The 72,089-nt window shown below is 43.6% G+C and overlaps 2 protein-coding genes and 1 pseudogene across 2 annotated transcripts; all 3 read right to left on the bottom strand.

The window, feature by feature from the left end:
- Positions 1 to 20,034: 20,034 nt before the first annotated feature.
- LOC115775857 (uncharacterized) lies at positions 20,035 to 23,670 on the bottom strand. The gene is made up of 6 exons (XM_030723377.1): positions 23,535 to 23,670; positions 21,435 to 21,476; positions 21,020 to 21,295; positions 20,689 to 20,931; positions 20,391 to 20,600; positions 20,035 to 20,297 (listed from the first exon to the last, which is right to left on the bottom strand). Exons 1-6 carry the CDS (start codon positions 23,563 to 23,565, stop codon positions 20,206 to 20,208), a joined length of 894 nt encoding a protein of 297 aa, XP_030579237.1. The 5' UTR covers positions 23,566 to 23,670; the 3' UTR covers positions 20,035 to 20,205.
- Positions 23,671 to 28,777: 5,107 nt separating this feature from the next.
- Positions 28,778 to 29,965, bottom strand: LOC115775854 (tripartite motif-containing protein 35-like; annotated as a pseudogene).
- Positions 29,966 to 30,286: 321 nt separating this feature from the next.
- Positions 30,287 to 55,739, bottom strand: LOC115775837 (high affinity immunoglobulin gamma Fc receptor I-like). The gene is made up of 6 exons (XM_030723361.1): positions 55,709 to 55,739; positions 49,806 to 49,847; positions 49,456 to 49,728; positions 49,123 to 49,365; positions 43,621 to 43,686; positions 30,287 to 30,318 (listed from the first exon to the last, which is right to left on the bottom strand). Exons 1-6 carry the CDS (start codon positions 55,737 to 55,739, stop codon positions 30,287 to 30,289), a joined length of 687 nt encoding a protein of 228 aa, XP_030579221.1.
- Positions 55,740 to 72,089: the final 16,350 nt, after the last annotated feature.

The raw sequence follows: 72,089 nt of genomic DNA, 5'->3' as shown, positions 1-72,089 counted from the left end.
ACTCCCAGAGTCTGAACAACATGTCAAATGTTCAACCAGAGGGAAGACCACCCTGGACTGTGTTTATTCTAACATCTCCAAAGCATACAGAGCCCTCCCCCCGCCACACCTCGGACAGTCAGACTACTTATCACTGTTATTAACTCCTGCTTACTGTCCTGTTATGAGAAAACATCAGTATGCCACCAAAACAATCCAAATCATGCCAGCAGGAACATCGCAAAAGCAGCAGGACTGCTTCCAGTGCACTGACTGGTATACATCCACAGCAATAACAGCATACAGGGAGCGGATTGAGAGACACTTTAATTCAAGGGAGCCAGCACGTTTATGGGAAGGCACCCGGAACATCACCAACCATGGGAGCAGCAGAGATTCACTGACAAGAACCAATGAATTACTAACTGAGGAGTTCAACCATTTCTTTGCCCACTTTGAGAAGGAACAGGAGAACAACATGGACTCTCTTCAGCTGGACCCTACGACTACTCATGAGGTACATGAGGTCAAATGAGTTTTGAGATCTGTAAATGTCAAAAAGGCAGCAGGCCGAGATGGGATCCCTGGCAGGGTGCTCAAAGACTGTGCTCACCAGCTCGCTGAGATCTTCAGTCTCTCGTTGGTGCATGCTGTTGTTCCGGCCTGCTTCAGAACATCAACCATCATCCTGGTGCCCAGGAAAATCAACATCAGTTCCATTAATGACTACAGACCAGTTGCTCTGACGCCCATCATCTCAAAGTGCTTTGAAAGACTGGTTCTGCTGCACATTAAGTCCTCCTCTCTGCTCTCCTAGATCAACATCAGTATGCCTACAAGTCAAATAGATCCACGGAAGATGCCATAAACTCAGTCCTCCACACAACCTTGAACCACCTGGAGCTGACAGGGATGTCAGAATGCTTTTTATAGACTACAGCTCTGTTTTTAACACCATCATCTCAAGCAGGTTGGTTATAAAGCTAGAAAACCTTGGACTGAACAACTAGCTGTGTGTGGACAAAGGGCATTCTCAGTAACCGCCCACAGACTGTAAGACTTGGTCCACATATCTCCCCCAGCCTCACCCTCAGCGCAGAAGCACCACAAGGTTGTGTACTCAGTCCTGTCCTCTACTCCCTGTACACATATGACTGCATGCCTGCTCACCCCCACAGATAACATCATTAGGTTTGCAGACAACACAACAGTGGTGGGACTGATCACCAACAATGATGAGTCAGCCAGCCTTTAGATATGAGGTCAGCAAATTAATAGAGTGCTGTGAAATCAACAAACTAACACTGAATGTCAGGAAAACCAAGGAGCTCATCATAGACCTCAGACAGACACAGACTGGGTACCAGCCACTTTGTATAAGAGGGGAGGAGGAAGAGAGGTTCCCAGTTTTAAATACCTGGGGATAAACATTAGTGGATCAAGTGGACAGCTAACAGTACTGCACTGATTAAGAAAGCCCAGCAGAGACTTCCTCAGAACACTGAGGAAGTTCCACCTGTCTGCAAGACTCCTTGAGGCTTTAACAACTGCTGTCTAACATACTGCATCACAGCATGGTAGGGGAACTGTTCAGCAGCTGATACAGCAGTCCTCCAAAGGGTGGTCAATTCAAAAATCATCAGCCTACCACTCCCACCACTGGACTTTATTTACTGGTGTTCACAGCAGAGCTGGGAGGATTATTAAGGACTGCAGCCATCCTTTCCATCATCTTTTTCAACTACTACCCTCTGGGAGGCGCTACAGAGCCCTTAAATGCCACGCCAGCCCCACGCATGAACTGAACAGGATCCTGTCCACCCACATATAGCACAATCAGTCATAATGCTCTGGAAATCACGCACTTGACTTACCTTCTTTAATCTGATCTTAATCTTATGTGTGTGAGTGTGCATGTCTGATTGGTAACCCTTTTTCTTTTAAGAGACAGTAAATTTAGTTGCATGTGACCATGTAATGACAATAAAGACATTCATCCATTCACTTGTATGGGCAATGTGGGGGTAGTGAATGTGCCTGATGTTTACTGAAAACTGATCCTAGATCATGATACTCTTCAGGACCACGAATAGGTCTGGTGGGCCCAGTACTGGGGCAGGGAAGGAATGACTGACTTTAAACATTATGACATTATGTGCTGTGTGAACCAGGGGAAACCTTACAATAACTGGAGGAGTGAAAACAGAAAAACTGGAGACGTTCATGGTGGTTACAGACTGAGCTGAAGGTTTGGTCCTGACCATCTAACACAGTGACTGCCATGGGGACCTCGAGTGGGTGTCCACCTACAGTACCAGTCACAGCTGTTGCACTGCTTGTATAAGAGAGTTTGTTCAGCATCAAAACTAGGAGAGCTCAGACACACAAATTACAAGAAACACAACTAAAGATGGCTGGCAGTTACATGCAGGGCTTCATCATTTTGGGGGAAGCACCACCCACCAGTATCCTCACACTTATTGTTCCTATACCACAATGATGTGCATGTAGTTAAACATCCATCCATCCATCCATCCATCTATCCATCCATTCTCTTCCCTCTCCCCAGCCACCTCCTCTAGCTCATCCGGAGGGACCCCAAGGCGTTCCCAGGCCAGCCGAGAGATATAATCTCTCCAGTGTGTCCTGGGTCTACCACGGGGCCTCCTCCCAGTGGGACATGCCCGGAACACCTCACCCAAGATGCGGCCAGGAGACATCCTGATCAGATGCCCGAGCCACCTCAACTGGCTACTTTTGATGTGGAGGAGCAGCGGCTCTACTCTGAGCCCCTCCCGGATGGCCGCACTCCTCACCTTATCTCTAAGGGAGAGGCCAGCCACCCGGTGCAACGTCCGCATCACTGCAGAAGCAGCCTCGATCCGTCTGTCGATCTCCCGCTCCCTTCTCCCATCACTTGTGAACAAGACCCCGAGATACTTGAACTCCTCCACTTGGGGCAAGAACTCATCCCTGAGCCGGAGAGGGTACGCCACCTTTTTCCGGCTGAGGACCATGGCCTCAGACTTAGAGGTGCTGATTCTCATGCTAGCTGCTTCACACTCGGCTGCGAACCGCTCCACTGCGAGCTGGAGGCCACCCCCTGATGAAGCCAACAAGACCGCATCATCTGCAAAGAGCAGAGACGAGATTCTGAGGCCACCATGGAAGAAGTCTTCTGCCACCTGGCTATGCCTAGGTGACAAAGGGCAGCCCTGACGGAGTCCAACACCCACAGGAAACGAATCCGACTTATTACCGGCTATACGGACCGAGCTCTCACTGCGGTTGTACAGAGACTGAATGGCCCGCAACAACGGGCCAGACGCCCCATACTGCTGCAGGACCTTCCAAAGGACACCCCGAGGGACACGGCTGAATGCCTTCTCCAAGTCCACAAAGCACATGTAGACTGGTTGGGCAATCTCCCACGCACACTCGAATATCCTTGAGAGGATAAAGAGCTGGTCCAGGACGAAAACCGCATTGTTCCTCCTGAATCCGAGGTTCAACTAACTGGCAGACCCTCCTTTCCAGCACCCTGGCATAGACCTTTCCGGGTAGGCTGAGGAGTGTGATCCCCCGAAAGTTGGAGCATACCCTCCGGTCTCCCTTCTTAAAGATGGGGACCACCACCCCGGTGTGCCAATCCAATGGCACTGCCCCAGATCTCCACGCGATGTTGCAGAGGTGTGTCAACCAAGACAGCCCCACAACATCCAGAGCCTTCAGGAACTCAGGGCGAATCATTTTGTATCTACTCTGGTTATCTTTGTTTCATATGAAAATATGTTTGATGATCTGAAACATGTAAGTGTGACAAATATGCAATAAAATAAGGAATCAACAAGAGGACAGATTCTGGTTCTTGTTTAGAGGAGTCAAAAACTACCTGTCATGGTCTTGGGCTGGTGGCCCAGTGTTTTATGTTCCTGTTGTATAGTTCTGTTTTATTACAGTATCTGTGTTTGTGTTTCCCTGTGTTCTTGTGTGCCAAGGTATCAAGCCTGTGTGTACAGTGTCAGGTTACTTCCTGTTTTACTTTGGTAGGTCTTTGGTTTGTACGCTCTAAGTTTAGTTTTGCTTCCTGTGTTTCCTTCCCAGCTGTTTCCCCATTACCTAGTGTGCACATATTGTCTGTATTTCCATTAGTTCTTTGTCGTGTCATTGGTTCTACCCCACTGTCTTTCCTGCATGATAGTCTAGTCAAGTCTGTTTCACGTCTCCCGCCATCAGGTGTTTTTCCGGGGAACGTTCATGTTTGTTTTTGAAAGCCCTGTGTCAATAAAGTGTGTGTGTAAATTACACCTTTCTGGAGTTCTGCATTTGGGGTCCTCCTTCCTGCCTGCACAGCGGCAAACCCTGATAGCTACCTGTTTGTATCTCTCTGTATCTGGTTTGATGGTGCTATAAACTCTAAAATAATTCAGTCATTCTCAGCAGACAAACTGCAGCTGCTTCCTGACTGGATTGGTCAGCCTGAGATAAATAAAGGAATATTGTTATAAGGAATAATTTAAATAAATTTTGATAATGACACAATCATAATATCATAATGAAAGAGGAGCATAATTGTCCTCAGTTTTCTCTGGAATATTTCAGCAGGTGGAGAAAAATATGAGGAAAACGGCAAAGAAAGAAAAAGGTTGGTGTTTGTGTGACGGAGCTGATCATCAATCACTGCACTGTCATAAAACTCAGAGTAGAAGTGCAGCTAAATTTAAGCCTCCATCTCAACTGAGCCGTGGCATCTGTGGAGGATGGCAGCAGGGGAGCAGCAGCGAGGCTACAGGTGGAGCTGTCTCTGCAGCCTCCTGATTATAAACTGAAACTCATAAACTCTGAGATATTTCTGCTATGAGGGTTCAAATGTGGAGTCAGAAACAGATGATGATTGATGGATGCTGATCCAGCCTTCATGCAGGGATGACTCGGGAGAACAGAGAGCAGACAGCAGTGCAGGTTTACAGAGTCCTGCTATGTGTGCATTCAGAGAGCATCAGAGCGGCTTTCTTACCGAGTAAGAGGAGCAGCAGCAGCTTCATCCTGCAGGAAAAAGCCACGTTAAATCTGATCCGCAGCCTGCAGGCGCGAGGCACTCAGAGACTGACACACAAACACCAGCTTACTTTCACTTTCACTTTCCAGGAATTGTGTGTGTGTGTGTTGGGGGGGGGGGGGGGGGGGGGGGTACATGGGTATGTAGTGCGTATGTTGTGTCATAGTCATCTTTGTTCATTTGAGAGGAAAGTGAACATTTACTAGGATATATCAACACGATAGTTAAGTACAGATACCGTTAGTTTCTCATAAAGTGGGACAAATGAAGGATTATCTTATCTTAGATCCATCTGCTCCTGATTAACAGTGAGGTGACCTCAGATTGTCACACGACTATCTAACTTGATATTCCAGCATCAAGTAAAACTATCAGAAACGTCACACACAGATCTGAAACAAAGTACGACTTACATCATGGTTTCTGCAGACCTGTTTCCTGATTGGCTCTTATTTTTCAGCATTTTGCTGCCTGTGTGCATCTGTGTGCACCATGGATCCTGTGCAGAGAGCGTAGTCAGCCCCTGGGTAGATGAAATTCCCCCTGAGTTCCACGTGGTGATCTGGGGTAATGTTTCTTGATTGACAGACAAGGGTGGTGGGTCCTATCTTTAGAAAGGGGGTCAGAGGCTGTGCTCCACTCTACAGGATTTATCAGCATGTTCTCCTTGAATCGCTGGCTGTCTGAGTGGTGTCCAAATAACAACGTGGGCTTCATAGATAATTGGCAAAGTTTCTGGGGAAAACCTGGTCTTGTTAGGAGAGTCGGCATCCATCCCACTTTGGATGGAGCAGCTCTCATTTCTAGAAATCTGGCCAAATTTATTAACCCTCCTAAAACCTGACTACCCAGGGTTGAGACCAGGAAGCAGAGCTGCAGTCTTACACGCCTCTCTGCAGCTTCTCTCCTCCTGCCATCCTCCCAAAACCCCATCCCCACAGAGTCGGTGCCTGCTCCCAGACCACCAAAAACCAAAGCTAAAATCAGCAAAAAACTATTTAAAAATTAAAAAACAATAAATAATACAGCTTCATCAACTGCACCAAAGAATAAAACAATAAAATGTGGATTATTAAACATTAGGTCTGTCTCTTTCACACTGTCAGGATGCTTGAAGCACCCTCACCTGTGATCATGAGCTTTGGGGAGTGACTGAAAGAGCGAGATCACAGCTAGAAGCACCAGAAAGGAGCTTCCTCTGCAGGGAGGCTAGCCTCTTCCTCAGAGACAGGCTGAGGAGTGCAGTCATTCGAGAAGGGCTCAGAGCCGCTGCTCCTCCACGTCACAGGGATTACATCTCTGTGCTGGTAATGCCTCAGTGTTCCCCTGGAGGAGGTGGAGGAGGTGGGTGAGGAGAGGGAGGTCTGGGTTTCTCTGCTCAGGCTGCTGCCCCCACAACCTGGCCCTGGATAAGTGAAAGAGTTCACCTACAGCTGAATTTTCAATTATTTCTTTCATTTTTGTGTGTTTTTGTATTAAAATTAGAGGTTAAAGATGTATTTGATTTAATTTTCCTTAAGTGTTGATTGTTGGATCAGTTGTAGGTATTAGATGAACACAGACAGACGCTCCAGGATGACTGACCCTTAATAAATTATTTGATGAGATTCAGAGCTATTCAAAAACATCCAGGGATTCATTTTCTTTATCTTTATCTTTATTAGGTTATTTTAAAACATCCACAATGGAAAGAAAGAAAGAAGAGGCTAGCACAGGTGAAGTCAGTGGCTGTAACAGGTGTTAAGAACATCAGGGTAGAGAGAGAGAAATGCAGCAGCACAGTCACAGACATCCCAGAGTCAGTAACCATGGTAACTGCTGCTCGTGGTTCCTAACAGCAGACCTCAGGTCATCGAGCCACGAAAAATCAGGAATGCTCCTCAGTGCTGAAAACTAGTACAACTATCCAGTATATGTGAGTATTACTGCTGTTACTGCAGTAATATGTGAGTATTACTGCTGTAACTGCAGTTTTATTGCTCCACCACACAGGAAATATGTGTCACTCATGTAGAGAAACACGCAGCCTTCATGTTTATCATCTAATTCACCACATTTACACATACCTGCACCATAAAGACGCTGACAGAGGTTCATGAGCTGCATGTTTCTTGGTGATTGTGTATTAATGAGAGTGTGAAATGAGCCACATGGAGACAAACACAGAGCAGAGACAAAAACAACCATGTAAGACAATTATTAAAATACTGAATACAAAATATCTTTTTAACATTCAGCCACTGAAACTAATGTTTCTGTTCAGGAATGGAAGTCAGTTATAATCTTATTAAAATGATAAGTTTTAATATTTTTCCTACCTTTTTGTAAAACAGTAACAATTCATGGATAACAGCAATACTTTTTTAGCATTAAAATTATAATCTAGATTAAAGCGTGCATGCTGGTGGGTTAAACATTACAGAAATATAAAAATGATGCTCATAATCATCGATGCTGTTAATTTAGGGCAGCTGTGGTATAAACCTTACAGTGGATGGTGGTCTAATAAATATGATAAGCATATTTACTCCAGCTGATTAAAATAAAATCAGAACCAACACCTTTGGTCTGATTCTGTGAAGGACTTCAGCCTTTAGGGAGCTCAAAGTGTTTGATATTAAATTTGATGTTTTAGGTTAATTGTACTATAAAATGTGTGAATAACTGGAGAGGTGCTGTTACTGAGAGAAAATCCAAGAGATTTCAGGGCTGGGCTAAACCTCAGTGTCTGAGATCCTGCTTTCATTCATTCACTCTGCAGTTCAGAGATGAATCTGACAGATTATTGATCATCAGTGAACAGATGCTGACTGAGAAACTCAAAGATCAGAGTGAGGACTGCAGAGGTTACAACATTCAGATCACTCAGAGGATCCATCAGCTCAGAAATCAGGCTCAGAGGTGACATACTCCTCATCATGCAAGGGCGTCTCCATGGAAACAGCATATTTGTTGCCTGTGGGCAGAGTTGAAAAATCAGGGTCGAATGTTGAAGTGAACAAAATGTTTGTACCTGAGTTTGTACCTGAGTTTGTACCTGAGCTCCTGCTGCAGCAGATGGACAGCAGCAGGACGGTGCAGATGCAGTACAGACAGAAGACCAACAGGTGGCATAAGACTCTGATCAGAGGCACTGAGGCAGGAGGAGGAGGGGAGGAAGAGTTTGTTGGAGGAGGAAGAGTGGATAGAGAAGGACTGGTCTCAGAAAGTGGAAGGACAGATGTTTTGAGAGAAGTTATAGGAGGACCTGCAGGAGAGATGATGAAACAGGTTCACGAGTCAGCTCAGCAGATCAGCTCATAGCTGTGTCCAAATTCAGGGGCCGCGACCTTTGAAGGCCACATTTGTAGGCTGATAACATCACAGTGAGGCGATGAAGGCTGTCCAAATTCGAAGGCTCCTCCAAATGTGGTCGACGCATTTGGAGGAGCCTTTTTTTCTTTAATTTGAAGGGTGGGTCCGGTGTATCCTTCGTGACCTACCATATCCCATGATTCACTGCGCATCAAAATTCAAACACAAAAATGGTTTTTAAACTAAAAAGTTTGAAATATGACTGTTTCTGTGACACAAAATAAACTTTTAAGATGTTTTCAGGCGAGAATGTAAATGTGTAAACCTCAAATATCAGCTTGTTATATCAAGATATCGCTCAATTACAAAAAGTGCTTTGCTGTTTTCGGAGCTGCACGTTGCCGCTGCTCTAACAGCAGCTCGCCTCGCTAGCTGTCAGCTGACCGGGCTATCAAGGCTCGCTTTAGCCGGAGAGAACGCCCGACTGCCGGCACATCCTTTTCAAACCCCCCACTCACTCAGTTGGAAATTAATCATTCACTCAGCTGTATGTTGAAATAAGTCATGCTTGTTTTATCAGCTTAGTTTAAATTAAAGAATTAAAATTAAACAAGAAAAAGGAGCAAAAGTTCGTTCTCCGTTTAACCAGCTGCTTTTCCACAGCTGGGCTTTGCACTGTCACGGTTGCTAGGTGACATGAGCTATGCTGAGGTGAGGGCAGGTGATGCTGATATGAAGGCTAGACCGTCCAATTTCATAGCCGCTCATTTCCTAAATGCACAAAGGAGCGTTACCGCAGATCCTTCCTCCCAGCAGCTGTAAGACTGTATAATCATCACTGCTCCCAACAAAAACCACAATAGCCTACACAATGTAGGATAATATATAATATACTGTAAATAGTCCGGCCTGTTAAGGTTCAACACACAGGCACATCATGTACATTGTATATAGTGTTATTATTAGTAGTATAAAGGTTAATATTGTTTGTTGATTTTATATATATTCTTTTCTTAATAGTGTGAATTATTATATCTTTATTTATATTTATAATAACTGCGGCTGCTGTTACACCCAAATTTCCCCTCTGTGGGACAATAAAGGCTGTTTCTTCTTCTTCTTCTTCTTCTTCTTCCTGCCTTTCCGGTCTTCGTGGGCCGCGAAATACCCGGTCTACCTAGGGCAGGTCCTTTCAAGGATGCAGTCCCTGAATTTGGACACAGCTGATGTCTTTAAACAGGAAGTGATGTCATGCTTCTGACCTCTGACCCTCAGAAAGCTCCGAGGAGATGCTCCAAATGTGCTGGTAGCACACCAGTAGAGACCTTCGTCAGACTGCTGGCTTCTTCTGATGACGTGCTCTGATTGAGATCCAGCTCCAAGAAGACGTCCATTCATGAAAATATACGATGGAACTGGTTCACCATTCTTCTTCTTGCATTGCAGAGTGACATCACTTCCTGGTCTTACAGGAAGTGCGGGGATCTCCAGGATTACACCTTTTTCTAGTAGCAGACAAACAGAGTGATGTTTGGGACAGAGCAGACTCACACAGAGACACAGCTGGGAACATCTCTGTACCTGAAACGCTGATGGAGACATCATCGCTCTTCTGTCCAGAGGAGCTTTCACACCAGAAGGTTCCGCTGTAGGAGGAGGTACGATCCAGAACACACAAACCTTTGATCATCTTTGCTGCTCCACAGTCCTCAGTGAGTCCTCCTCTGGTCCTCTTCACTGTCCATCCATCAACTGTCTGTCCATCATCATCATCAACACAGCTCAGAGACACTGAAGAAGATCCACTGAAGAACTGCTGAAGGTTTGGACTGACAGACAGAGAGACTGGAGGACAGACAGAGGAAAGAAATGCATAGTCAGCCACACCAACAGACATCAGACAGGAATGACCACCAAACAGGAGACAACCAGGTTCAAGATGTTGTTCATCAGACCTTCTCACAGGTGTTTATCCAGACAAACGTCTCAGGGTTCTTTCCCCCTTTGAGCCACTTTAAAACTCTCCCTCACACATCAGCAGAAACAGCTTTATCATTGTACATGACTAAGACCATTTAAAATGATCTTGGTGGACAAAACTTCATGTTCGGTTATTTAATGATTGTGTTCATGTTGAGCACACAAATGGTTTGACTCACTGAGCACTAATGGAACTAAAGGAAAGTGTGCAAAAAAATAATCTCTGTTCTGACGGGTAGTAGTAACATGATGATAAAAACATGATTACACAAACTTCCTGCTCCAAACTGTAACTATCAAACTAGATTCTATACAGCAGCTGGAATTACTCAGCATCAAGGTTTTTACTGAACAAAAGCAGAGAACTCATTAAAAATAACTGTCAAATATATGTGTGTGTCATCTGCTTAAAGGTGAAACATGAATCTTTACTTTCAAAGATAATTTTCATGCACAGTCAGATTTTAAAGCAATCATGTCTTTAACAAAGAGTGTGAGAAGCTGAGTTTGGGTTCATGCTAAATGTAAGTAAAATGACTTCTTTTATTCTTTGCATACTTGGAGTTTTTTGCAGTTATTGTGCAGCTTCATACCACAATCAACAGTAAGCAGGTTATTCTCTCAGTTTGTGACGCTGGAATTGCAGCAGTGATATTATCTGCTCACAGAGTGACATTCATGCTAAAAACTAATCAGGTTCTGCTTGAAGCAGCTGTAGCTGCAGCACGCTCCCCCACCTCTGGACCTGAAACTTCCAGACTGAATGTTTGATAGTTTTATTATTTTAACGCATTAAAATCAAACTTACAAAAGTCAAATTACAGATTTGATGAGGCTTCCATCAACTCACCTGCAGAAACAGTCAGTGCAGACAGCAGCAGCTCACACACACCTGCAACAGGAGGACAGAGGTCACTGAAGGTCAGAGGTCAATGACTGAGTGTATCAGTTCCTGTTTCATCAGTGAAATACAGTAAATAGTGAAGCTGTCAGAGGAAGTGACTGAGGCAGAAAGAGGCTGTGACTCTGTGTCACTGAGAGCTGAAGAAGAACCTAAAGAAGAACCCAGAGAGTTCCTGCAGTCCAGCAGCACCACTGGACCAAAGGACCAATCACAGCTATGAGGATGTTCATCTGTGGGGGGGGGCGCCCATCAGGCTGTGCTCAGAGCACAGGAACATGTACACAGAGGAAAAACAAACTGCAGCCATTTCTGAACGTGTTCCACATGTTAATGATTGAGCTGCACTGGGATTCCTTCACACCTGCACCTGAAGGAGGGGCCACACGGAGATGATGTCACTGGGTCTGACTCAGTGTCTGTGTCCTGGTTCTGCCATGATGAAATCCATACACACAGACTAACACCATCAGCTGGGACACATCCTCCCCCTGAACTCTGACCCACAGCAGATCGCTCACAGAGACTCCATCTGATATTTGGGCCAAGCGGTCAGATGACTCGGACGTCCCCATGGTTACCACATTTGAATGGTACAAACACTGCTGTATCTTAGCAACACTGTGCTGTATTCCTGCTGTTGTGTGTCTCTGACTGTTTGCTGGCAGGAGCAGAAACTCCCTGCAGGCTGCTCAGACTCAGTAAATCCTGCTACAGTAACCAGTCTGAGTGCTGGATTAGCTGAAGGTCAGAGGTCAGCAGGTGAAGCTCTGACTGTGAGTGACTGTGAGAGTGAATGAATGAAGGTGTGACTCACCGAGGAGCAGCAGAGAGACAGATGCAGCCTTCATGCTGTCTGGATGATGACTGACGGTCTGAGACGCCTTCAGCTTCACTTTCATCACTTCCCTTTAATCCCGCCCTCTGCTCTCTGTATGAACGCTGCTGTTCTGACTCCAGATCAGCTGTTAGACTCTTGTTACAGTTCAGTTATTGAGCTCATTATTGTGTTTCGCTCTTTTCTGATACTTTTTCAATTAATTTTTTGTGGGTCTTTATGGAGATATCTTTGTTATAAATATTATATTTTGTTGATATAACAGTGTAAATTTATTCTTCCCTCAAAATAACTCAATATACAGCCATTAATGTCTAAACCAGCAGCAACAAAAGTGAGTACACCCCTAAGAGACTACACCCGTAAATGTCCAAATTGAGCACTGCTTGTCATTTCCCCTCCAAAATATCATGTGACTCGTTAGTGTTACTAGGTCTCAGGTGTGCATAGGGAGCAGATGTGTTCAGTTCTGTAGTACAGCTCTCACACTCTCTCATACTGGTCACTGAAAGTTCCAACATGGCAAAGAACTCTGTGAGGGTCTTAAAGACGAATTGTTGCTCTACATGAAGACTGTTATATAAGCTGCACACAGACTACTGTTCATTGTGTCAAAGTGTCATTTTGTCAGTGTTGTCCCATGAAAACATATACTTAAATATCTGCAGACATGTGAGGGGTGTACTCACCTTTGTGATACACTGTAAAACATTGTATTGTTGCACTAATAAAAATCCATCCATTATCCTTTTCGGGATTGCGGGAGGGCTGGAGCCTATGCCAGCTGTCATAGGGTGAGAGGCAGGGTAGACCCTGTAATGAACAGATATGCCCATATATGACAATTTATAGGGTGCAATATACTGATTTGAATTTTAATGTGAATGTGTACTGCACTGCATGTACGCACAATGTACACGCTGCAGCAGGGTTATTATAGTTAACGAAAACTAACGAAATAACGAAAATATTGTCGTTAACTGAAATAAATAAAAACTAAATTTAAAAAGAAAAAACGATAACTAACTAAAACTGATTTGTGAGTTTACAAAACTAAGTAAAAATAACCGAAATTATAGATATTGTCATTTTTTTAAAGTCTTGTGGATTGATGTGAAATCATTTTTTCCGCTCTCCGAGTTTAAGCTCAGAACGCCATCGAGCACCTGTGTGCGTGCGCACACACCGCGCTGCTCCTCAAAATAATGGCAGCAGTCTGCAGAGAAAGCGGCAGAGTCCCATATGGAGGTTTTTTTTACTATGACAGCAGAAATAGAATCGAGTGTCTTGTTGTGGATGATGAAAAATGTGCGAAACAATTCTCAGTCAGGAAAAAACACCAACATCAAAGTCCAGCTGAGAAGCGCACACAAGGCAGCTACGGAAACCGCTCTGATCTGACGAGGTAACCTGGCGTGCACCTCCAGAGAAACGTGACTATTCGTCGGTTCCACGCAGCCGCAACGTTGTGATTAACCTGTTCAGTCCTTGTGCATTTCTGGCTACTTTATCAGTCAGAATAACAATCAGGACTAATAATCAAAGCATCAATATAAGGACTCACAAATGTCAGCAAATTCCTGGAGGGAGCTGCTGAAACTATCAGAATGGATGTGAGGGAATGAAGAAAGTGAAAAAACAGGGACAAATATGTCTGCAGCCAAAAAACTGAGCACAAAGAGCGAGGACACCAGCACACAACCAAGAGGTAATTAACACACACAATCCAGCTACACATGCATAAATGCAGACATGAGGTCAGCCACTTCAGTAGGGTACAGAGGCCACAAAGACCCTGATAGTCTAATTAGGAGCATCTAACCAAACTAGCTCCAAAACAGAAGCAATTTCAGGTGGTTGAGAACATCAGGATGCAGCTGGATTTGACCTTTGACTCCTTCAGCGAGTTTGTTTTTGTCAAACACCAAATGTAGCTGTTGTTAATCTGCTGCACTGATGCTGAAGTTTATTGTGGAGTTTATTGTAGAATTTATTGAGTTGGAGTTCATGTTTTTCTTTGTTCGTGTGTGTCCTTAATGTTACACACATTTAGCACAAAGTGCTGCTGTCTGTGAACCGTTGGTTGTTGAATATATTGTTTTAGAGGGTACCTGATTAAGAATGAAAATACTAAAACTAATACTGAAACTAACGAAACTAAACTAAAACTAAGCATAAAACCAAAAATAAAAACTAATAAAAACGAGAAAAAACACTCTGAAAACTAATTAAAACTAACTGAGTTAGAGAAAAAAAAGTAAAAACTAACTAAAACTAAACTATAATGTAAAATCCAAAACTATTATAACCCTGTGTGGCAGTGGAGCGATTTGTCATCTGAATAGCTGGTCTGTGCCAAAAAGTGATTTCCGGTATTTGCCCAAAAAAATTATTGCTGGTTAAATGACTTGCAGACCTATAATCTGTCAAGCATATCTCAACCATCATCTGTTATGAATGATATCAATTGATTTTGAGTCATAAAGAACATTTCTGTCACATGGTAGAAGCTGCAGTCAGTTTTCACATTGTAGCGATTCTGTTAAAGTTAGATGTTCTGTGCAGAAGTTCTGTGATTTCTGTGGTTGCAAACCACAGCAATCATTTAATTGTTAATAAAAGGGCAACTTTTGCCATCTTCTTAAGCTCCTTAACTGATGCTACTCTGGATCTTGTGCTGTCTGTGGCCTGCCTCTGTGACACTGAAATCTGTGAAGTTAACTTTTCTGAGGCTGTAATATTTCAGATTTCGCTTTCATGTCAGTCACCCAAACCTGAGTGCATACTGATCTCGCATGGTTACTTTGGTTACTGCTGATCACTTTATTCGTTGTTATCAAAATAGCAACCAGACAGTACTTTGTGATTGGCCCAGCCATCTGAACAATGACGACTTACTTTCTCTGTTCAATTCCACCTGCTCAGAAATCCTTGACTCCATTGACCAAAACTTAAAGCTGAGCCTTGGCTGAACAGAGTCACAGAGACCTCAGACAGATGTGTAGAAAGGCTGAACGAAAATGGAGAAAGGATAAACTTCAGGTTCCTTTGATGCTCTCAGAGAATCTTTGCTGAACTATCAGAGGCTGTAAGAGCAGCAAAAACAAAGTATCTCTGAGATTGTGTCTAATAACTGTCACAGACCCCACATTTTATTCACCGTTATTAACTCTGTTCTTAATCCTCCCGGTGCTCCTCCTCTTGTAGCGTCTAAAGCTGTGTGTGAAAATTTTTTGTTGATTGCTAATAGAAAGGAAAAAGGAAACAGACACACACAGTAGGGTAGTTAGGTTTAAAATATTAAATATTAATATTAGGTCTCATATTATCCCTCCTGTCACTGAGCCATCTGCTCACATACTAACCTCTGTTACCTTTGACCTCTTTGAGCCTGCGTTTTTCTCACTGCTGAATGAAGGAGTCAGCCAATTAAAACCCATGAAATGTCCTCTGGATATTATTCCATCTCGCCTACTGAAGGATGTTTTTCCCACAGTGGGAAAGAGTGTGCTGTCTATTATCAATAGCAGTCTTAATTCTGGGTGTGTCCCTGCTGATTTTAAACAGGCTGTGGTAGAACCTGTTCTTAAAAAACAAAACCTTGACCCAACCATTTTATCCAACTTCAGACCGATTTCTAAACTGCCATTTCTTTCAAAAGTCTTGGAGAAAGTTGTCCTCCTTCAGCTTCAGACCTTCTTAGACCATAAAGGTATTACTGAAGTATTTCAGTCTGGGTTTAAAGCACATCACAGTACTGAAACTGCACTTTTAAAAGTTTTAAATGACCTTCTAACTATTAGTGACTTGGGGGACTCTGCCATTTTAGTACTTTAAGACCTCAGTGCTGCCTTTGATACCGTAGATCATGGTATACTTTTATCTCGACTGGAGCACTTTGTTGCACTTGAATGGTTTAAATCCTATTTAACGAACAGAAGTTTTACAGTTACGCTGGGAGATACTTCTTCCTCTGAAAGCCTGCTCTCATGTGGGGTGCCCCAGGGGTCCATTCTTGGCCCAGCCCTCTTTTCAATTTATATGCTCCCCTTGGGCTCAGTTTTTAAAAACATTGCATCCTCTTCCACTGTTATGCAGATGACTCGCAGATCTATCTGCCACTGAAACAAAACTCAGTGAGTCCTTTGAAGGCTTTACTGGATTGTCTGGAGGAAGTTAAAACATGGATGACTCTAAAATTTCTTAATTTGAATGAGCAGAAAACTGAGGTCATTGTGTTTGGTACCCCTGACCTCTATGACCTTGGCCCCTTAAAGATATATAATAAACCCTTTGCAAGGAACTTGGGGGTGATCCTTGACACTAATCTTAGTTTTGACAAACACATTAATACTGTCATCAAATCTAGCTTCTTTCACCTTCGTCTACTTGCAAAGGTGAAGCTATTTCTCTGCTTCACGGACTTTGAGAGAGCGGTCCATGCTTTCATTTCATCCTGACTTGACTACTGTAATCGTCTCTATTCAGGTGTCAGTCTGACGCTGCTTTGTCGACTACAACTGATCCAAAACACAGCAGCACGGTTACTAACCGGCACTCGTAAACGAGATCATATACCCCCCATATTGGCATCCCTACACTGGCTGCCAGTCAGTTTTAGAATTGATTTTAAGGTTTTGCTATTTGTTTTTAAGGCGTTGCATGGGTTAGCACCTTCCTACCTCTCTGATCTTATAACCCTGCATACTCCCACTAGATCACTGAGGTCTGCTGAGCAAATGCTCCTAACTGTCCCGAGGTCAAGACTAAAACATAGAGGTGATCGGGCCTTTGCAGCTGTTGCTCCAAAACTGTGGAACAAATTACCTTTTCATATCAGGACCTCTCTTACAGTTCACATCTTTAAAACCTGTTTGAAAACCCATTTTTATTCTTTGGCTTTTAAATCACGATGAGTCCTGATACATTAGCCTTTGTGTGATCTTAACGTTCTGTTTACTCCCCTTGTCCTACTGGTCAAAAATGACCCGCCCCACCAAAGCCCCAAAATAAAGCAGCTCAATTGAATTTTAAATCCAAAATCTATTTTGCATGATGAAACAACCTGTTATTTATCAATTCAACTTAATTCAATCCATTTTGTATCATGTATTTTTTGTCACACAATACAAAAACACACTCACCAGTGAACATTATTACACTTTTTTCTTTTTTACCACAAACCAACTGTCATAACAGTTTTATTTTACACAGTAAAGGTTTATTATTACTATTATATAAATGTGAAGTCATTACTTTGGAATTAATTATATTGATGGCTCTGATGGCTGCCAGTGTGTCCGTCACACGCCTTGCTGGTCTTGACACACGGCTTTCAAATCTCAGCATTCTTGAGAAAGTGAAAGATTTTCAGCGGCATTGTGGCACAAAAAATTGCCCTTTCACTTTCTGCATCCCAGTGACTATATGCAGCCTCGCCACGGGACCTACATACACCTGCTAATATCAAAAAGTCCGGTGTAGCCAAGAAGGTCAATCTCATCCATATTTTTTCAGTTTTCTCCATATTTCTGGAAACCCTTTAAATTTGTATTTTCTAGGATGATTTTTTTCGATGGCTGGTGTGAACAGGAGAAAGGTGGATGAAATGTCCTGGACATGGGCAGCTGAATACCTTGTTGACCCTGGAGTCATCCTTATGATGTTTGATGCTGCTGTTCTTCCCTGGTTGCTGTCTGAATTTGATGAGGACCATGCAGTTTTACCATTCTTTGACAAAAATGTCTCTCTGTCAGGGATTTCCTTCTCTTCTTCATCTGAAGATGAATCATCCTCTAGATTGCATTCCTCCCCATCTTCCTCTTCATATACATCTTCATCCTCTTGTTCCTCCTGAGCTCCTGGAAATATCTCATCCAGGACCTGTTGGATAGTCTACTCATGGCGTCAGCAAGGAACCAACTAGGGGTACTTTGATTCAGGGTACCTTTATATCCTCTATGAATTTGATTTTATAATGTCTGAGACTGTTTTTTGTTTTGTTTGGGAGCTTCTGTGATGTGAGGGGTTTGCTGCAGATCAAGACTGCAGGTGCAGGTCAAATGCAAGTTCCAGTGTCTTTGATATATATGTGTGTACGTGCGTGCGCGCGCGTGTGCGTGTGTGTGTGTGTGTGTGTGTGTGCGCGAGTGTGTGTTAGAGAGAGTTTGTGTGTGGCCTTTGAACTTTTTTCTGGTGTTTAAATGCTTTTATATTTCATGGGTCAAAAATGACCCATAAGACAATCTTTGTACTCTAGTGGCGTTCAGTCCGTTATGGAAACAAACAAAAACAAAGTATCACTTTTTCTAATCATGGGGTCCTTTTAGGAAAAGTCATAAAATTTCAAGTTGGAAAAAGATAGTTTAAGGTATTTTTTCTACAGCTATGGTAGTGGGTCACTTTTGACCCGCAAGACAACACAAGCGTTAGTGATGTTGTTTTCTTTTACTTAAGTTTTATTATTTTATGCCTCCTGTCTTAACTGTGTCCTTTATCTAAGTTATTTTGTTTATTTTAAATGTTCAGCACTTTGGTCATCTGCTGTTGTTTTTAAATGTGCTTTAGAAATAAACTTGACTTGGCTGCAATATATTCTTTATTAATGAGAGTAAGAACAAGTCATTTCTTCATTTTATAAATAAGCCCTTCATAAATCCTGTGCACCAGTATATTTATTGATATAAGCAAAGAAAAATATTTTTAAAAAAACAACAACACCGGAAACCTGAAAACTCCGCTGTCACCGTGTTTTGTGTACATACAGCGCTCGTACTGCGTCCCTTCATACGCTGTGGCATTGCTCGGACCTCTCTTTGGCACCGAGGAGGACAGCACACTCAACCCCGGATCTCGATTCATCCTTTAACGACTTTTAGCGATTTTTGAGCCAGCCCACAGCGAGTTTGTTACACAAAAGTTGGCTGATTGCCCGATTACACACAAATATCTGGGCCAGCATAGATGAAAACAGGTCAGGAACATGTAGAATAAAAACATCATCGTTTTCTGAGGTTTACTGCATATGGTTTCCGTTCTTTGTAGCAATGCTTTCACTTCTTGGTGAATTTATTAAATTTAAAATTTCCCATTGTGGGACTATTAAAGGTATTCATTCATTCATTATCTCTTTGGCTGCTTTCCACACCTGCTGCGCTGCACACACAGCTTGTTCCTGTCTAATATCGTCAGTAGAGTCATTTTGTGAATCGATGATGGACTATTTTAGAGAATTTAATGAGGCCTTTGAACTGATCTGCCAGACCTGAGGCCACATCACTGCAGACCACAGAATGGTGCAGTGGTCAGATGGCGGTCAGACGGCAGTGCTCAAATTACACAGACTGACCGACATTTTCTAACTATTTGAAAGGAGTACGCTGGGTGTTACTCCCTACTCTCTGTTGTCCCTTTGTACGCTCTGGAAAATGTCGATATGGAATGGGATCTAATAAACATGTTGCTGGTTTGGAGGAAGTAACTATGGAAGTTAACTTTCTCTAAATTCATGACTTAACTGCATTGAAACTTTAAAAGTTTCACATCCTCTTTCTGCTCATCAGGAGAATAAAACCACTGCTGGAGATGGCTGAACTTTCCCCTCAGACTCCTCTCAGCATGTTTGCTTATAAATTTATAGTACAGATAGGGATATGAAAAGGAGAAGTCATGTCTTCAGGAATGACTGAGCTGTTTTCATAGGATTTTAAACAGAAGTGAGCATCTGGGTGCTGAGATCAGTTCTGCTCTGTGTCGTCTTCCCTGGTTTGGTTTGAGGCTGTTTCCCTGCTGTTGTTTCAGTATGTTTGGGTGATGCAGCTGCAGCTTCCTGATGATGCTCCTCCTTCAGCCCCGAGCAGCTCGGCTCTGTCACACTTTTCATTTCACAAATTTGTGATGTTTGAATCTTTTATTGTTGCTGGAAGCAGTTAAAGCAGAACGATGTCACAGAAACTCTCAGGTGTGAACATAAAGGGGTCCGATTCATGTTTCTACACTTCCATCTATTAACTCACTACTTCAGAAATGAATTTGACAGCTTATTGATCGATCAGTGAACAGATCAGCTTCTGACTGAGAAACTCAAAGATCAGAGTGATGCCTGTTGAGTTTACAGGTTTGGACACATTTAAATCACTCAGAGGATCCACCAGCTCAAAAGATGTACTCAGTGGTGATGTCAGCAACGATGTCATCATACTCCTCATTATGCAAGGGCATCTCTGTGGAAACAGCATATTTGCTACCTGTGGGCAGAGTTGAGGAATCAGCGTCGAATGTTGAAGCGAACAAACTGTTTCCTCCTGAGTTTGTACCTGAGTTTGTACCTGAGTTTGTACCTGAGCTCCTGCTGCAGCACATGGACAGCAGCAGGATGGTGCAGACGCAGTACAGACAGAAGACCAACAGGTGGCAGAAGACTCTGATCAGAGGCACTGAGGGAGGAGGAGGAGGGGAGGAAGAGTTTGTTGGAGGAGGAAGAGTGGACAGAGAAGGAATGGTCCCAGAAACTGGATGGACAGACGCTTTGAGAGAAGTTATGGGAGGACCTGCAGGAGAGATGATGAAACAGGTTCATGAGTCAGCTCAGCAGGTCAGCTGATATCTTTAAACAGGAAGTGATGTCAGTGTCCTGACCTCTGACCCTCAGAAAGCTCTGAGGAGATTCTCCAAAGGTATCAGTAGCACACCAGTAGAGACCTTCGTCAGACTGCTGGCTTCTTCTGATGACGTGCTCTGATCGAGATCCAGCTCCAAGAAGACGTCCATTCATGAAAATATACGATGGAACTGGTTCACCATTCTTCTTCTTGCATTGCAGAGTGACATCACTTCCTGGTCTTACAGGAAGAGCGGGGATCTCCAGGATCACACCTTTTTCTAAAAGCAGACAAACAAAGTGATGTTTGAGACAGAGCAGACTCACACAGAGACACAGACACAGCTGGGAACATCTCACTTTCTGTACTGGACACACTGATGGGGACTTCGTCGCTCTTCTGTCCAGAGGAGCTTTCACACCAGAAGGTTCCGCTGTAGGAGGAGTTACGATCCAGAACGCACAAACTGTCATTCATCGTAAAGTCTGCAGCTGCTCCACAGGCCTCAGTAAGACCTCCTCTGGTCCTCCTCACCGTCCATCCATCAACTGTCTGTCCATCACCATTATCATCAACACAGCTCAGAAACACTGCAGAAGGTCCACTGAAGAACTGCTGAAAGTTTGGACTGACATGCAGAGACACTGGAGGACAGACAGAGGAAGATATAAAGGCAACACATGTAGCCATCCACACTAACAAGATAGTTTTATTATTTTAAAGAATAAAGATAAAACCTACAGAATATTCTGATCTGATAAGGATTCACTTCCATCAACTCACCTGCAGCAACAGTCAGTGCAGAGAACCACAGCACACACACACCTGCAACAGGAGGACAGGTGAGAAGATACAAAATGGCAGTAAAAGCTTTGTTAAGGTTCAGAAAAATGCTGTTTCTAGTTGTATGTGTTCCAGAATTAAACAATAATAACTTAGATTTATATATCACCTTTCAATAAACCCAAGGACGCTGGACAAAAACAAGGAAACTAGGAATTGAAGGCCTTTTTGAACAGGTGATGTTTCAACACTTTCTTCAGTGTCCAGTGATGGGGTATTGCAAAGCTGAGAAGTGAGACAGTCCCAGTGGTTCTGTCCCCAAAGGTATGGAGGTTGGTGGACAGAGAAACGACCCATGACTGAGGACCGAAGGGCCTGAGGCTGTTTGTATGGGTGCAAGAGGTCACACAAATACTGAGGGGCTAAAGCACTGAGGGAGTTATAAGTGAGGAGAAGGATCTTGTACACAATGTGAGACTTTACTGGGAGCCATTAAAGGAAATATATCATGCAAAATCCACTTTTTTAGCCCTTAAATACATTTTGATGTGTACTTTCAGGGTGTAACAGTGCAGGAAATTTAAATGCATTCTGTCCCGGTGCTGCGTAGATATCTTTATAATCTTTTTTGGGTCATAATGTTCAGTTTTCTCTGTTCACAGTAACAGTTTCTCGTGTGTTAAATCACAGTATTTGCTGTGGAACTGCAAAAAAACACATGGACGTCCGGCTAACAAATCCACCACTTTTTTTTTTTTTTATCTCACAGGGATTTTGTAGTCCAGTTCAGTTATGCTGAAGTTGCACATAGGTAAGTCAAAGTGTTCGGTTGTTGGGTGTTAAAATTCATCACAGCTCTCCCCTGGAGCTCCTCCGGTGAACAGGGGGACACTCTCTGTGAAATGTACCTGCATCAGTGGGGAAAATCCTCTGTGTTTGTGGGAAGCACTTCAAGGACGAGTGTTTCAGCAACCTCCGCCAGTATAAAGAGGGATTTGCGGAAAAGCTTCATCTGATTGAGGGCTCAGTTTCTCCTGTGAAATCAAAGCTTGCATCGGTGTGTGCTGAACCCAGCCGACTCCCCAGGATGATGAGCACAACAAGCTGAGGGCTCACACTGATTCAGCGTTATGGTGAGTTGTATTTTTCATGCTCTTTATACATTAAAAATCAACTAAATCAAACTCGCACAGATCAGATTTTCGCTCTAGTCAGACGTCTTCTGCAGGTCCAGATTTTTCCTGACGTTAATTCCAATAAAATCATCACCTAAATCAGTCAGATTTTCACCTACCTCGGATGAAAAATCTGCTCCCATTTTAATACATTTCCAATTAAAAGCCCTCCTCAGCTCCGCCCACTTCCATGCATCAGCTCATTCATGCACAACTGCACACACTAACAAGGCCTGGAGACGCTTTAGTGTTTATATCAGTACATTTCACAGGACACAATCATGGCAGCAGGAAGAAGATACAAACTCACACTTACGAGCAAAAATATGAGATTATACAATTTGCAGAAGCAAATCCAGAGATGAAGAAATTGCAGCGAAATTCAATATTAGAGCCCAATCTGTCGGATGAAATGCTATGGAACATTAGAATCTGACTGAGGGGATTTCTACTGTGATTGTGTCTCTTATTTTGAAGGCGTGTTTAAATGTTACCATGGTGATCAGAGAGGATGTTTTTCATGCTGTGGCGATGTTGGAAGGATGCTGCTGATAGGGCTGTATATGAGTACACAGCAGACTGATGTTTATTATTCTTCTTAGAAAATATCACACTTTTTATTATGGTCATATTTATCCACCACACGTTAAAGACCGGCCTGTGGAAGTATTTTCTAACACTACATCTATCCGTTCTGCCTGGTTCTGCTGGAGGTTTCTTCCTGTTAAAAAGGGAGTTTTTCCTTCCCACTGTCACCAAGTGCTGCTCATAGGGGGTCCTTTTGACTGTTGTCTCTGTATTATTGTAGGGTTTTTACCTACAACATAAAGTCCCTTGAGTCGACTGTTTGCTGTAATTTGGTGCTATCTAAATAAAATTGAATAGAACTGAAATAAATGAAGACATTAATAAGTGTTTGACTCACCGAGGAGCAGAGAGACGGGTGCAGTCTTCATGTCTGGATGCCGGCTGAATGTCTGAAGTCTGAGCAGCAGAGTGACGTCTTCAGCTTCATCACTTCCCTGTTCACATATTCAGCATGACCCCGGCTGCTGGCTCACTCTCACTCTCAGTACTTATTTAAGTGAGCTTGAGGTCAGACCTAAGTTGTTGATGTAGAAAGGAAAAATGTTGCACATATAACAAACACTGCTGCTGATGTTAGACTACTGCTAACATCAGCAGATATTATCTTTGTTGGCCATAATCCTGCATCACAGTCACTAACAAGTAGTTTCCTCCTGGCAGAGAAATATTTGTCAAAGTGAGACATTATTTCACTCTGCGGTCAGAGACTGGTGGTCTCACTGAGACCATCATGAAACATACTGACAGCATTTTAAACTAGGGATGCACCGATTAAATATTCAGTGTCGGTATTGGTCCGATTCTGGCCTAAATTACTGGATCGGATATCGGAAAGGAATAAAAAATGCAATCTGATCCATTAAATAGTGTTCTGCCCACGATAGCTGCATTACAGTTCTTCTTCTTCTTGTGGGCTTGTGATTGACGAAACCAGCTTAGAGCTGCATTACCACCACCTACTGGACTGGAGTGGATCAAGAGTTAGAAAAAGCCCTCCTCAGATTCTATAAAGTTCTCCGTCGCTGTGACGGATTCCCTTTGACGCTGAGTGGATCATCGCTGACATGTTTTTTTTCCGCCTCCACCGCTCTCTTCAGCTTCCGGACATACTGCTAGCGAATGCCGCTATTAGCACTGGTGACCGTCCGGAACCAGAAGGACTCCTTCCCCGTAAAAATATTTTTGATAGTTTAATCCCTGATTAATGACTAAATATAGGCCTGCAGTAGAAACGTATTTAGGAGAATGCTTGTGAATATAAAGCATTACAAGATTACGCTCACGCAGCCACCAGTTTTTGATAACACAACAGCAGCAGTTCAGCTGATTTACCTGCAGTCTGTTTGCACAAGCGGAAAGAGGTGGAGCCGGTGAGCTCAGATGGAGCGGAAAGAAATGTTTTTCTAGCGTCCAAATGAAGCTTTTCCCTCTGTAACCTCCATTAAACCTTTACTTTAAAACAGCTGGAGGTCCTTCATCAACCACCTGATCAGTAAGTGAAGAAAAGAGAACTTTGTAGCTGCTTCATCCACCCTGTTTGTTTCACACAGGGAAAAACTGCAGTACGGAAGTTAAAATATGCAGATGAACTGTTAATACGAAAAAAGTATTTCTTATCCAGTTACTCGGGTAATTGATGGAATAATTGATAGAATACTCGACAACTAAAATAACCAGTAGTTGCAGCCCTAATGAAATTTGCAACATACCATAAACCAATGCATCACCTTCTCACATAGGAGCAACAGGATTCAGGTGATAGAGCGATTGTTGTTGTGTGAGACTTTTGACTTATGTAAAATTGATCCAGCCATTTAAAAACATTAAACAAAAAAATATCAGATTTGTATCGGTATTGGCAGATATCCAAATGTAAAATATCGGTATCGGTATCGGACATAAAAAAAGTGGTATCGTGCCATCCCTATTTTAAACCCCAACAAATCCATTTGGACGTGTGCGTCATCATTGTCACTGTCAGAGAGAATCAGCAGGGCTACAGTACCTGGTTGCATTAACATGAACAGCAGTGAACTGAGACTCTGTTGAAGCACTTTTTGATTTTCTTACAGTATTCAGTCTTCTGACCTCTTATCATGGCCATATTTGTCTGCTCTGGTCTGCAAAAGCGGTCGAGGCCTGTCAGAGGGTCGGTGTATCTGGTGTGCTGCACCCTCATCAGGGGGCCTCACCGAGTTCTGCTGAATTCAGCTCTGGTTCCAACACCGTCTTCTGGTTCTTCCATTCTTTGGTGATCTGGATCTATGGTCTGTGCACTGAAAGGTGAACATCCTACATCCTCAGCTTTCCAGCTAACATATCTCCCTCCACCTCCACAGACCAACAGTCCACAGCGTGATGCTGCCCCCACTGTGCCTCACAGTGGGGATGGAGTTCTTTGGTGATGTTTGTGTGCCAAACAAACTTTGAGTTTTACCTGAAAGGTTCAGTCATGGTCTCATCAGACCAGAACACATTTCTCACATGCTTTTAGAGACTTAATGTATGTTGGACAGTTTAGCTGGATGGACTTTTTCCAGTATAAGAAAAGGCTTCTGTGTTCCGCCCTACCCCACAGCCTGAAGAATACAGAGATTGTTCCTCTAATGCTCCTGCAGCCGCTCTGACCAGTTTCTTCCTGTCTTTTCATTAGTTCTGGAGGGACGGCCAGGATCTAAAGGTTAAAGGTCACATTAAAAGTGACAATATTCTGAAATGACTGATTTTGCCCTCATTTTTCTATCACAGGTCTGTCATTGTACCAGCACTGTGCAGGTATTTGATATCTTCTGTGTGTCTTCCTGTGCTGATGGGCAGACCTGCAGATTATCCTTTTCTCTGCATTTAAAGTCATGTCAGTTCCTCTGCAGCAGCAGATTCCTGTGCTGAGACTTTCAGTTTGTATTTTTAGCCTGCACGTCTCCACATGATGCTCCTGAAACAGTTTGCGTCTCTTTTCCTGCTTCATCTTTTTCCTTAAAAGGAGTCCAGACTGTGAGCCGCTGCTGATGGAGGGAAGTGATGAACTTTCAGTCTCTGCTGGTGACGTCTGATTCTCAGTCACCAGCTCTCAGGCAGGACCAGAGTGGAGGGGGTGGGGTGAAGGTCAAAGGAGGGCCGCAGTCTGTGAGCAGCATCACAATAAATGCATCTTAATCTTCCGACTCACAATCAGCCTCATCGGGCACAGAGACTTTTTCTTTGGTATCTTCAAACAAAAATAGAAACACAAGATGAAAGTAGAACAAGAATAAAGTTTTGAATATAGAATATCAGAATACATATTTGTGAAGCCTAGTCACAGTGATGGGAATGAGAGTCACAGTGAAGTTTGTGTAATATGAAAAGTGCTGCTAACAGGCTCCATGTGTGTAATCCTGCTGTTATTGTGAACCTCAGTGAGTGACCTCTGTGACCTCAGGGAGCTGGGGTGACCCCAGTCCAGAAGACTGGGGGGGGCGGCAGTCATACAGTTAGAGAACTGGGAAGCATGCTGAACGTACTGGGAGTGCCCGGCATGCTGCCATGCTGAGTGCACTGGGAAGGCCGGACTGTGCTGGATGCTGGATGGAGGGCTCGGAGGCTCTTTGGTCTGCACAGGTCTCTGTGTCTTTGTTCTGTCTGTGGGCTCTTTGTCTGCAGCTGGATGAGGGTGGATGTGGGTGTGAACACACAGCCCACAGGATGCCCTGAGATGGGTTTGTGTCTCAGGCGGCTGCTTGGAAATAATCCTGTTAACTTGGAATTTGTTCCTGTTTCCAGACTCAAAGCTGTTCACTGGTTCTGAGCTCAGCTCTGAATTCTGGTTTCAGGAGAACTGATCAGGTGGTGCTTTAATCCTCTGAAATGTCAGCAGGTCAATCAAATCATCCCAAACATGACGGAGCCTAAAGTGTGTAACATCAGAGGTCTGACCTTTAATAGCTGATTACACAGCCAACACTGATGTGTGGATGGTGTGTAGGCTGAAAATGACCCACAATGCTGAAGGCTGAAAAACACTGCCCCCTGGTGGCTGTAAACAGATACAACATGTAGATGAGTGTGTGCACAGCTGTCATAGCACACACACACACACACACACACACACAGCCAATTTGTTCTTGATGAAGTTACATCATTGTGTCATCACCCTCATAAAATAGAAACCTGTCATTTTTGATCAAAGTTCTATTTTTGTCTTCATATTTTCAGTGTTTGGTTCAGTTTTTTGTCTTTTCTTAAAAACCTGGTGGATCTCATCTGTCCCTCCATCATTCAGTCATGCTCTCAACCCACTGTGAGCAGTTCAAGCAGCTTCTTCTTACTATTTTTCTTGATGAAGCCAATAATCTGACTCTGAAACAGAAACATTCTTTCCATGACCACAGGATGCATCTTCAGCCGTGGTAGTGTGGTGCGTGATGCTGTACCTGCATCATTTGATGACAGTAACAAAGGAGGGCTGATGCCTCCTCCTGAGGGAGCAGTGAAGGAGATGAGATGAGCTGAGAGTTTGATTTGCAGTGTCAGGGCTGTCAGAGGCTCCCTGATCTCTCTCTGCTGATTTGGTGCCATACAGATAAAGACTGATTGATCCTCCAGACCTTCTGTTTGCTGCTGTCTGCTCATCGCTCTGTTTCTGCATTGATCACTTTGATTTATAAAGCACCAAATCACAGCAAACAGTCACCTCGAGGCGCTGCTTCTTCTTTGTGTGTAATAATAATAAAACATTTCATTTATAAAGCACTTAAATGTGTCGCTGAGATCCTGGAAGACTGTCCACTGAATATTAAATATTGATTCACCTTCTGAATATTTAATTACAGATTGCTGAGAGTGTAAAGGCTGCCTTTAAGAGAGCGGTGCTGAATCAGCTTCATTCAGAGAGAGGCCCGCCTGAGACGGACGGAGATGATTTTGAACTGGAATCATGCAAAGCTCTGCTCTGCAGTATATGATCATCATGTGAACGCTCTCAGTCAGCGTCAGAAACACAACTCGTATTTTTATTTAGTGTGTCGTTGGTTTCAGGTCACAGGTTTCCACCCTGGGTTATTATTATTATGTTATTATTGTTATACAGACTCTTCAGGCTGTGTTGTGTTCATAAATTAGATTAAAGAGTGAAACTGAACTCAAATATCATTGAGTCCAAATATGAAATGTTTCACATGAATCATTTTTTCAATAATGTGTTTAATGTTGTCATAAACAGACAAGAAGACGACAACAAACCACATCCCAGCAAACCACATCATTCACACATCACATCAAATCATCACCAGCTTAAATCAAACTCATGGCCTCAGTCAGTTTGTCAGCTTTTTCAGAAAAGACAAAAACTGAACCAAACATCAACAATGTGATTATATAGGAAAAATAATTATTTTAAGAGGGCGATGAAACAGAAACATGAATCACTTTTAATGATTGTAAACTTGGTAGAATCTCAAATGTAGTTTAGGGACTCATTCAGTGAGAAAGAGTGAGACAGGAAGAGTGAGACGGGGAGAGAAACAAAGAGCTGTGGAAGATCGAGGCAGCAGGAGGACAGCTGCAGTTTAACAGCTTCAGTTCACTGAAACATCATCATCCTCAGCTCATCTGCTCCACCCTCACCTTCAGTGGAAACACCTTAAGCTTCCCCCACAGTGTGAAAGTATGGAAACATGTTGTCAGTGAAAGTGTGTGTGAAGGTGTGTGTGTGTGTGTGTTAGTATCCTCTGCACAGACTCTGCTAACACACCCAGTACCCACCTTGTACTGTCTCCAACCTCGACCTCCCAGCTGTGAGTCCCTGAGTTGAAGCCCTGAGAGTCGAGGACAGAGCAGCAGGAATCAATCCTCTCTGGATCATCAGGAAGCTTCTTCCTCTCTCCTCCTCCTCCTGTCACACTGGTCAGATCTTCAGACAGGATGAGTCCTGGATGTGTAGTGTTTGGGTCCAGGATCAGAGGACTGTAGGAGACCATGTCCTTCATGGTGTTCCAGATGTTGAAGGTCAGGTTGCCCAGGTGTTTGGCCTGGTCTATCAGAGCTCCTGAGGGCAGCTGTGGATCATCCAGCAGGGGGCAGCGCTGGACTCTTGTAGCTATGCAGGAATGAGACGTCTTCAGCTCTCAGCTCCTCCTCTGTGGCTCTGACTGTGTGTGAAAGAGCTGCTATCAGAGCCTCCATCTTCTCCTTCATCATCCCACTCTTCTGCTCCTCTTCCTCCCTCAGTGCAGCCAGCCTGGCCTCCTCTTCCTCTGCTAGAAACTGCCGAAGCTTCTTAAACTGCTCCTTAATCTGCCTCTCTGTGTGTCGGGCCTGGACCTTAATGTGTTCTGCTGTTTGATCAAACTTCACTTGAACTTCTTCACAAACCTTTAACTTCTTCTTTAAGGGCTCCAGAGTTTCCTGAAGCTCCTTCTTGTGTTGTCGTGCAGCTTCATCGATGGGTCTGAATCTGTGCTCGGTGTGTTTTTCTGAGTCTCTGCAGACGACACACACTGGCTGCTGATGGTCCAGACAGAAGAGTTTGAGTTCCTCAGAGTGCAGACTGCAGAGATCCTCTGAAGCTCTCTGAGCTCTCTGCTGTAAGAAAGACTCACACAGGTTCTTCAAAGCCAGGTTAGGAGGTGGATCAGACACTGAAGATCTTCTCTGGTGTGTCGTCCTCTCTCTCCACCATCTCCTCAGACAGTCTTTACAGAAGCTGTGGCTACATGACAGAAGAACAGGATCTCTGAAGACCTCCTGACAGACCGGACAGCAGAGATCCTCCTCTGATCTGGAAGCCATTGAATCTGTGAGTGAAGCTGCAAACAGGAAGTACAGTCAGTCCTGCTCCCCTCCCTCCTCTGCTACCTTCACTGAAACTTCCTGTGAGTCGTGTTGTTGCTCAGAGTGTCAGCAGCTTGAAGCAGCAGTGTTGGAGTTTTCTCTCCTGTAGCTGGACTCACTCAGAGGAAGCTGCTGCTTTGGTCTGAGCTCAGTCTGATCATCTGTGTCTCTGCACTGAAAAACAACCACAGCCTGTTTCCTGGTTTGGATCATGTGACTCAGGTGAGAAGCAGAGCTGTAACATGGGTGTGTTAAATCCAGAGTTTAGAGGTTTACCTCTCACCTGTAAAGCAGGTTCTGCTTCATGTTACCTGCACAGGTCACAGAATGAAAGCTTTTATGAATCTTAGAAGATAAATGAAATGAAGTCTGGTTCCATGTTTATAAATGAGTTTGTTCTCTTCTGCTGGGAGAGCAGTGAGAGTATGGAGAGTTTCACAAACTCAAAGGTGATTAAAGTTGATTTAGTCAGAAAGCTTTAATGCTCAGACCTCTGTCTCCTCTGCCTCATGAAGGAGGACACCCAAACCTCTCAGGCCGGCTGAAATGACTGAACCTCTCCACCTCGGTCTGCCACTCTGGCTCCGTTTGGCTGAACTGCCGCCAAAGTAATTCTTTGGTCATTAATCAGCTGTTGGCCATCGTTGATGGCAGGAATGTAAATCAGTGATGACAGCATCTTCATCTCAGTGAGGTAAACTCATTAATGTAGGGCACCAACTCAGTCCAGGCCTGGACCATCATGCACCCTTTTCCAGCTGAGAGCCGTGGACTCAAACAGGGAGGTGGTGCTTCTCATCACAGCCACTTTGGACCTGGCTGCACAGTCAGCAGAGAGAGTGTCCAAACTTTGAGTGTTTTTTTGTATAATGCTGAGGAAGCCAGCTCAGCCCAAAACAGCTGAAAACAACAGCACCACTCTGAGACAGGATGTTTCTAATTTTAGAAAACTTGCACTAAAAGCCTAAAAGCTCCCTGAAAAGCCTTCAGCTGATCCAAAATGCTGCAGCTAGAGTCCTGACAGGGACTAGAAAGAGAGAGCAGATTTCTCCCATATTGGCTTCTCTTCATTGGCTCCCTGTTAAATCTAGAATAGAATTTAAAATCTTCTCCTCACCTACAAGGTCTTGAATAATCAGGCCCCATCTTATCTCAAAGACCTCATAGTCCCATATCACCCCAACAGAGCACTTCACTCTCAGACTGCTGGCTTATTTGTGCTTCCTCGGATATTTAAGAGTAGAATGGGAGGCAGAGCATCCATGCACGGTGAGGAGCCTCCTTGTCTGGATGTCAGTGGCTTCTGTCTCTTCCTTTGGCGAGCTTATTACCTCAGCAGGGTCTCTGTCATGGATATTTAAACGCACACAGGTGCAACACCTGTGCACACTGTTTAGATTAATTTTATTCATAAATTTTAAGGTTTCTGTAATTATGGTTGCTGTAAATAATAATATTTGATATGAAACATATCAGAAACAGAGCAGAGTTATTCATTCTCACTTTACACATAAAATCATCGTCTACCTAAGAAGTGATGTCATGTACAGTATGATGTTGCTATCAGCTGTCAATGGAAAAAAAATCATCTCTGAACAGCACAGAGGTCAGATAAAATAACATCCTTTCATACTTGGTGCCATTTCAATTAGAGGAGCCCAATTTTACCAAACTGGATGAAAAGTTTAGGAAGTGTGAACTTAAGAATTCGTTCATATTAACGTTCTTTTCTGAGTTTTTTTTTTCAACCATCTAAACAGTACCATTAAATAGTCTAAATCTGTCTAAGTAGTACCATTAACGCCGACGAGTCAGCATAGTACCATGATCGTTTGTTTGTTCTGTTTTGTTTTCCCCTCATCTAATTTCATTCTTATGTCACTTAGGTCACTTTTTATACGTCTTTTTTCTTTCTGCACTCAGCAATATGTTTACGTCACTTACAATGCTACAGTTTACTACACTAACATACAGCGCAGATGCACACACACCAACATACAGCGCACATACACACGCACACATCAATATAAAGGGCACACGCCAACATACAGAACATATGTACACACACACACACATCCTTAGTGAGCACACAACAGTCCATCAGTTAGTTTAAATATGAGCACACTCAGATTTGTCTCATGGAATGTGCACGGGGCTGGTTCGAGGGAAAAGAGACTAAAAATTTTTAATCGGTTAAAAGACTTAAAAGCAGATGTTGTTTTTCTACAGGAGACACATGTGTCCAAAACATCTGTGCTCACTCTTTCCTCTCCACAGTTCCCTCACACGTACTCAGCCTGCTATAACTCCAAACAAAGAGGTGTAGCTATATTGATTAACAAGAAGATAAACTTTAACATTAGCAACAGTACAATAGACCCTGAAGGTAGATTTATAATACTTAATTTATCTATACAGAATACAGATTTATGTATTGCTAGTATATATGGACCAAATGTTGATGACCCCTCCTTCTTTCATGCTTTGTTCACTTCACTCTCAGATCACTCTGACACCACACTTGTAATAGGAGGAGACTTCAACCTGGTACTTAATGCAGATATTGACAGGCTCAGTACAGCAGCGAGTCAGAGGAACTGGCAGTCTGCAGACATTCTTAAACAGTACATGAAGGATTTTGGACTTTGCGATGCTTGGCGTTCACATCACCCTACTTTGAGAGATTATAGTTTTTTCTCACCAGTACACAAATCTCATTCCCGCTTAGATTACTTTTTAGTTAGCAGCTCCATAATGATGGATATCACAGACACTCAGATTCACCCTATCACTATTAGCGATCATGCACCGGTGTCTATGTCTCTGACACAGAAAAGAGTCACACCACCAATCAGGAACTGGAGATTTAATACATCATTACTTAAAGAAGAAGATTTTATTAATTATTTCAAAAAGGAATGGTCAGCATACTTAGAATATAATGATATTCCTGGAATATCACCATGTGTTCTTTGGGAAGCAGGAAAGGCAGTAATGCGGGGCAAAATAATATCTTACTGCTCGCATAGGAAAAATAAAGAAAAAGCACTTGTGTTAGAATTAGAACAAAAAAATTAAATCTTTAGAAACTGCCTATGCCGCTTCACCACAAGAACATACAATTATCAGCCTGAGGAAACTGAAACTGGAGCTAAATGAAATAATTGATAAAAGGACAATTTATGTTGCAGAGGCTGCGTTTGGAAAACTTTGAGCATGGAAATAAATCTGGAAAATTCCTGGCCAAGCAATTAAAACTGAATAAAGAAAAAACAGCTATTTTTTCTATTAAAGACTCGACTGGTATTATTACTCATGACCCACAACAAATAAATAACTCTTTCAAAGACTTCTATGAAGCCTTATATTCACCACAGATTAACCCATCTGATACTGAAATTGAAGAATTTCTTAATAATATAAATCTACCAAAACTAAATGACAGCCAGGCTGCAGCTCTGGATTTACCTCTTTCATTGTGTGAACTTAGTGAAGCCCTACAGCATCTCCCAAATAATAAAGCCCCAGGCCCAGATGGTTTTCCAGCCGAGTTTTATAAAGAATTTTGGTCTGAGCTAGCTCCCATTTTTTTCAGAATGGTAACTCAGATTCAGAATGACCACATCTTATCTCCAACCTTAAACTCTGCTAACATTAGCCTGCTTCTTAAACCAGGCAAAGACCCCACATTCCCATCCAGCTACAGGCCAATCTCTCTCATTAATGTAGATCTTAAAATAATTTGCAAAGCCCTTGCCAAAAGATTAGAAAGTATTACTCCATTTATTGTACATCCAGATCAAACAGGCTTTATCAAGGGTCGGCACTCAGCCAATAATACACGTCGACTGATAAATATAATAGACTATTGTTCTATTAACAAATTAGAGTCGACAATCGTGTCTTTAGATGCAGAGAAGGCATTTGATCGGGTAAATTGGAAATTCTTACTAGCAGTTCTACAAAAATTTGGATTCGGTTCATCCTTTATAAACTGGATCAGAACACTACACAGCTCTCCGAATGCACGTGTTAGGACAAATGATCTCATTTCACAAAGTTTCAGTCTGCAGAGGGGCACTAGGCAGGGCTGCCCACTCTCTCCCTCTCTTTTTGTAATTTTCATTGAGCCGCTAGCAGCAGCAATCCGTCAAAATGTAAATATTAAAGGGATTCAAACTGAAAATATGGACCATAAACTTAGCCTTTATGCTGATGATGTATTACTTTTCCTTGGGAATTCACAAGGCTCACTTTTGAAGACTATCACACTGATAGATAAGTTCTCATCTATATCTGATTACTCTATCAATTGGAGTAAATCAACAGTTTTGCCTCTGAATTGTAATTTCCAGAGAACCTCTAGGACCCCACTAAAGTCAGGAAATATTAGATATTTAGGCATAAATTTTTCCGCCAGGCTCTCAGACTTGGTACGATTAAATCATATCCCCTTATTAAAAACAATAGAGGATGATCTCACACGTTGGAACAGTTTACCTATATCACTCATGGGGAGAGTTGCTGCCATTAAAATGATGGTTTTACCAAAAATTAATTATCTATTTTCATTGATCCCTAATAAACCTACTCTTCCTTGGTTTAAGTCACTAGATTCAAACATCTCAAAATTTTTATGGAAAAACAAACCGTCAAGAATAAGCTTAAAAACTTTACAAAAGCCAAAACACAGTGGAGGTCTAGAATTACCAAACTTTTATTACTATTTCTTAAGCAGTAGATACTTCCGGCGCCGCGCGAGCAGGCAGCCAGTTTCAGGAGCTCCGCACTAATTCCGTGTTTTTTCTCATTTTGTTTAGTATTAGATGTGTTTTTGTGTTTCTGTATCTTCTGCTCTTTTTCCTCATGATGGAGCAGACTTTTTTCTGGAAAACTTTGTTTTTATTTACCCTTTTTATGGTGTTTATGTTTGGAGACTGCGAGAGTGGCCACGCTCCTATTGTTTACTCTCGGGACCAGCTGATCTCCATCGGGCGCTCCGCTGTGCCTACTCCTGCTGAACGACTCGATATTCCCCGCGAACTGAGAAGGAAGAGACGCGGGAGACGTGCGGGCATAGGTCGTCGTTGCCAGGGGAGAAGGTACAGGCCCGTCATCCCGTCCATCATCATGGGAAACGTGAGATCTCTTCCCAACAAAGTGGACGAGCTGGCGGCGCTAACGCGACATGAAAGGAGCTACCGGGAGAGCAGCCTCATGTGCCTGACGGCGACGTGGCTAACCGAGCTAACCCCGGACTCACACATAAACATGGACGGCTTTCATTTGATCCGTGCCGACAGAACCAAGGAGAGTGGTAAGAAGAGGGGCGGGGGTCTGGCGGTGTTTGTAAACGATAGATGGTGCAACTCCAGACATCTAACCATCAAAGAGACGCTCTGCAGTAAGGACATTGAACTGCTCGCTGTTGGTATGAGACCGCACTATCTTCCTCGGGAGTTTTCACATGTTATTGTGATAACTGTGTATGTGCCGCCCTCTGCTAACGCTGCTGCAGCCTGCGATGTCCTCCATGCTACTACCAGCAGACTCCAAACACAGCACCCACAGGCCCTCTTTCTGATCTCAGGGGACTTTAACCACGTCTCCCTGTCCTCCACTCTCCCCACCTTCACCCAGTATGTCACCTGCCACACCAGGAATACCAACACACTGGATCTACTGTATGCCAACATCAAGGAGGCATACAGCTCATCACCTCTGCCTCCCCTGGGGGGCTCAGATCACAACCTGGTTCATCTCCAGCCTGTGTACAAACCCTTGGTACACAGAGAACCAGTTGTGACACACACAGTGAAGAAATGGTCTGAGGAGACTGAAGAAGCTCTGAGAGACTGCTTTAGCTCCACTGTGTGGGAAGAGCTTTGTGCCCCTCATGGGGAGGACATCGACAGCATCACGGACTGCATCACTGATTACATCAATTTCTGCGTGGAAAACACTGTGCCCACCAGGAGGGTACGGTGTTTTTCAAACAACAAACCCTGGATCAACTCTGAAATAAAGGCTCTCCTGAAGGAGAAGAAGAGAGCCTTTAGATCAGGAAATAAGGAGGAACTGAGAGCCGTGCAGAAGGATCTGAGAAGGAAAATCAGGGATGGAAAAAACATCTACAGGAAGAAGATGGAGGACCAGCTACAGCAGAGCAACATCAGTGGGGTTTGGAGGAGTTTGAACTCAATTTCAGGCCACAAACCAAGCCCTAGGGTTGTGGGAGACTTAGAGTGGGTTAACAACCTGAACCAGTTCTTTAACAGGTTTGACCAGCCACCCACCCCTCCCCCAGCCCAGTCCCCCCTGCTGTCAGCCCCACCATCTTTAATGACTGCCAACCTCTCTTCTTCTTGGGACCTCACACCTCTCAGCTCTCAGCCATCACCCACCCCCTTCACTTCTGAGGACTCCATCTCACAACCCCCATCACCCACCTCCATCTTGTCCCTCTCAACTCATCATGTGAGGAAGGAGCTACGTAAGATCAAGGTGCGAAAGGCTGCTGGTCCAGACGGCATCAGCTCCAGGCTCCTGAGGTGCTGCGCAGATCAGCTGTGTGGCATCATGGGATACATGTTCAACCTGAGCTTGAAGCTGGGGAAAGTACCACAACTGTGGAAGACCTCCTGTGTGGTACCGGTACCAAAGACCAAACATCCAAAGGATCTTAGCAGCTACAGGCCGGTAGCCCTGACATCGCATCTAATGAAGACCCTCGAGAGGCTGGTCCTCAACCATCTACGCCTCATGGTGTCGTCTTCGTTGGACCCGCTGCAGTTCGCCTACCGGCCTGGCATCGGGGTGGATGACGCCATCATCTACCTCCTGCACCGAGCTCTGACCCACCTGGAGAAGCCTGGAAGCACTGTGAGGATCATGTTCTTTGATTTCTCCAGTGCTTTTAACACCATCCAGCCAGGACTTCTGAGAGACAAGCTGGAACTGTCAGGAGTGGACCACCACATCTCCGAGTGGATACTGGACTACCTCACTGACCGCCCACAGTACGTGAGGACACAGGGCTGTGTCTCTGACAGGCTGGTCTGCAGTACAGGGGCCCTACAGGGAACTGTGCTGGCACCGTTCCTCTTCACCCTCTACACTGCAGACTTCTCCATCAACTCCCCACGCTGCCATCTGCAGAAGTTCTCTGACGACTCTGCCATAGTTGGCCTCATCACAGGTGAGGATGACTCAGAGTACAGACAGTGGACTCAGGACTTTGTGGACTGGTGCCAGCGGAACCACCTCCTGATCAACGCCGCTAAAACCAAGGAGCTGGTGGTGGATTTCCGCAGGCGCAGACCCACCACACGGACACCGGTGAACATCCAGGGAGTGGACATTGAGATAGTGGACTCTTATAAGTACCTGGGTGTTCACCTAAACAATAAACTGGACTGGACTCATAACACTGATGCGCTCTACAGGAAGGGTCAGAGCAGACTCTACCTGCTGAGAAGGCTGAGGTCTTTTGGAGTGCAGGGGACACTCCTGAAGACCTTCTATGACTCTGTGGTGGCATCAGCCATCTTCTATGCAGCAGTATGTTGGAGCAGCAGCTTGTCTACAGCTGAGAGGAAGAGGATAGACAAGCTCATCAGGAAAGCCAGCTCTGTCCTAGGATGTCCTCTCGACTCAGTGCAGGTGGTGGGAGACAGAAGGACTCTGACCAAAATAACATCACTGATGGACAAGGTCTCCCATCCCATGCATGAAACTGTTGCTGAGCTGGAGAGCTCCTTCAGTGACAGACTGCTGCATCCTAAATGCACAAAGGAGCGTTACCGCAGATCCTTCCTCCCAGCAGCTGTAAGACTTTATAACCATCACTGCTCCCAACAAAAACCACAATAGCCTACACAATGTAGGATAATATATAATATACTGTAAATAGTCCGGCACATCATGCACATTGTATATAGTGTTATTATTATTAGTAGTATTAAGGTTAATATTGTTTGTTGATTTTATATATATTCTTTTCTTAATAGTGTGAATTATTATATCTTTATTTATATTTATAATAACTGCGGCTGCTGTTACACCCAAATTTCCCCTCTGTGGGACAATAAAGGCTGTTTCTTCTTCTTCTTCTTCTTCAGTATATTTCAAAGTGGATCAAATCCAATTCATTAGACAACCCATGGCTGGATCTAGAACAGGCGTTTTGTGGAAAAATAAAAATCTCAGATTTACCTTTCATTAGTTCCAGTATTAATCATCATAACTGCTATAAAGTCCTTAGTATAAATACCTCTCTGACAGCCTGGTGGGAATTTTTAAAAATAACTAAGTCTTCAGTCATCCCCTGTAAACTAACACCCATTTGGAACAATCCAGATATTTGTCAGAAAAAGAAAATGCTGAATTTTCCGTTATGGCGTGATAAGGGTATAAATAACTTAGAACATATTATCCAAGATGGAAATTTTATCACGTTCCAAGAACTTATATCAAAATATAGAATTGGCAACGGTAGATTTCTGGAATATCAACAAGTTAAGTCCGTCCTACAGGGAAGATTTAACCTTAATCAATTGAATCTAGAAATGCCTACTTGGGTAACAGAATTTCTTAACCTCTGTACCCCAAAATTGTTATCAAAATTATATAAATTATTAATAAAAACTGATGATTCAGTTTCCCTCCCAATTACAAAATGGGAGCGTGATCTTTCTGTCAACCTGGATCAAAATTTATGGACAGAAATATGTTTAAATATCTTCAAAATGACTAAAAGACCCCAAATACAACTTGTACAATATAAGATTCCCCATAGAACATACTACACTGGACAAAGGATGTTCCAAATGGGCCTTACACACTCAAACATATGCACCCACTGTACAAGCAATTCAGAGGATAATCATCTACACGCTCTGTGGTCTTGTGTACCAGTTCAGAGATTTTGGCAGAGGATTTGTGAAGATCTATCCACATGGTTTAGCTGTCGTATCCCAACTTCCCCCAGACTATGCATCTTAGGTGATGTCAGTGAATTAATTATGGAGTTAAATATATCACACATAGTTCTTACTGCCTTGTGCATCGCTAAGAAGATGATCCTCATGAACTGGAAGACAAAAAATAAACTATGTATTACTCAGTACAGAAATTTATTAGTAGATCATGTTAGTTTAGAGAGAATGTCTGCTTCTTCTAAAAACAAATTGGAGGAATTTGACTCTCTTTGGTTCCCACTGCTCAGCTCCATTACTTAGTGGGGGTGGTGGGCTGCGGGCTCTGCTCCTGATGTGCTTTGTGGGGGGGTGGGGGGGGACTCCGGGGGCCTGGGTAGCTGGTAGCCTCCTGGGGCTGGGGTCCTGGGGCGACCTTCTGGTGATGTCTGTGTGCCTGTCCTGGTTGATGGTGGTGGGGGCTTGGATGGTGCTGCCTTCGGTCCTGGGGTGTGGGCGCCGGCTCCCAATGGGCCCCCCCTGGCGCGGGGGGGGCCTCTGCTGTCCCGGCCGCGCCGCCGGGTGGGGTGGGTTGGCCTGACGTCGGGATGTCCGGTCTACGCTTTTGGGGCCCTGGGGTGCCTGCATTGCAGGGGGGTGGGGTGGGGGATGGGGCCGCGGTGGGGTGGTTGGGGGGGGCTGGGCACTGCATTTCCATGCCCAGGCCAGTATGTCCTGTCGCCTGTTTGTGTCTATTTTTGAGTGATTGGGCATCTAGGAGGAGCGGGCCGCCCGGTGCGGTGGGGGCGAGGGCGCCAACCTCGGGTGCTGCAGTGCTCCGGGATGCTGTCACCGCGGCCCCGGGCTCACCTCCCCCTGCCCTGTGCTGGGGTGTGGGAGGTCGGGGGGCCTATTGAGCCAGCGGACAGCTGGCTCTCTTCTTCCAGGATTCTTCCTGGTCATATGCCCCCACCCCCCCCCCCCCCTCCCCCTCCCCATACACAAACACACACACACACACACACAGAATACACATCACTCACAGATGTAGGATGGAGAGGCCACGTGGAGAGCTGCACCACCACTTGCCTCTCCGTTTTAATTGCACTTTAGTCATTATAACTCCCAACACATACACACTTACACCCTGATACACATAGGACCTTTGGGGCAGGCATGTTACTCAGAGGTTGATGAGATGGGCCGCTGAGGTGGCCCCACGCGGATCCTCGTCACTGTCTGTCTCCAAATTTTATTTGCACTTTAGACATGGAGGGTTTTGGGGGGGCAGTGTGGGCAAGCGCTGACGACCAACAGTTGGCGCTTGTGGCATAACTGTCCCCTCAATTTTAACTGCACCCTATACACCTCATTCACTCACAAACATTAACACATAGACCTACAAGTTGGGGAGGAGGAGGGGTGGATGGGTCATCTTACACCCCGATTTCTTGCGTCTCGCCCGGGGTAGGGGTCGGGTGGTTCCTTGGGGACCGGGCTGGTGGCGTCCTGGGGGCGCTGTTGGCCCTGGGGTGGTTTCCACTTGCCCCGCCTTCAGAGGGTGGGTAGCTATGGATGAATGTGTGTCTTTGTGTATTTGTCACCGTCTCCGTGAGTATGGGTGGGTGAGTGAATGTGTATGTATGGCATATCTGTGTGTGGGTAAGTATGTATGGGCATGTATGAGTATCTGTGTATAAATGTGTACACGGGTGTGTGGGTGTGTTTGTATGTATGGCTGGACCTGGGTCTGGGCCTTGTGCCTTGCCTCCTGGCCGCTCCTTGCTGGTTGCCTCCTCCCCCCTACCCCCCTGGGATGGGGGTGCCTCGGGGTTCCTGGGTGGGGCTGGGTGTTCTGGCGTGGGTGCTGGCCTGCCCCCCTTGGGGGTGCGGTGCGGGGCTGCGTTGGCTTCTTCGGCGTGGGGGGGGGCTCTGTGGAGGGTCGGGCGGTCCTTGGGTGCCGTGGGCCCGGGAGCCCTGCCGCCGGCCAGTGCAGGGGGCTGGCCGCTGGGGGGGGGCTGGCTTCTCATCGCCTTGGGTTCCCTGGAGCCCTTGCTCCTCGACTGGGGGGGCTCCGTCTGAGACCACCCTCTCCCGTCTGCTGGGGTAGGTGTGCGGTTGTCTTTGGACTGAGTGGCCGGGGGTCTTCCTGGCTCTTGGTGGGCTGCTGGTGGCCTGGGGTTCCGGGGGCTTTCCGTACCTGCCTCTGGCTTCTGATGGGTGGAGCTGCAGCGTTTTGCCCTCATTGGTAAGTACGTTCCATGACACAGACACAAACATGACACAGACACAAACGCCCACTCAATCACAACTCAACAAAATTGTTGGTGTGCGTAACATGCTTTGTTAGTTTTGTTTTTCACACACAAATTTATTTTTGCAAGTATTGATAGTATTTTTTTATATGTTAAAGTGATGAAGTATCTGATTAATAGACTTGTGCTCTTTCCCCTTTTTTTTGCTCCCTTTCTCTCTCCCTTTTTCTTCTCTTTATTTTCCTCTTCTTCAGCCTGTCAGCTCTGGCTGTTACATAGTATGTGGAAAAATAACTCAGATAAATAAAATAAAGGGTTAAAACATCAACAAGAAGAGCCTATTGAGAACCTATAGAGCTCATCTTGAAATAGCAAATATGTTTGGCACAACAACGCATTCAGATCACAGTTCTGCTTGCAAGATCTACCAGACATGACAGGCTTTAAAAAAAAAAAAAAAAAAAAAAAAAAAAAGAATTCGTTCATCCTTTTTGGACCATTTCTGCCAAATTTCAGGCAGAAAACTGGATTCAGTGAAGAACTTTTGGTCTTAAAACTGACCTCAGAGCAGATCAGTCATCAGTTTCAGTGACTGCCACATAGTTTGACTGCATTTATTTTGGCAGCGCAAAGACTGTCTGCTCATCCACAGGAAACCAGAAGAACCCTGAACTTCCTGAACATCACCAGCCCCCCCCCCCCCCCCCCCCCCCCACACACACACACACACCGTGGAAACATGAAAACACAGGAGTAATCAGAAACTTACAGAAACAAACAGCTGAAAGAACGTTTTATTGTTGAGTCCAACAGTTATGAACTATTCAAAATGACATTGTTGTTAAACTACCTGGAAACAGAGGCTTGGTTACTGTGGGAGGCTGCAGTGAGAGCGCTGTTGGTGAGGAGGAGCTGAAGCTGCTGCCTGGTCAGCAGGACGTTCTCCTCACAGGGCAGTGAATCCATTTAATGCAGCTGAATCCACAGGAGATCCTCTCAGGGACACGTCACTCTGCTCCTGCTGTCAGAACAACCAGAGAGACGGACTGCTGACTTTTCCAACACTCACATGTGTTAAAGACAAAGATGAAGCTGAGATTTCAGCAGGATGAATTCTCTCCCAGCATGGCTCAGTCTGCACCTTACAGTCTGAGGCACCCTGAAGTGACTGTTGTTGTGATTTTAGATTCAACAACATTGCCATTGTGCACACAATCGTTCCAGATCACTCATCCAGAGACGAGCATCTGCGGTCATGCAGCCAGAGTGCTACTGTTAGGCAATGTGGTTTATGTATCTTGCCCAAGGACACAATGCAGCGCAGGGATAGGGGCTCAAACCGGCAACCCTCCGGCTACAAGGCGAACGCCTACCCACTGCGCCACTTGGTGATATATAAATAACACTGAACTGAAAATGAAAAGTTTAAGTTTGTTTACACCAGGGGTGGCCAACTCCAGGCCTCGAGGTCCAGTGTCCTGCAGGTTTTTGATGTGTCCCTGAGCCAACACACCTGAATCAAATGGCTGAATTACCTCCTCAGTATGCAGACAAGTTCTCCAGAGTCCTGCTAATGACTTCTATATCTGACTCAGGTGTGTTGAAGCAGAGACACATCTAAAACCTGCAGGACACCGGGTCATGAGGCCTGGAGTTGGCCACCCCTGGTTTACAGTCATGATGGAAATGTTACCTGCTCTCATTGATGAGTACACAACAGCTGTACCAGCTGACTGCTCTGCAACACACAGAAACACACTATGAGAGTATGAATCATCATGTGTGTATTGTGTATGTACATGGTTATCTGCCCTTAATACAATTTTACATACATGCCTCTAGCGCCCCCTACAGACCACTGTAGGACATGTGTTTGTTGAACTGTGAGACATCAACAACTGCTTTAAGTTACTGATATTTGAAGAAGCTGGTTTTATGGTAATAAGAACATCCATTCTCTTCTGCTTGTCCTGTTCAGGGTCGCAGGAGGCTGGAGCCTATCCCAGCTGACATAGGGCGAGAGGCAGAGTACACCTGTACAGGTCACCAGCCTGTCACAGGGCCAACAGAGAGAGACAAACAACCATCCACACTCTCATTCACACCTAATGGCAACTTAGAGTGACCAAGTAACCTAACCCCACTAACTGCATGTCTTTTGACTGTGGGAGGAAACCCACACAGACACAGGGAGAACATGCAAACTCCACACAGAGAGAGGTCTGGGCCAAGGTGGAATCAAACCCAGGCCTTCTAGATGTTATTCTCGCTGTGAGGCAGTAGTAAATACACAGTAAAATACACACAACTGTTAATATTTAAATTATAACATCATTCTGCAGCTGTTACTGTGTGTGTGTGTGTGTGTGTGTGTGTGTGTGTGTGTGTGTGTGTGTGTGTGTGTGTGTGTGTGTGTGTGTGTGTGTGTGTGTGTCACACTTACCTGTCCTCCTGCCAGCTTTCCTCTGATCATTGATGACCACCTGATCATAGGTGAGCTCAGCAGCACCTGCACACAGAGATATGAATGAACTGATGCTGGAAGAACCTCACAGTTGGTCCAGTTTCAGCTGAGCGTGTCCAAACTGACCCTGGATCTGACACAGTGCTCTGTGAGGGTCATGATGGATGCTGTTTCTGTTGGTAATGTCTGATCCTGTAGAGCTCTCTGTGAGTCACCCCTCCACGTTTCTGTGTTGTTCTCTTTTCACACTTGTTCTGTCTTCTGTCTTCGTCTTGTCTTTCTTGACATTTTTGTCTCCTGGTGAAATTAAAGGATGGAGGAGGTGGTCTGACTGTGTTGGTGTATGAGGAGGCTCCATGGTGGTTAACACTGTTAGCGCGCACAGAAATGCAAACTTCACACAGAAAGTGGAGGTTGCTTTCCCAGGTGTCTTCTCTCTGGTTTCCTCCCACAGTCCAAAGTCATGCAGGTTAATCAGTGATTCTAAATTACCCACAGGTGTGAATGTTATTGTGAATGGTTGTCTATCTGTGTGTGTTAGCCCTGTGATGGACAGGCGGCCTTTTCAGGTGTACCCCACCTCTCAGCCCATGGCAGCAGGGACAGGCTCCACATACCCTGTAACCATGAGCTTATGGTTCAGATATTCAGAAATGGATGATGTATCAAAGAATTAAAACTGTGTTTAAATGATCCACAGTTGGAAACCGTCCCTCTTTCCTGGTTTGGAGGCCGTCTGCCTTTCTGTACCCACCTGGAGCCGGGGTCTTACCTGCTGTCTCTGGGGTTTATCCATCTTACCTGTTCATCATGCTCATTACTGCTGTGGATCTAAAGACCCGCTCTCACCCTCAGAGCCTTCATCAAGAACTCAATAGGAATGTGGAGAACAAGACCAGAGACCAACTTCAAGCCCATTGCACTCCATCAAATGTGGGATTTACAGAGGAGATGCTCTGTCCCCACTGCTGTTCTGCATAGGCCTGAATACCGTCAGCCAGACAGAGGTGTCAAATGTACTGACATTCTGTACTTAGGAAGAAGTACAAATACTTGGGTTGATAAATACTCTGGTAAAAGTTGAAGTACTGATTCAACTTCTTTACTCAAGAAAAAGTAAAAAAGTACAGGCTCTGAGCTGTACTCAAAGTAAGAAAGTAAAAGTAGCTCTTTGGATGAAAACAAAGCTAACTGAACCTTGTGCTATAATAATGTAACAATAAAACAATATTATTACATGAGAATACAAACTTTATTTCAATCTAAATTCTAATTCTAATGAATGCACTCAGCTTGAATCTGTTATGTAGAACCTGAGCAGAGAAACAGTTTGCTACATTAATTACATTATTTACCTACATTATTGAGGCTGACTCTGCCTCACCTCAACAGGAAATGAGTACAGTCAGGGGTTACAGTGGATTCAGCAGGTGGAGTATAAAGTTGGAATTCAGTGAATGAATCTCAGCATCATCAGCTTAAATTCAGACTCATCTCTGCTGCACTGATGTAACCTGTAACTCTGACCATGAACAGCACAGCTGCTCTGCACCAACACAGAGTGTACTGTAAACTCACAGTACAGAAAACTAACCTGTTTATCCTGCTCTAAACTGCAGTATTTTCATGCAACCTTTGAATTACACAAAGTTACTGTACCTCAGTTTACAGGATGCTGCACAATATGAAAAATGATAAATTCACATCATATACAGATCCAAGATCTGATTAATAAAAATGTAAGCTTCAACGAGCAGTCTTTATATTTCAATCTAACCTCTCTGCTTCCTCTCTGTCCTCTTTCTTCAGCCTTTCTCTGAGTGAGCTTCTCTTCCTGGAAGTACGACAGCTGGACCTTCAGCTCGCAGACACACTGTGTGACAAACTGCACACAAACAGTTTGTGTGTTTGTTGACATTTGTTGAGCATTTAGAAACGTTGCATTTGAAATTACCTGCAACACGTTACTCCCTTTATTTTCACTCCTCTTCTGTAGCTCTAGCTAAGATGCTGAAAGTACAGATAAATGTGTAAAAATGTAGGGAGTAAAAGTAAAAAGCTCTCAGAAAAATAAATACTGAAGTAAAGTACAGACCATTCTTCTGAAGTAAAGCAACAAAGTAATTCATTAATCCTCCTCTCTGCAGCCTGATCATTAACAAGACTGCCTATGGATGCTGACTACAGAGTGGAGCAGACATCAGCCACCAGAGTAAATGATCCACACTACTCTGCTCCACAGCAGTGACTTTGGAATCTGTTGGGGTTTATTTTTTACTCAATGAATAAAATGACAAATGTATAAAAGTAAACTCCAGCAAATTGATTAATAAGCAGTGTCTGAAGCAAATAATAGACAATTAAATAAATACATTAGATAGAGAGCAGATAGAGGGGAGATCAGTGGTCGTCACACTGACTTCACAGCCTTTGGCAGTTATGTTTATCTTATCCTTAAAGGAGACATATCATGTAAAATCCAATTTTTTAGCCCTTAAATACATTTTGTTGTGCACTTTGAGTGTGTAGAAAATTTAAATGCATTCTCTCCTGTGTAGATATCTTTATATTCCCTTTGGGTCATATTTTTCAGTCTGTTCCATTTTTCTATTCCCTGTTATCGTTTCTTTCCTCTTACATCACAGTATTTGCTGTGGAACTGCTAAACATGGACATGAACTTATTGATTTCGTGAATCCTCCATTTTTTTCTTGCAGTGATTTTGTAGTCCAAGTTCAGTTATGCCGAAGTTACAAGTAGAAGAGTTGAAATGTTTGGTTGTTGGGTGTATTAACCCACACGATTCCTTACATCGCCCCCAGCATCAGAGCCTCTTCAAAGTGTTTGTTTCTCTGCCGGTAGATAATCGTATCGCTGCTATCAAACTACAAAAATGGCCAAAAGGGGTGGAGTGCAAAGCTCGGCAACCTGGAGGGGGGCGGGGCGTGAAATGTCTCATTCACACTTAAGCCCCATTTACACGACACGTTTCTAAATGAAAACAGCGTCGTTTTGATGCGTTTACACGAGAACGGAGTGAAAACGATGTGTTTCGGAAACGGGGTCCAGAGTAGAGCGTTTCAGAAACGCACCGGCCTGCGTTTCCGTGTAAATGGATGAATACGATGTGTTTTGGACACGGGCGACTCGCACATGTGCAGTATGTTTGCAACGTCCACAGCTTTCCGCACATGCACTAACTGATAAACAGTACTCGCGGATTCACGAGTGCTTCTTGTGCTTTTCTTGTGTTTTTGACATTTTGTAATTCAGTGTTTTGTGCAGAAGCGATCCAACCTCATCGTCAGTCCACACAAAAACTCTCACACTGGCCAATTTGTAAATGATGAACAATTTGCTGCACTTCTTACTGTGTCCCTCCACGCATGCGTTTCTTGCATAAACAAGCCTTGCAAAAAGAAAACAATGCCAACTTGTGGCCTGGCATGGGAACTACATCGTTTTCACGGTTTCACCATTTCTCCGTGTAAACACAGATCATTTCTGAAATGCCATCGTGTAAGTGGAAGGCTGAAAAGCATCAAAACTGGAAACGGTGTGGTTTTGATGTGTAAACAGAGCCTTACAGAGACCGCTCCAAAACGAGCTGATCTAAGATGCATCTCAGAAAAGGGGCAAACGAGGGGTCTGTGGAGCTGCAATAACAAGGAATTCAGACCAAAGCATTACAGCTCTACTTTATGTAGACCACAAGTGAATGATTTACATATGAAAAGGAAGGATTTAAAAGCATGATATGTGCCCTTTAAAGGTTTTGCCAAAACATGAACATCTGAGTCTAAGGAGGGAAGGGTTTGTGTAGGTCACCACGTCCTGTTACTAAGCTGAATAAAACTGCCATGTCATGATTAGGAATATGTGAGGGAGGAAGGCATTTTATTGCTGATTGGAAAAGCTTGTGCCACGATGCTGGTACCAACCACTGGATGAACCAATCTGAGAAGGCCAAGTCTAAACCACGGCTCTCTCCATCTGTTTGTGAACTGAGAGTGCTTGTAAATAGTGCTTCTAACATAAAATTGTTATGTTTAGCTTAGAGCTTGCAGTCTTCTGGGGAGGGGAGCACAGGCAGCTGGCTGGGAAGGCCTGAGTCTCCCTGAACAAGATTGCCAGTGTACATGTATTTCTTCTGACTCTTTAATATGTTAAATGTTTTTATTTTTAATTAAAGTGTTCTAGGTGTCTTCCTTCACAACTAAAAAACACACACTGACAAATCCCACAGTCAAATGGGAACCATGAAGAGGCCGCTAGGAAAGCTGCATCTGCCAATACCTGCAGAAAGTAAGGCAAGTCCTGGGGAATCAGCTGAATGGGAAGACCAAGATCCAGGCAATCAACACCTATGCGCTGCCAGTTTTCAGATACCCTGCTGGGATAATAAGCTGGCCAAAGGAGGAGATGGAAGCCATTGATGTTAAGACAAGAAAGCTCCTTACCATGCATGGAGGGTTTCACCCCAAATCCAGCACCCTGAGACTGTACGCTAAGCAAAAGAAAGGAGGCAGAGGACTAGTGAGTGTCAGAACCAGATCTAGATGAAACAACCAAGATCCATGAATACATCAGGAAGATGACCACAAAGGATCATTTGCTTAGTGAGTACCTCAGGCAGCAGAAACCTGAGAAAGAAAAGGAGGAAGAACAAGAACCATAATGGAAGGACAGGCCCCCCTCATGGCATCTACCACCGGCAGATAGAAGAAGTGGCTGATGAAGAATCCTACCAATCGCTGGACAAAGCTGGGCTGAAATACTGCACAGAGGCACCCGTTTTCTGGGCAGCTGTTCAGGCCCTAGTAAGGCTGCCTATGAGGGATGCAGAAACAGTACGAACTCAATCAGACTCAGTAGAGCTGAATCGAAGTGGATTACATCTGGAGGAGTGTTGGAGTGTCTGTTCTGTGTGGCGGAGTAGAACCAAATTCAGATGATTGGATTTCTGAGAGGTAACCAGAAAACTGTAAGGTCTGTCAGCAAATAGTTATGATGGCCTGAACCAATAAGTTGGACTCGTTTCCTGTGGGTGTTGGACTTCCTCAGGGCTGCCCTTTGTCACTAATTCAGTTCATATTTTTTATCATATTAATTGGCTTTCTGTTCAACAAAAATTGAAACATTTGGATTTAAACTGAACAATTTTTTGTGAAAAAAAATTCTGAGGTGAATCTGAGAGAATTCATACCATGTGCTTCATTTTTTTTCTTGTACTGGAAAAAAACTCGAACTAGAACCATGACCAGAACCAGAAGAACCACAGGAAGAAAGCCTCCAATGAGTGCTGTGAGAAAGGAGGTGAGAGGTGAGGAAGTGTTCACAGGAGGAGGAGTGGAGTCTGAGCTTCTGTGTGTAGGAGGAGGAGAATCTGTAGGAGAGATGATGGAGACTGTTCAGTAATTTATCGTCGTATCAGCAGGTTAGATAATGTCTGTAAATGGGAAGTGATGTCAGTGTTCTGACCTCTGACCCTCAGAAAGCTCTGAGGAGACATTCCAAATGTATCAGTGGCACACCAGTAGAGCCCTTCATCGGACTGTTTGGCCTGTCTGATTACGTGCTCTGCTGTAGTTCTAGATTCAACAGGATGTCCGTTAAAGAAGAAAAAAGCAGCAGCTGTGTCGCCGCTCCTCTCTCTGCAATGCAGAGTGACATCATTTCCTGTCCTCACAGGAAGTGCAGGGATCTCCAGGATCACAGGTTTTTCTGACCAACAAAGACACAAACAGAGTGACACAGAGACAGAGTTCCACCCACAGAGCAGAGTCACAGGTGAGAACATCTCACTGTCTGTACCTGAAACACTGATGGAGACTTCATTGCTCTGATGTCCAGATGAGTACATACACGAGTAACTTCCATCAGAGGAGACGGAGAGATTCAGAACACAGAAGGAACCATCAACCCCCCCAAAGCCTGTAGTTGCTCCACAGACCTCAGTGAGTCCTCCTCTGGTCCTCCTCACTGTCCATCCATCAACTGTCTGTCCATCATCATCAACACAACTCAGAGACACTGAAGAAGATCCTCTGAAGAACTGCTGAAGGTTTGGACTGACAGACAGAGAGACTGGAGGACAGACACACAGAGTAAATGTGTTTGTGTTCTTGTTGGAGTCTCTGATTGTTTCACTTCCTTCAACTCACCTGCAGAAACAGTCAGTGCAGACAGCAGCAGCACACACACACCTGCAACAGGAGAATAGAGTTCAGTAAAGGTAAGTTTGGCAGTCACCAAAGGTGAGTGATCTGAGGTTTTTTTTGTTGTTAGACACAAGTTACCCATAACACGGTCTCCCAGGGCAAATTAGTATCGCACCTGGAACACTTCAAAATATGATGAAGATTATATTTTCTGAATTACTGGAACTTCCAAAGATGAGGTAGAGATGTGGAGCATCACCCTTGTGATGTGGAAGGAGTCATAACTAAGCTTTGAGATTAAGAGATGTAATGGCATAGCATGGCTCCTGGAACCAATCTCATGGAGAGGACTGATGCTGAGTGCAGTCGCACCAAGATTTGATCCTATTGCCAGAGAGCAGGCTAAATCTGTGTTTTGGGGGGAGTTGGCCTGTTAAACTTTGTTTGTATAAAGGATACAAGGTTATACAAGTATTTGCTTCTTGTGCATTAAAGTCCAAAATGTGTATAAAGTTTCTTTTGCAAAATTTCTTTTTCTTAATCTTGGATTTGGCTCCTGGAATCTCTTGAACTTCTCATGTTCCTTATTGATGTCCATCTAGCTTGATATTACTACATCTAGCCATCACAAGTTTGTCTGTCTGTATCTGGAAGTCCCACAGAATCTTTCTGAACCGTTCTCAGAATCATTCTCAAACACCCTTGAGGGTGTATCCCACTTTGAGCTTGGGACTTCCAGGTCATACACAGGTGTTCCTGTATACTATGACAGCCACTTGGCCATACCTGGACCCTACAGATGGTGCACAGTTAAGGCCCTTTTACACCGGATGCGTTGCGTAAAAACGACACGAAATTCCGAATCTTTCGGGTGCGAACTTGTTGAGTAACCTACATACACACTGGACGCGTTGCGTTTTTGCGAATAAATCCTCCCTATATAACGCGCGGTGGAAAAAAAAAATGCAGTCGACATCAAGCAATGAAGTAATGAGGCCCTGATGTTTCTAAACAAGAGAAGGAAGAAAGAGAGATTCTGGGTTCATCCAACTCATAAGGAAGCAGCAGCAGGGAAATTTTCATGGTTTGATCCTGGAATTAATGCTGCATCACAGATGCTTTCGCGCATATTTCTGGATGTTAGTGGGACAGTTTGAGCTCTTGTTGGCAGAGTTGGGATCACATGTGAGGAGGCAGAGGATAATATCAGAGAGCTGACTGACCCAGAGCAGCGTGTAGCTGTGAGTCTGAGGTAAAATATTATGATTTTATTGTTCCCACATCACTGTATATTCAGTACATCGGTGCACGTTTTGAGCTATGACCTCACATGCTGCTAAATGCAGCACTCTGATTGGTCAGTCCTGTTTGTTCACTTGCGAAAGTCAGAAAAATCGAACTTGATCCGAAAAAATAAATGCCGCAAATTCGTCCTGTGAAATGACGTGGTCGGTGTGAACGGCTGCATTAAGAACAGGCGAGTCCGAAAAATATTTTTAATGCACGAAACATTCGCACGTAATTTACGTGTCCGGTGTGAAAGGGCCTTTAGTCCAACTCCTCCGGGACCATTGCCAGAATGTTTGCTGTGTCTCCCAGCATGGTCTCAAGAACAAGAACTCTAGGAGAGCTGTACAGGGCTGTAGAAGGTCCTTAACCCATTGTCAGGACTGGTATCTGCTCCTTTAGGAGGAACAGGATGAGCGCTGCAGAGCTACAAAATGACCTCCAGCAGACACTGGTGTGAATGTCTCTGATCAAACAATCAGAAACAGACTTCATGAGGGTGGCCTGAGGGCCTGACGTCTTCTAGTGGGCCCTGTGCTCACTGCCCAACACCTTGGAGGCTGATTGGCATTTGCTATAGAATACCAGGACTGGAGGGTCCACCACTCTTTTCACAGATGAGAGCAGTTTTGCCCTGAGCACATGTGACAGATGTGAAAGGATCTGGAGAAGCCACGGAGAACATTATGCTGCTTGTAACATTGTTCAGCATGTCCGGTTTGGTGGTGGGTCAGTGATGGTCTGGGAGGCATATCCATGGAGGGACATACAGACATCTACATGCTAGGCAATGGCACCCTGACTGCCATCAGGGATCAGGATGAAACCCTTGGACCCACTGTCAGACCCTATGTTGGTGCAGTGGGTCCTGGGTTCCTCCTGGGTTCCTCCTGGTGCACCCGGCTTCATGTGGCAAGAGTATGCAGGCAGTTGAAGGAATTGATAGCATTGACTGATCCCCACAATCACCTAAGCTACAGTACTGTAAATCAAACAGAACACCTCTGGGACATTTAGGTTTGGTCCATCTGACACCAGCTGGTTGCACCTCAGAGTGTCCAGGAGCTCAGCGATACCATGGTCCAAATCTGGTTGGAGTTCTACCAGGGCACCATCCGTCATCTCATTAGGAGCACACCTCAATATGTCAGGCATACACACAAGCACATGTGAGTCATTCAAGCTAATGGTGGGCAGATCCAAATATCAATAGTACTGACACTGATCTGGTATTGTATCAGATCAGTGCTAGTGTGATAGGATCAGTGCTTTAGTTTGTGTATGTTCAGTATGTTGTGTTCATTCATCAGAAACAAAACATGTAAGTGCAAATAGGCACACTTTGCTGCCCCCTCCTCCCTGCTCTGCTGTGATTGGTTGTCCTGTGTTCACTTGACTCAGCAGCACTGAGCAGAGCCATGTGGGCTGCAGTGGGTGAGAAAGCAGAACAGCCTATACAGGTACTTTTTAGCAGTGATGTGTTTTAGAAGGAAACTCTCTACTGACATGAAAGAGCATGAAGCTGAGAACTTTGTCTCAGAACAAGCAGGAGGAAGAAAATCCCTCAAACACACACAGCCCCCCAGCACAGACCAAACCACCAACTTTCCAAGATGGCGGCTGCACCTCTTTACCTCGTGTTGCCTGTCTCTGTGTCTGAGTGACTGTTTTCAGTGCTGTTCAAGTGAATTTGAAGAACACCAGTCAGGATATGAGTTTTCTTGGATTATTCTAACACACATATTAGTGTTACTGTTTTCATTTATTGTAATGAATGTAAAGTGGGCCCCAAGTCTGGATCTGACTAGTTCTGGCAGCTCTGCATGCAGAAAGCGTGCTAAGCAAAAACCCTTTATTAAACAGTAAAGGTTCCCTCCATCCATACTCTTGTGCTTATCCTGTTCATGGTCGCGGGGGCTTGTCTTTGGACTGTGGGAGGAAACCGGAGGAAACCCACGCAGACACGGGGAGAACATGCAAACTCCACACAGAGAGGCCTGGGCCAAGGTGGAATCGAACCCAGACCTAGACGTCATTCTAGCCACTGTGTGTGTTGCCCACAGTAAAAATGAACTTTAACCTTAAACCTTTCCTTCTTTAAAATTAAGGAAATAATTCACCTTGCCTCCTCAATGCTCCTGCAGGACTTGTATTTCCCTGTTGGCCTGGACCATGGAGCCTGCGGTTCTGGAACTGAGTCTGCTGACAGTCTGCTTGAGCTTGATGGGTCCAGTCTTCTCGTGATAAAGGGAAGTTCTTTAATCTTCTCTCTAACAGTGATTATTGAATGCTGTCTGTTGGACCCTGGCTGATTAGATTTTGTTTAATTTATTCCCACCATTCCCCAACCTGATTTCCTGGTCAATGTGTGATGTCACACAGCATCAGCATCATGTGACTGGGAAGAGTCAAAAATCTGGACCACACAATATTTTAACAGCAGTAATGGGGATTTCTAACAATATTTTGCTGCTATATCCCTTTCAGCATGTTATACTCAGCAGCTCTTATCAACAACTCTCCGTGCAGGTATAGGAAGATTTGAAGAGCAAGATGAACCTTTTTTTTAATTTATACAGGGCACAAACTGGGATTTTAAAATCTTTAGGACCTCTTCAAACTTGATCATCAGTGGAGAACTCATTTTATGAGCTTCAACTGACTCATTGGTTCCATACACTGGTTTATTCTTGGTTCCATACACTGTTGTGCATTCTTCCAAAGGCACTAGTGCAAGGAGAACTCAGTCTGAAATATGACAAAACTCTGTGCAAAGAAAATGCGTCATTGTTCTTTTGCTTCTACTATTTGGAAATGTGCAGCCTAATCCTGTAATCTTGGTCCAGATTATAAATGTTCGACTGCTCCGTGTGATTTTAAAACAAGACCTGGCTTTGGTATTATTCACCTAAATATCAGAGGTCTTTCAAACTGGACTTGGTGAACATTTGGGTGAAAACTTAAATCCTGATATTCTTCTACTGTCTGAAACCTGACTTACAAAATCAGTGACTGAAAAGTTATTGTAATTACAAGTTACAATCTTTTTCATCCTGACTGCCACAGAAAAGTTGGTGTTCCAATTTAAAAAGCAACCTCCATGCTACCGTCCAGTCTTCAGTGTCTGTTGGCAAACAATTTGAATTCTTGCCCATCAAAACCCATCTTTCCAAAGGCCATTTTAATCACTACTGTAGGATGTTATTTAGCATCCTCAGCAAGCAGTGAGGCTTTAATTTCATTCAGTGATAAACTATCTACCTTAGATTGTAATGAACATCATGCAGATCCACAAGGCCTTGAAGCAGTTGGATTCAAATAAATCTGCAAGAGCAGATGAACTGGATCCTCATTTAATTAAACTGACTGTAGATTTTATAGCAGAACCACTAACTTATGTTCTCCTGAACAACGAGATTCCTGTGATATGGAAATCTGCCTGTGGTTTCCCTTTATTGAAAGGAGGTGATCCCTCAGATGTTAATAACTGTAGGCTCATATCTAAACTGTGTGTTTTAGCAAAGGTTTGTGGAAAGCCTATCAGTGAACAACTTAAAGAATTTCTGGATAAAAATTCTGTTCTGTCACAGTGTCAGACAAGATTTAGAAACCAGCACAGCACATTAAGAGAAATGATGTTATCAAGGCGATGGACTGCAAACTATACTGTGCTGCTCTTTTTCTTGATTTGTCAAAGCCCTTTGACACAGTTGATCATTTTGGTTAATAGGTTAAATAATATCAGTTTATCTGTGAACACTGTAAGTTGGTTTTCCAGTGAACACAGTGTATCCACTGTGCTGGTTCTTTTTCCTCTGTCTTACCAGTATCTAAGGGAGTTCCCCAGGTCTTTATAGTAGGACCACTGCTCTTCTCTCTCTATGTAAATAACTTATGTGATAATTTATCAAATGCTGCATTCAATTTTTATGCAGATGACACAATTATTTATTGTTTATCTCCTTCATTAGTACAAATCCTTGTATTATTGCAGGCTGACTTTGATGTTGTCCAGTCCCATTTAATCCAACTTAAATTGGTGTTAAATGCAGAAATATTGAAGTTCATGTTATTCTCAAATGGCAGAGTTGTTGTCTAACCTAATATTTAAAACATTCATACAGCTATAACCTTACATGGTCTGATGGTTTGTGGCTGAGCTGCTGTGGTTCCTAAATGCTTCCAATAATTCCACTTAGAGCTGGAACATTGAGGAGGGAAGAAATTTCACAAAGTGACTTTGACCTGTTGCAGCACCACACTCAGATTCCTTAGAGAAAGAACGAGCCGTTCTTTCACAAATGTTTGTACAGCCTGCAGGGCCAGGTGCTGGATTTTACACACCTGTGGCAATGGGACTGAAAACACCTGAATTCAGTGACTTTGAGCTGGAGGCCAAGATTTTTATCCATAGAGTTCATATTTGTAAAAATAAAAGAACATCAAGTTTCTCAGGTTCAACACTTCCGGTTTTCCTCGTGGTATTTTCTAATGAACACAGGCTTTGAAGGTTTAAACTGGAATCCTGCACCTCTATTCCTGATGGAAACGTGTGTTTTCCTCTACGAGTGTGTGTCGGAGCTCTGATGATAGAATGAATAAATGAAAGTGGGACTCACCGAGGAGCAGCGATGCAGACGGAGTCTTCATGGTGTCTGAATGTCTGAGGTGTGAACAGCACAGAGATGCCTTCAGCTTCATCAATTTCCTGTTAACACTTTCACAGCATCGTTATCTGTGCACCATCACTTAAGGTTAGAGGTCAACTCTTTCATCTGAGTTAGCAGATTTCAAAAGATTAAAAAACAAATGGCCATGCAACATATGTATGACTTTAAAATACTTGTAAACAATTTTGTCACATCATCACTGGGACCCTGTTCTTGTTTTGTATGACTATGTAAACATTTGGCATTTTATTTACTATTTATTGTATTATTTTATTGTTGTAAATTTAGTATGTTTTGGAAACAGGTCTCTTTTGCAAATGAGACACTGAGTCTCAATGGGATTACCGTATTTTTCGGACTATACGTCGCTCCGGAGTATAGGTCGCACCAGCCAAAAAATGCATAATAAAGAAGAAAAAACATATATAGGTCGCACTGGACTATAAGTCGCACTTTTTTTGGGGGGGGGGGGTTTGATAGAATCCGAGACCCAGAGCACAAATTCCATCTTGAACGGCAATTTAAAATAATAATGGATTAAAGAACAGGACGAACACGGTTACACCTACGTTATGCTAACGTAGCACATTCAGCTACATGACGCACAACGAACACGTGTTCGGTATTGTAACGTTGTAAACACACTTCCAAAGTCGGCGATATTCACAACAAAGGTCGTCTTTATTAACAGAAAAACGGCTGCTGTAGGCCACAGCCACGCCAACCACAACTACAACAGCGGAACAGCAACACACCCACAGGCAAGCTCTCGGTCTTTTTCTCTCTCTCCATGCTGCCTTCACGAACCTCCCGAACAGTCCGAAATCCCACAACATCAACACGCTCTCTAACTAAGAGAATCGCTACAGTATGTTAACGTAACATTAAGTTATTCAGATAACCATAGCATAAAGAACATACTAACAAGTTAACCAAACCATCAATCCATTGAATTCTTCATCCTCGGTGTCACTTCTAAACAATTCCGTACACTCCGTAGACGAAGCGCCGCTTCCTCTTCTGTGTCGCGTTAGTCAGACTCGTCGTCAGCTGCAGTTCCAATTATTCCAGCCTTTCTGAATCCCAACAGGATGGTTTGTCACTGAAGCCCATGTTTTCTTGATCCATCCAATGACTTCCAGGAAAGTTGGGTGGCGCATTCTCCCAGTTGCTGTTAAGCTGTGCTCTCCGTCCATCATCCACTGCGCCCACAGGTTACGCAAGACTGCCTTAAAGCTGCAGTTCACGGAGATGTCAAGTGGCTGGAGTATTTTGGTTCATGTGTTATAAATGTCACATATACGTCGCTCCGGAGTATAGGTCGCACCCCCAGCCAAACTATGAAAAAAAGTGCGACTTATACTCCGGAAAATACGGTACCTGTATAAATAAAGGTTGAACAAAAATTTAAAAATTAGCTTTTATTTTTAAACCGTCACAATGTGGCCCGTGTGACTGGCAGCAGCCAATCAGATTAGTTTCTGTTCTACTGGTTTCCATCCAAACTGGTTTCCATCCAGACTGGTTTCCATGCAGACTGGTTTCCATGCAGACTGGTTTCCATCCAGACTGGTTTCCATGCAGACTGGTTTCCATCCAAACTGGTTTCCATGCAGACTGGTTTCCATGCAGACTGGTTTCCATCCAGACTGGTGGGTTTTCTGCTTTCCTGCAGACAGCAGTGGATTCAGCACTAACACAGGATCCAGAGTTGAGGAGAACTGAAGGAACAACAGGAGGAAACAGAGAGTTTGTTGGTATTTCGAGTGTGTTCAGCCTTCTGCTGAATTATTTAGAGTTTGACTGTAATGACCATGGGTGATACTGCTGTCAGTGCTGTTATTGCAGGTGTGAATTATTTTGTTGGTTAAACATAAGAAACATTGAAGCTACTGAGGCCTAACATGGAAACTTAATAATAAAAGATCTAAAGAACAAACAGTTCCTGAGAGGAACAAAGACCTCAGCACAGAGCTGAGCTCATCTTATAATAGTGTCACTGTGAAACTGCTCAGTCCCACCCAAGGTGTGAAACTGCTTTCATAGCTTCAGTTTAAATGTGACCTTCAGTTATTTTTAATCATGTTTCAGCATCAGCAGCTCTGAGAAGTGACCACAGACACACACAGAGACACAAAGATCTCACACTTTGTTTACTGGAAAGTTGAACCACAGCTGTGAGACTGCTTCTGCTCACTGACAGAGTGAGATGGATTTAGCTCAGAGCTTTGTGGTCTGCTGACAGAGACCGAGGGTCTTTACATGTTTGTTGCTTTCTGGGTGAGATGTAAAGATATCGCTCATGGCGTGTGTGTTTGTGTGTGTGTGTGTGTGTGTGTGTGTGTGTGTGTGTGTGTGTGTGTGTGTGTGTGTGTGTGTGTGTGTGTGTGTGTGTGTGTAGTTCTGATTACTCACTGCAGGGCTGTTCTGTCAGGTGCAGAGCTGCTGCTGAACCACAGCAGGATGTGATCAGTCAGGACACTCCCAGCAGAGCTGTGATAGAAACACACCTGCAGATGTTGTGGCAGACAGACTCACACACACACACACACACACACACACACACACACACACACACACACACGCACACACACCCTGATCGATATCTTTACTTCTCAGATAAACATTTGTTAAAAAAGATTAATTATAATAACTTTGATCTGATTTAAGACACTGTTTTTGTTTAAATCCTGTCGTCTGACAGACTTTGCAGCCAGTATTATGATCTGAATGCTGTGCCAAACATATTTGCTCCTCTACAGGCTCCTCTTGTTAATCTTTGTCCTTTTATTTGTTGATTTCTGTTATTTTCACATACATGTATGTGTGTTGTAGTAATGTCAGAGCTGACAGGCTGAGAGAAAAGCATGAAGAAAGAAAACAAAAAAGGGGACAGAGAGCACAGTTAAATAAAGCACAGAGGTTCATCAGCTGCTGCAGCTGGAAAAAAGAAAGAATACATTCACCAACCATGTTCTCAGCTGCATAATGCTATGATCCCTCCTAATGTCAGTGGATTTAGGTCAGATGTGTATATAAGGAACTTATTTCTCCAACCATCTCCACTTAGCACAGCTGCTACTTCAGGGACCTTTGTAGGGAGACACGTGACTATGGCAACCTTTGACCCTTATGCTGACATGACCCTCCAACACTTTTGCAACCACTGCTGATTTCACAGATACATCATCACACATCACACTCAACAGACGTCCACGCATAAAAGAGACGAGAAGAGACGGAGTTTAAATTAGAATACAAAAGTCACAGTGGGGTACACAAAGTGGAAGGTTTAAGGATTTGTTTTTATCAGAGGAGACACAGCTCTGCTTATGAGTATGATAGAAAACATCTTTGTTTCTGATGATGTCATGAATGCTGTGAAGACTCCTGTAAATTCTGCCTTGTGTAGGCTGAAAATCATCAGACTACTAGAAAATAAAAATGGTGTGTGCGTATGTGTGTATTACAACAAATGTTGGATATATAAATAATGTTGATAATAACAATAATCTTTTTTTTTCCAGATGTTGTTACATACAAAGCGATGCCTTGTGTCTCAACCTCAGCACCATCACAACAGCTGTTCCAGACCCCTCCTGATGCCCCTTCTTCACAGTCAATATCTACACAACTAGTAGATGATCTGATGGAGGACGCTGTGAAGGCCTTAGACTCATCACACCACACCTGCTGTCTGAGGCCCAGCAGAGCGACCCTGAAGAAATGTGCCACAGTTATCAAGTTAACCGTCCCATCTATGATCATCACAGCTGTTTGTATGATTATTCCATTACAACGTGGTGATGGAAAGATTACAGACAGATCGCTTCATTCCAGCCATCCGACTCTTCTTGTGGTCCAGCTGCCTGTAGGACGCACACAAGGAGGTCAGTGTTTCATTTGTGTGTTTTTATTACAAGAGGACAACAAAATATGAACAGCTGTTTAATGTATGTTTTTAAATAAACGTCTTTAAAACTCTTTCTTCATCTACACGACCCTGTGGGACGTATTCTTCTCCTTCAGCAGATCTATGAACTTCCTCTGAGGTCTGTCTCTTTATTTTCCAGCTCCAGTGTATCCACGTTTCTCCTCTGCACATGTGCAAACTGTCTCATCCGTATCTCTGTCCACCTTTTGTCTCCAAGCTTGAGGAATGCCTCTGATGTCCTCAGATCTATTCCTGCTCACTACAAATGAAGATCTGAACCTCTGCCAGGAGCATTTTTTTTTTGTTAGTGACTCCGTCTCCAAAAAACACACATCACAGGGTCTCCTTAAAAATCACTGCATTATTAATCCACTTATAACTGCTGCAGTTTGTGACAATACCTGGGTAACTTACTCATTCACAGAGCTTGTTGGTTACCAAAAAGAAAAAAACAAATAAAAAACAAACAAACAAAAAAAACACATGCATTGAAAATGATGCTGAATTCATCGTCCTTTCACTCCTCTGATGCTTTTAGGTTTAGTATGAAGAAACACATTTCTGTGGAAATAACCTGTGGTGATGAACAGCTGTCATAGGAGAAAAATAAACCAGTGATTATACTAACTGAGTTAAAACAGTAGTTTAAGTTTATTTATCCAAAACAAAGAGAGAGAGTTAACCATCAGGACATGGGTTTGAATCAAACACAGGAGGGAGGGAGGATGGATGGATTGATGATTGGATGGATGGATGGGATGGATGATGGATGGATGATGGATGATGGATGATGGATGGATGGAGGATGGATGGATGATTGATGGATGGATGGAGGATGGATGAGATGGATGGATGGAGGGGAATGGAATGGATGGATGTATGGATGGTGGATGATGGATGGGTGATGGATGGATGGATGATGGATGGATGATGGATGGATGGATGGATGATGATGGAGGGATTGATGGATGGATGATGGATGGATGGATGGATGATGGATGATGGATGGAGGTGATGATGGATGGATGGATGGATGGCTGGATGGAGATGGATGATAGATGGGGATGGCTGGGCTGATGGATGATGGAGTATGGATGGATGATGGATGAGGGATTGATGGATGGATTTCTGATGGATGGATGGATGATGATGGATGATGGATGGATGGATGGCTGGATGGATGGATGATGGATGGTGATGATGATGGAGGATGGATGGAGGGATGGATGGATGGGTGGAGGATGGATGGTGATGGGATGGATGATGGATCCATCCATCCATGGATGGATGGATCCAAAACATCACCTGATACCAAATCCTCCATCCATCCATCCATCCATCATCCATCCATGGATGGATGGATGGATGGATGGATGGATGGATGGATGGATGGATGGATCACTCCTTTTTGTTTAACCTTTATATCAGGGTGGATTTTAATGAGGTAAAGCTTATGAAGTGGATGAAAAAGGATGGCAGGAACCTGCAGCAATAATGTTTTCATAGAGCTAACAGCTTTGACTATGCATCACAAATATGACTGTGACACTGTTAATTTAATCTAATACTTTTAACTAACGCATTTCAATGTGATGGTTTTACTCATAAAAACATCACCTGATACCAAATCCTGTCATTCATCATTTCATAGTGGATGTGATGCTTTGAGTGAGAGTTTGAGGAAAGCTTTGATCATCCTTTCATGTGAGCTGCTTGGTTACAACATAGTTTCATTTTTCATTTTATCCAGAGGTTTAAACACAATCATATAGGAGTGTGTGTCTACACAACCATGAGTCCTGTGTGTGTCCAGCTTGTGTGAAACAGTAAAAGTTGGAAGCTGTGATAATCTGCAGATATATATCTTTTATGAACACACATATGCAAACAAAACATCTGAAGTCTTTATGGCTCACGATCAGATGAATAGATTATTGATTACCTTTGAAGAATAACAGTACTACAGTGGAGATGGTACCACAATGATGAAGTACAAAGCTACTTCAACACCTTTGGGATTTATGAGTACTGATGTGTATTTGTGGATGTTTTACTCTATTAAGATCAATGCCCCTCTGTACCACACACCAGGAACACCAAATATACTTAATTAGGTTTGATCTTTGTAGCATGGATCATAACTAAGTGAACCATTAAATCCATACTGTGGCACATGGTAGTCTCTGATATGATGAAGCCCAGTTTGGGGAATAAACTGAAGCTGCATCACTACTACGTTACAGCTTTTAGTTGAATACCAGTTTGTTGCAGACTTTGACCAACAACAGTGTTATGGTACAAAGTAAAATACTTCAAACTGCAATAATATAATATGTTTAAATATAGGCGTGTTGGTAAAACAGTGATAATGGTTTAACACAGTGTATAAGTGATTAAAATAGTTAGGAAATTAGTTTTAAAAAGTGGGGGTCATGAACTTTAGCGAGTTAGTATGAACATATATGAGGTCTATGACACAGTTGTGTGTCTGCGAGGCCCTGTGTAAGTGTGGGAATGTTTTTACAGTACAAAAGTAAAAACACCTTGTAGTAAAGGTCAAAGTAATTGTGTGTTTTCAGGGATTAAATAAAGGAACCTCCTTGTGTGGTGGAAACATGTCAGACTGTAGGAGGCGTCACACTTTCTGTGAGCTGCTTTGTAAACACAGCTGTGATGTATGCAAATGGTTTAACACAGTGATTACAGGTTACATCGTTCGGTGTCAACAAAAACCGTGTAAGGATAACAGGATTTTTGATGACCAATGGATTGGCTTTAACTGTGTTTATGACATGCTGATGGTTGGCTGAGAACATCAGCAGTAATACATAAACACTTCTTTGATGAAGTAATCACAGGAATACACAATATGGGAAACAGTGCAAACACCTGGCAGCTAGTGAACACACCTTGTTTCAGGGTTATATCGATAGAAGTGCTATCGATATAAACCGGCTTCTTTCAGATGAAGCCCGTTTGCTGTAGTTTGTTGTGTTTGTGGTTATCTTGTTACCACAGTAACTGTTGTTCCTCTCCTTCCTGTGCCTAATAAACTGTGTGACTGCTTTAAGTGTTGCTCTGCACTCGTTTCTGTAAAACGTGGAAAACAACAAGAAATGTTTCTCAGCTTCACGGTTACTCACAGCACCTTGACTTTGCTTCTTTATCTGTTTGTTCCTGTGGTATTCAGTGTTCTATTTATTCATTTATTTTCTTCCCATACTTTTTCATTGTGACTGTCTGAGTGTTTATACACACAATGTTCATGTTGTGGTTCTCTTCCTGAAACTAAAGCTTACAAACACAAACAGCACTGCAGAGTGAACATACAGGTTATTGCAGCTGCTGCTGGCTCTGACTGACATAAACACACAGATGGAGGCTGTGCTGTTTCTATAAAAATATTGTAATTTAAAGCATTTTATAATGTGACCACATTTGTACAGTGCTGCCACCTAGTGGACCTTTTATTTATGTTTTTAATAGGACAGATTTGGAGCTAATCAGTGAAAGCAGCTCAGCACATGGTGCAAAAGAGTTCTTTGGACACATTTGTGTGTAAGTAGTTCATGCATTAGTTCTGACTGTGTTTCTACTATTTGTTAGTCTTCTGATATTTTATTTTGGATAATTTTTTGATGTGTGTGTGTGTGTGTGTGTCTGTGTGTGTGTGTGTGTGTGTGTGGGGTCTTTCTCTTACTTACTCTCTTACTTTCTCTTACTTACAGGCCATAAAAGTGGTGCCTGGTACCTATAATATGAAAATAATGACTCCATGTACTAGTATGAAAACAATATAGGATATAAAAATAGTCTCAGCACAAGTAATAAAAGTGAAAATAGTGACAGTACAAATGACATAAGTGAATATAAAAGTAGATATATTCCTGTATATATAAATATTGATAAATGAAAGTAACAGTGACCCATGAGAGCAATACTGGTAGTTAGCAATGGGGCAAAGTAGTGTGAAGTATTGAGATAATGGATGAGTCCCTTCTAGCAGTGGAAGAGCGGCCCTTACAGTACAGAGCAGGTAATGATGGATGAACCACTGCTGTGGGCCCAGCCTGTATCTATGTAGTATGAAATATTGAACGGGCCTCTGCTAGCAGTAAGGAAAGTATAGATGATAAATGAAAGTAGTAAAAAATCCCCTACAACTGGACTCCAAGCTGCTCCTGCTGATCACTGCTATGCTGGACCTGAAGATGTGGCCTGTGATGTCTGCACTGGGAGAAAAATGAAGGCAGTGAAGTCCTGTTTGTTCTGTCTGATCTCTTACTGTGAGGAACACCTTCAGCCTCTTTATGATTCACCTCAATTCAAGAAACACAAGCTGGTGGAGCCCTCCAAGAAGCTCCAGGAGAACATCTGCTCTGGTCATGATGAGGTGATGAAGATGTTCTGCCGTACTGATCAGCAGATTATCTGTTATCTCTGCTCTGTGGATGAACATAGAGGCCACCACACAGTCTGAGCTGCAGCAGAAAGGACTGAGAGGCAGAGAGAGCTCGAGGGGAGTCGACTAAACATCCAGCAGAGAATCCAGGACAGAGAGAAAGATGTGAAGCTGCTTCAACAGGAGGTGGAGGCCATCAATCAGTCTGCTGATCAAACAGTGGAGCACAGTGAGAAGATCTTCACTGAGCTGATCCGTCTGATCCAGAAAAGAAGCTCTGATGTGAAGCAGCAGATCAGATCCCAGCAGGAAGCTGCGATGGATTTCCTTTAACACAGAGTGGATCATCTAGAGTTGCCGCCTGTCTCGTAAAATACCCGTATGTTACGGGACTCCGTGGAATACGGCTCCGTAACATGCCGTGTTCCGTACTTTACGGGACGGGTGGCAACTATCACTGACATGCATTTCCACGCCTCCACTGCTCTCTGTGTGTCTGTGTGTGTTGTGCTCGCTGAGAATTTCAGCTGTTATTTTTGTCTTTACTTCAGCTGTAGCTACCAGGACTGGTTTGCTAGAGCGCGGGCCATTAGCACTAGCGATGGTTCGGTACCGGAAGCCCCCCCCCCCCCCCCAGGACCGAGGGGCTCCGTCAAAATATTTTTTATACTTTAATCGCTTATTAGTGACTAAATATAGACCTGCAGTAGAAACGTATTTTCGAGAATGCTTGTGAATACAAAGCATTACATCATTACTCACACATGCACCATGGCTCCCGCAGCCACTAGTTTTTCAAAACACTCATAACTGCGCAAAAGCAAAGAGACGGTGAGCTTTTTCCAGCGTCCAAAACAGCAGCTTTTTCTTTTAGTAACCACCATTAAATCTGGGAAACAGCTGGAGGTCCTTCATCAAGCACCTGATCAGCAAGTGTTAAGGTGAAGAAAAGAGAACTTTGTAGCTGCTCCATCCACTGCTGTTTGTTCACAGGCGAAAAACTGCAGTATGGAAGTTAAAATATGCAGATATACTGTTAATTAAAAATGTACTTCTTATCCGATTAAATAGAATACTCAATTACTAAAATAATCGTTTTATGCAGCTCTAGTTGTTTTGAACGCAATTTTGTTATATTATGATGGAATGACATTATATAATTAATTGTATAATGATTAATTTCATTGTATGTATAATGCCAATAAAGTTCTATTCTATTTTAAGTTTTTATAAGTTGCTAACCTTTGAAACTGAGATATTTTATCAAAATAATTGTAATTAAAAGAATTAAGATGCATTCCAGTCTGGCTGCTGAGCAGAAGCTCCAGCTTTATAGCAGGTAAGGACTGAAGAGCAGCCATGATGACAAAGGTAACATGAGCCTTTATGTTGTAGAATCCTGTTCCTCACTTCATTAGTCATTAATGCTGTCATTAAACTGCAGCTGATTCCAGGTATATTGTAGCATATGTAGAGTGTAGCTGTAAAGTTGAGCAGCTTCAGTGCTGTGTTGTGTGTGTGTTTTGCTGCAGAGTCAGTGACTAGTTTGGTATCTGTGTTTGTAGAGATGATGTTTGTTTACTGTGCTGTTAGCTGGTTTTGCCATTAGGTGGCGCTGTTTGTATTAGTTCAGGTGGATGCTGTCACAGTAACAGACGTACCTGCTTAAACAAATGAAGCAGTGATGAGCAGTGTGACTCTCACAGTGGTTTATTAGGCTTCATGCAAACAGACGATCAGATTCTATAACTAATCACAAATATGGTTTCAGCCATTGTCATTCCAGCTGAGGCTACAGATGAGCTGCTGGGATGCACTGGTTTACAGTATATGAAGCAGAAATATTACAGCCATCATCACATCTTAACTGAATCAAAGCAAAAAGGATCATCCTGCAGCAGTTTGATCATGAACTGATGCAGCAACAATGCAGGAAGTCATCAAGGTGTCCCTGACTCTGGGAAAGGAGAGGACAATGAAAAGCAGGCTGCTTTCTCCACATGTCCAACCTGCAGTCAATCAGCTGCTGCTCCTTCTTCTCCCATTCCAAACCCAGAGACTGAAACACTGAGCACACATGCAGTCAGAGAGGTTCACCCCACACAATCAAAGTGCTGAGCTAACAAGTGATTTTAGGATTCAAACTTAGTGTTTAGAACAAATAAAATTAAACGTCTCATTTCCCCTCTGACTGACCCACTCATGCTGTCCTCTGATCATGGCTGCAGACATGTCACAGTCTTCAGTCTTTCCCCCCACGGCCCAGTTATCATAACACACAAGATTATCGTTGACCCAGAACCACAAACCCAGAAAGCAGGAGTAGCGCAGTCCCAGCCACACAAAAGGAGTCGAGGCCATTTTGGCTCTTTCCTGGACCCATGCCTGCTCCTGAGGGTTGGAGATGGTAACCAGGTCATGGTAGTTCTTTCTGCAGTAACTCAGAGCTTCCTCCCAGGTCTTGTTTTCCTTGATCAGAATAAATTGATCTGCTGTAAAAAGCACAGAAACAGTGAAATCAGATAAATCTGGAACCTGGAAAGTCTCTGTGTGCTCGGTCCAGTTTGACAGAAAGAAGAAACGTCACAATCTAACAAAACATTTCAGCGTTTCCTCAAATCTGTGAAACCTCTGAAACACGTTCAGCATACATGCAAATTTAAAGGAATCTAGGATCCATATACTGAACTACATCCTCTCAGCGATTCTGGTGCTCAGGGGCGATTCTAGGGACAGATCTGCAGGGGGGCTCCGCCCCTAATCATGTCTTCATATATACATTGCAATATTTTCTTTGGAGGAAATCAATAATGGAATATATTCAAACCTTTACAGCTCTGCAGGTCGTTTTAGGCAGGCTTTACAAAAAATAGAATCCACATTTAATAACAGTACAACACACTGCTGAGTTATGTGAGATCATCATCAGTGAATGTGGACAAAACTGTAGTTTAAACCAGGCTGTGCAGAGATGAGACAATCAGTACATCTCACAGCAGGGTGCAAGATGCTAGCAGGCAGGGCTTACATGGAACAGCATAACCAAGTGGCCCTCATAGTATACAGGAACATCTGACCTGTATGACCTGGAAGTCCCGAGGTCAAAATGGGACACGCCTCCAAGGGTGGTTGAGAACAACAGAGCTAAGATCCTACAGACAGACAAACATGTGATGGCTAACCAACCGGACATCGTAGTGGTGGACAAACAGAAGAAGAAGTAATGACAGAGCAAGTGATACAAAGTGACAGCAACATTAGGAAGAAGGAACACGAGGAGCTTGATGAACACCAAGGGCTCAGAGAGCAGCTGGAAAGGATGTGGAAGATGAAGGTAACAGTGGTCCCCGGGGTAATCAGAACACTCGGGGCAGTGACCCCCAAACTGGGAGAGCGGCTCCAGCAGAACAACATCCAAGATCTCTGTCCAGAAGAGCACAATACTGGGAACAGCTAAGATACTGCACAGGACCCTCAAGACTTGAAGAGAACGACCAACCACAAGGTGTGTGTGTGTGTGTGTGTGTGTGTGTGTGTGTGTGTGTGTGTGTGTGTGTGTGTGTGTGTGTGTGTGTGTGTTCAACGACCCTGAAAAGGGTGAGTATAAGAAATTGGATAATTTAGATTTCATAGAGTGCTCTCCTCTTTTTGTACTGTAAAAAAGTCTTAATTTAGTTTTCATACATTTGACTAAATTTTCAGGTTGTTTTTATAATGTGAAATATCTATAAAATTACAAACACAGTGAATTACTATGTCTAATGTAAAATAATATGAAAAACAACATGTTTTTGTGGAGAAAATTTGTTTTTGTGAACAAAAAGATTAAAAACAGTTAACGTGCTTTTATGAATGTGTCATTTTTATTTCAAAGATAATCTGTATTTGCAGGAATAAACTAACTTCTCTAAACTCTGATACACTGAGTGTAAAACTACACAGAAAATGTGTGAAATACATGAATTTGTTTATGAAAGAAATATTGTGTCATTATGGAAGATTTCTCCACTAAAAGGCTGAAATATATATTTTTATTATTCCATCCATCCATCCATCCATCCATCCATCCATCCATCCATCCATCCATCCATCCATCCATCTCAGCTCACCAAGGGCTGGGCCATGGGGGCAGCAGCCCAAGAAGTGAAACACAGACCTCCCTCTCCCCAGCCACCTCCTCCAACACTCATTCCCAGGCCAGCTGGGAGATATAACCTCTCCAGCATGTCCTGGGTCTCACCCAAGAGGGGTCCAGGGGGCATCCCAGTCAGATGCCTGAACCACCTCGACCGGCTCCTCTCGATGTGGAGGGGCAGCAGCTCTACTCTGAGCCCCTCCTGAATGGCTGCTCTCCTCACCCTCTCTCTGAGAGGCCAGCCACCCTTCAGAGGAAGCTCATTTCTGCTGCTTCCCTTTGTGATCTCCTTCTTTTGGTCACTACACAAAGCTCATGACCACAGGTGAGGGTGGGGACGTAGACTGACCGGTAAATCAACAGCTTCACCTTCACGCTCAGCTCCCTCTTCATCACAACAGACCGGTGCATCACTGCCATCATTGAAGACGCAGCCCCCAACCCATCTGTCAACTCGTGACCCCGAGACCCTGAGATAGCTAAACTCACTTTGGGCATCCACTAAGACACTAAGTCAGAGCAGCGGCTCCTCCATGATCAGAAGTGATGACAAACCTTCATCAAAAGCATGGAGCGCCTCTGTGCCAGTGCACTGACAACATGCTGGACATTAAAACCTGAACCGTCTCCAGTAAGTTAGACAAATACTGTCAGGATCAGGCTGGGTGGCTGGCAGAGCCAAATGCAGGACACAGTGAAAACAAACGTAACACACACAGCTGTTTGATTACTGATGTCACTGATATGAAAATACAAACACACTAACTGCAGGACGAACAAAGTCCACAATACAACAACCTGGAATAACACAAAGGGAAAACTCAGAAAGGGACACACACACACACACACACACACAGGAATATCACAGCACAGACTCTGACCCATGAACTGGAAGTGGACCACACAAAGAGGAGGACCAGACAACCTGACACAGGATTAGTGGAATAACACAGAGGAGTACTACAAACTGCAGCCATTCACAGAACTGTACATGCAAAGTACTAAAACCCAAACAGTCTAGAACTACAATAAACTAAGGAGCAAAAAGTTTGGGAACCCTGCTGAGATGAATCCTTTCCAACTGACCTTCATAGCAGAAGAAAGGCTTTCTGTGGTCACATCCATCAGAGCTCCACCTTCCTGATCTGTCCAACAGAGTCGTAGCACATTCCTCTGTGCTGAGTCCATCATTGAATGAGTCCATGTCCCAGTGTCTGAAAGACAACTTACTCCCATCTGACCACCTCCAGGTGTCTCTGAACAGGCCGATCCAGAAACCTGCAGACCTGTCCAGCTCCTTAAACTCTGCGCTGTTTATCTGCTGGAGTCCACTGACCAGGTCAGTGTGATTGTCTCTGCAGTAGCTCTGAGCCTGAGTCCAGTTCTTCTTATTATTATTAATCACATGAAACTTTTTATTGTTTTTCATCGTTGCTGTTGAACCAACAGAAAAGCACAAAAACATCTTTATCAGGTCATTTGTCTCATTCTTCAAACTGACTCTTTCAAATCAGGAATATTTGATACAACACTGATTATAAATTAGATTATATCATTATTAAATATCATATTATCACATTAATGTCCACATATTCTCACCATCATAGCAGATGAACCCCTTAGTCTGATTACATTGAACATCTGCCCATTTGTCTTTTGTAGCCACACAGTTCTCGGGGTATTTGCCGTCATTTGGCTCCTTATCTCCCCACCAGCTGTTACTGTCAGAGTACTGTTTCTCAGAGTACTCCTCCACCCCGGGCAGAGACCAGTACCATGTCCTGTTTCCTTTTCCTGGTTTGCTGTACAGTCCAATCCAGGCTTCTCCTTTATACTGTGTGGAGTTCTGGAGTCTTCTCATGTCTGTCAGGTCTTTCACTTTGGCCAGGTCTGTATAATTCTCTCTGCAGTATGCCTGTGCTTCCTTCCAGGTCTTGTTCACATTAATAAAGTGGAACTCATACAGGCCACATGTGAGGAAGAAGCTCTGACCTGAAACAGCAGAAATCTGGTTGAATATCTGCGCTGATACAAGCAGGAAACTCATTTCACCATCAAAGCGTCCAGTTCACAGGTAAATCCCTGATGTCATCAGTAAGAGTACAGGTGTTTAACGAGTCCTGATCAGACTCAGAGGGTTTCAGGTGGAAACCAAAGGAGCCCTGGTAGCATGAGTCACTCACCCATCAGAAGAAGCAGAAACAGACTGCACTGCATGGCGGCTCTGTCTGACTTTTCTTTGTTCTGCAGGGAAACGATGACCTCAGCAGCTCTGCTGTGTTTGATGGACGCCGTACGTCAGCACTGATATCAATACTACAGAAGCAAACACATGGATGTTCAATGTAGGACAGGATTATACAGGTGAGACACAGTAGCAGGAGCACAGTGTAAAACAGGGGGTGTCCAACTCCCGGCCCTCGGGCCACTTCCAGCCATCATCGCTTGATGCTACCTCATTTTTTTCCCAGTGTGTTTTATTTGTAAAAATGTGTCTGTGTGTAACGGCCTTAAAGAACACTGTGCTTTACCTAAATAATCCGCTCTGTCAGAGCTTTCTGACTACTTTTTACTTTTACTCCCTACATGTTTACACAAGTATCTGTACTTTCTACTCCTTACAGGTTCAAACAAACTCGTTACTTTAGCTTAAACACGTCTGAGAGAAGTTTTTATTTCTGGTCAAGCATCAAACGATCTGAGCCTAAACAAAGGAATCAATAACACATAAGAGACGATCCTACTGGTGTATCCTCCATCACCGGGCTTATGGCATACAAATGGATTAAAGAGGCAAAAGCATATCATTTATGTATGAATTCAATATTTATACAACCAGCTACTTTTACTTTCTTACTTTAAGTACATTTCAGAGCCTGTAATATTGTTTTTACTTTTTACAAGAAAACTCTCAGATAGGTGAAGGATGGTGAGAACAGTCATAGTCAACCCACAGAGCAGCTCCAAAGACCTACAACATCATCCTGCTGCAGATGGTGTCACTGTGCATCGTTCAACTATTCAGAGGACTTTGTACAAGGAGAGGCTGTATGGGAGAGTAATGCAGAAGAAGCCTTTTCTGCTTCTGAGACCTACTGAGACCTTCATGCAGAGGAACAAGGACAACGTTCTGGAACGGCCGTCTCAGTCCCAGACCTGAATATTATTGAAGATCTGTGGTGGGATTTAAAGAGAGCTGTCCATGCTCAGAAACATCAAACCTGACTGAACTGGAGATGTTCTGGAAAGAAGAATGATCCAAAATACCTTCAACCAGAATCCAGACTCTCAGTGCACACTTTCTGTAAATGCTATAAACTTCATTTCCCTTCTCAAATATCACTGTGTTCATCTGCTGTATGATAGATTTAACTGAAATGATTTATGAAGGAAAATCATGGAAATTATCAGGGGTGTCCAAACGTTCCCGTACCACTGTACATTTATTAAGTCAGTGTGTGATGAAACCACATATTTGAGGAATGCTCACAACCTTCAGATTGAATAGAATGTTAAACTGATCATACAACAAACTTTTGCATATCACTGTATGATTATTATTTTTTATTTAAATATTTATTGAATTTGGAAAAACAAACAACAACAACAACAACATTCAAACAAACAAAATAAAGTAGAGATAACAGCACGGACTAAACCAAGCAGCACACACCCAGCATACTTGCTGCTGAGCTCTGATTGTTACTGATCTCAGAGTTAAAGTCATTAAAGTCCCTTTAACTGTGCTCACTGTCATCAGTCAGAGCTGCCAGGTCAGTGTGTTTGTGGAGTCCTGACTCCATGACCTGGTACAGTGAACTTTAGGCTCAGTGTGACCCTAACGATGACCTCTGGAAGC

Source organism: Archocentrus centrarchus, unplaced genomic scaffold, assembly GCF_007364275.1.
Source record: "Archocentrus centrarchus isolate MPI-CPG fArcCen1 unplaced genomic scaffold, fArcCen1 scaffold_24_ctg1_1, whole genome shotgun sequence".
Classification (NCBI taxonomy): domain Eukaryota; kingdom Metazoa; phylum Chordata; class Actinopteri; order Cichliformes; family Cichlidae; genus Archocentrus; species Archocentrus centrarchus.
This window is presented reverse-complemented; position numbering and strand designations above follow the sequence as displayed.

Coding starts and splice junctions, on each gene's coding strand:
- LOC115775857 (XM_030723377.1), bottom strand. CDS start 23,565: ATGAAGACTGCACCCGTCTCTCTGCTCCTCG. Junction 21,477..23,534: donor ACCCGTCTCTCTGCTCCTCG/GTGAGTCAAACA, acceptor CTCCTGTTGCAG/GTGTGTGTGTGCTGTGGTTC. Junction 20,601..20,688: donor GAGCTTTCTGAGGGTCAGAG/GTCAGGACACTG, acceptor TCTCTCCTGCAG/GTCCTCCCATAACTTCTCTC.
- LOC115775837 (XM_030723361.1), bottom strand. CDS start 55,739: ATGAAGACTCCGTCTGCATCGCTGCTCCTCG. Junction 49,729..49,805: donor TGCACTGACTGTTTCTGCAG/GTGAGTTGAAGG, acceptor TCTGTCCTCCAG/TCTCTCTGTCTGTCAGTCCA. Junction 49,366..49,455: donor AGTCTCCATCAGTGTTTCAG/GTACAGACAGTG, acceptor TTTGTTGGTCAG/AAAAACCTGTGATCCTGGAG.